General features: G+C 32.9%; 5 protein-coding genes and 1 long non-coding RNA gene across 9 annotated transcripts; 4 read left to right on the top strand and 2 right to left on the bottom strand.

Moving 5' to 3' along the window:
* Nucleotides 1–12995: 12995 nt before the first annotated feature.
* On the bottom strand, nucleotides 12996–15780 carry LOC107962819 (uncharacterized). Of its 2 annotated transcripts, none has more exons than XM_041098756.1 (5): nucleotides 15510–15780; nucleotides 15359–15422; nucleotides 14471–14922; nucleotides 13791–14052; nucleotides 12996–13295 (listed from the first exon to the last, which is right to left on the bottom strand). In XM_041098756.1, the coding sequence occupies exons 1-5, from the start codon at nucleotides 15513–15515 to the stop codon at nucleotides 13276–13278; spliced, it is 804 nt and encodes a 267-aa protein (XP_040954690.1). In that variant the 5' UTR covers nucleotides 15516–15780; the 3' UTR covers nucleotides 12996–13275. The 2 variants fall into 2 exon arrangements, with proteins under 2 accessions (XP_040954690.1, XP_016754840.1); XM_016899351.2 differs by having other exon boundaries at nucleotides 15359–15419.
* Nucleotides 15781–23653: 7873 nt separating this feature from the next.
* Nucleotides 23654–31025, bottom strand: LOC107962820 (uncharacterized). 3 transcript variants are annotated; one of them, XM_016899352.2, is made up of 10 exons: nucleotides 30941–31003; nucleotides 30736–30781; nucleotides 27187–30600; nucleotides 27020–27106; nucleotides 26283–26435; nucleotides 25194–25357; nucleotides 24868–25015; nucleotides 24557–24679; nucleotides 24370–24457; nucleotides 23654–24059 (listed from the first exon to the last, which is right to left on the bottom strand). In XM_016899352.2, exons 3-10 carry the CDS (start codon nucleotides 30061–30063, stop codon nucleotides 23860–23862), a joined length of 3840 nt encoding a protein of 1279 aa, XP_016754841.2. In that variant the 5' UTR covers nucleotides 30064–30600; nucleotides 30736–30781; nucleotides 30941–31003; the 3' UTR covers nucleotides 23654–23859. The 3 variants fall into 3 exon arrangements, with proteins under 3 accessions (XP_016754841.2, XP_016754842.2, XP_040954689.1); XM_016899353.2 differs by lacking the exon at nucleotides 30736–30781 and having other exon boundaries at nucleotides 27187–29955; nucleotides 30941–31025; XM_041098755.1 differs by having other exon boundaries at nucleotides 27187–29955; nucleotides 30736–30962.
* A 7234-nt stretch (nucleotides 31026–38259) lies between these two features.
* LOC107963566 (protein LATE FLOWERING) lies at nucleotides 38260–39053 on the top strand. The gene has a single exon (XM_016900027.2). The coding sequence runs from the start codon at nucleotides 38349–38351 to the stop codon at nucleotides 38799–38801; it is 453 nt and encodes a 150-aa protein (XP_016755516.1). The 5' UTR covers nucleotides 38260–38348; the 3' UTR covers nucleotides 38802–39053.
* A 3416-nt stretch (nucleotides 39054–42469) lies between these two features.
* Nucleotides 42470–43386, top strand: LOC107963567 (uncharacterized). Its single transcript, XR_001701976.2, has 2 exons — nucleotides 42470–42646; nucleotides 42977–43386. It is a non-coding gene; the product is annotated as an uncharacterized lncRNA (long non-coding RNA).
* A 7574-nt stretch (nucleotides 43387–50960) lies between these two features.
* LOC107892411 (uncharacterized) lies at nucleotides 50961–51951 on the top strand. The gene is made up of 2 exons (XM_016817496.1): nucleotides 50961–51144; nucleotides 51218–51951. The coding sequence occupies exons 1-2, from the start codon at nucleotides 50961–50963 to the stop codon at nucleotides 51949–51951; spliced, it is 918 nt and encodes a 305-aa protein (XP_016672985.1).
* A 7069-nt stretch (nucleotides 51952–59020) lies between these two features.
* On the top strand, nucleotides 59021–59998 carry LOC107890408 (glycine-rich protein 23). The gene has a single exon (XM_016814824.2). The coding sequence runs from the start codon at nucleotides 59280–59282 to the stop codon at nucleotides 59817–59819; it is 540 nt and encodes a 179-aa protein (XP_016670313.1). The 5' UTR covers nucleotides 59021–59279; the 3' UTR covers nucleotides 59820–59998.
* The last annotated feature ends 9699 nt before the right edge of the window (nucleotides 59999–69697 follow it).

Below are 69697 nucleotides of genomic sequence, written 5' to 3'. Positions count from 1 at the left end.
AATAATTAATAAGATCTTTAAAAATAATAAATAATCAAATTATTTTGATAAAAGAAAATGTGATATATCAGGTCAGGTCAGTATAGCTTTGATTTTTCAGATGGGATCAATCAAGTTATATTGAGGATATATCAAGTCGGGATTGGGGTGAACAATAAATTACCTCGACTTGTCTCATTGCTATCTCTACCAAAGATTAGGTAATTTGTTCGGTTTGATAGATTTTATTTGGTTTGAATCAAATTTGGATAAATCTAATCAGTTATATATATTTAAAGGTGGGTTTTAAATTAATAAACTTAGTTTATAGTGGGTAAGCCTCATAAAACCAGTCTCATAAGATCATAGGCGAATTTAGGGGGCCTAAAATAAAAAATTACTATTTAGGTCATTTAAATTTTTTTAGTAAAGGTAAAATCGTACTCTGCTCCCCTTAAAATTATAAAATTATAAAGATATAGATTATAAAAAAAAAACTAAAATTTCATTCAACTCCTAAAAGATTGTTCTGGCTTCGTCCTGTATAAGATTATTGCTCTTAAATATGTTAATGTTCCCAAATTATTGAGAGTTAAATGTAGAAAGCATGGATTGTCCAAATAGTTTGGGTTCAATTATTATTATTTGTTGTTTGTTATGCAACATACAATGGTAAATGTGCCATTTCTAGTCTTAAGATTATCAAAGAAAAGTAAGCTAAAAGGAGAAATGATATACACCAAAAGTGATGAATGGTGTATCATATCATCATCATAATATTCAACATATACTTTTGTACAGAGAGAGTGATGGCCAAATTTTGTTTATATATATTAGATTTTTTCACCCTCACCATTTGGGTGAACGGAAATATCTTATATTAAAAATATATTAACAGATGTTCATTAGTAAAGTGGTAAGAATTTTTTTATGTGAATTTGTTAGTTTTGGGCTTGATTCCTAAATATTATTTTTTAGTTGTTTTACTTGAAAATTATATGAAAGTATGAAAAGATGAGAGTACCCTTATAATAATATTAAAGTGAGGGTATTTTAATAAATTCATAATTAAATTGGTGTTGAGTTCGTGACACCAACTTAAGTGAGCTACTTTATATATGGTATAGATATTGAAAATTTTTTTATTAAACAAATTTAATTCCAATTCTTAAAAAAATTTCTAGATTTCCTGATTTTCAATACCTGAATTTTGTTATTACATTTAACACTTATTGATTAAACTTGTTTTTCATTTAAATTAATATAAATGGATCTCTCAACGTGTATATATAATTATGGGTAAATTACATAAATGATTATTCAATTATTAGAAAATTTCTTATTAAGTCACTTAACTTTAAAAGATTACAAAAAGATCATTTGACATACCAATTAATTTATTTTAATCGAAAACCATTAAAATACTCATAGTAAGCTGACATGGAAGTTAACTTAATTACATGCATTTTTTTCCATTAATTTTTCCACATAATTTACACGTCATTTTAAAATTAAAATATATAAAAGAAACTATTTTAAAACCCAAAACGGTACTGTTTTGATAAACTTGAGTGCTTTTAAAACCCTAAAAATATAGGGGCAAAGTTGAAGAATAGAAGGCAAGGCTGCCGCGACGGCCGGAATGCGTCGCCGCAGTGTCATATAAGGGAGGCGCTGCCACCTCCGCCTCGGTTCCGTCAACTCTAGATCCGGAAGCAACATGGTTCGGTTCTACACAGACGATGCTCTGGGCTTACCGTTGTCCTAGTCATGAGTCTTTGCTTCATTGCCTTCGTCGCCGCTCTCGACGTTTTTGGCAAGATATATCGTGCCAAAGTCGGAGGTGGACCATGAGTCGTGACCCGACCCGATGTCATTTTTTTAAAACTTTTAATACTGTAAATGATGGATCGGTGGCAAGCTTGTAATTATCTAATGTTGTTTGATCCAATTACTTTAATTCTTCGTTCACTGTTTCTACTTTGCCCTTTCTCTATAATGGAAGAAGATGGAGATATATAAGATTTTCAAGGTTTTAAAGCACCCAAAACGGTACCGTTTGGGTTTTAAAATAGTTTTTTTTAATTATAAAATGGAATGGAAATTAGGTGGAAAAAAATATTTTTTAATACTCTCATTATAGATTCTGATCATATATGTTCTTTTTAATATAGCACCTAGAACTACCTATAATCTCTATTCAATCCATAAATAGGAAGATAATGCGTTTCAACATACTTGAACCCATATTCTCCTGTATTGACAATAATATCCATACCAATCAAGTTATGACTCAATCGGCAATATGCCATTAAGTTAAGTACGGTTAGTATTTGAGTGATTTTGGACTAATTTTTTTTAAAAAAAAAGTTAGGTGACTTAATAAGAAATTTTTTAATAATCGAGTAAATATTTATGTAGTTTATCCAATAATAATAATAATAAGAAGAAGGAGAAAGGACAACACAGAAAGAAAAGGAAAGGTAAGTGGTTGAATTCTCTCGGCATATTGCAAAGGCCGGTACTCTGTATGTCTCCCATTATGGGTGCTGCATGGGCCCTTCCCCTTCCTTTCTCAACTAATTTTGATTACTTCTATATAGGAATTATATTTCTGCGTAATATAAATGTAAAATAGTATGTTCATAAAAATAGAATCAAATAAAAAAATTATGTATAAAATTTTATAAAATCAAAATTTATATATAATATTATACATTTAACCAAATTTATGTATAATTATAATATTTAACCTTTTTTTATTTTCAGTAATTTCTTAAAATTATTCATTAAGTCATTCATGATGGAATACCCTTTTGCTATGGATGTGGATCGTTTACGAATTATGCCAAAATATGATGTTAGTCCTTGTGCGTTTATAGAATTTGTGATTTAGTTTTGTATTTTAATAGTTTAAAGTATTTTTTTATTAAAAATTGTCAATTTGGCAAATTTATTTCTCATCAAACATATATCATGCGAACACATTAGGTCAAATTTTATTATTTATCCTTGTATTATACATAAATAACGAATTTAATCTTTTTTTTAATTTGATAATTTTTAATTTTTATATTTTTTAAAATTTAAAATTTTAATCCTAACTCGATATAATTGTATTGATTGTGCTTAATTATAGGTAATGCTGATATCATGCATTATTTTCCCATTTTTAAATAGTTTTAGTGTGCATAGTTGAAGGAAAAGATGATTACTTGCACAATTTGTAGGCATTGATAGGATTGCATTTAGAGTGTGATTCAAGAAATCACATGGTTGACGCAGGTAGCAAAAATAATATAAGTGAAGTCTTTTCTTAATTCACTTCCGATTTGATATGAATATGATATATAATTAAAATGCATTAATAAAAAAGTAGGTTCCCAATTTAAATATAAAATTTATTATTTAAAAGTTTATATAATATTATTTATTATAATATTAAAATTTATTTAATTATAACATTAGGGAAGATAAAATGGATACGGATGTGGAAACGAACGAAGATAGAGTGACAAAAAAAGTACGACGTCAGGACGATGAGCCACCGAATGTGGGAGACAAAGGAATGATTTCCTTCTTTCAAATTTGTGCTTACTAATGGTAGCAGAGCCGTAGAAGACAAGGAAGATTATGAGAGTGATGATTTTGATACGAGGGAGGGAGATGTTATCACATTCATTGTTGAAGGGATACTGAATATCTGTTTCTCTAATAGAGTACACTCGTTGGCTCGACAAAGTATGGCAAAGCCCATGATTATTAAAATGATGGGTAAAAAGATTGGATTTAGCACTCTATGTAGTAAGCTCTACTCTTTATGGAAACCGACTTGAGCATTCCAACTAATGGATCTTGATAACGACTACTATATCATTAAATTTCAAGCCAAAGCGGACTTTGAAAAGGTTTTAGCTAAGGATTTAAAATTGGGGATCAATTTTATTAACAAGATGGATGTACCGTGGGTGAAAGTTTTACATGCTAAATATAAGGTTACTGAAAGATTTCTTAGTGGTGTATCCTTGAACCAATGTAGCCGTGTGTGGAGATCAATGATGAGCATTTGGTAGGATTTAAAAGAGAACGTGGCTTGGAGGATTGGTAATGGTTGTGATGTAAAATTCTGGATAGAATTGGTTAGGGACTTTGGTTTGTTGATCGATTATTGCACTCAAACAACACCTTCGTTCCTGGAAGCTACAATCCTTGGGATGGTGACAACTGTAGGGGATTGGAACTGACAATATTGTTTTGTTGGTGAACTTCCATTGGAGATTGTACATTACTTTGTTGAATCCAGTCCACCTTTAGAAGCAAAAGGCAATGATATTTGTGTGTGGAAGGCCTCAAAATTAGGCAATTATACTGTGTCAAGGGGCTATAAATCTATCCAACAAGATATTTAGCCTGATATGAACGAGAAATGGAAAGCTATTTGGAGAATTAAGGTACCACAATAGATAGCACAATTCCTCTAGTTGTATTTACATGGCGCGCTGTTAGCTAACGAGGAGAGATGTCGTCATCAATTAATGGACGATAGCTCGTGTCAAATATGTGGTAATGTGTTGGAATCAATTGAGCATGTTTGAAGAGAGTGTCCATTGGCGCAAGCTGTTTAGAAAAGACTAGTCCCAGTGGTGCTTCAATAGAATTTCTTTATTGATAATTTTGAGTTATGGCTACTGTTGAATATTAAAAATTCAAAAAAGGTTCTGGTGAAAGAGATTAAATGGGAAATAATCTTTGCAAGTACATTATGGAGGCTATGGAAAGTAAGGAACTTGGCTGTGTTCACAGGCTAGGACCTGAATGGCGAGAGTGATCATGTATTCTTTTGCAGATTCGAACCAAATGTCTACAGAATGGGAATGTTCACAGGTGGGATGGTTTAAACTTAACATGGATGGTGGAGTTGATGTGAATTCTGGAAATGCAATGGCGAGTGGCTTGATAAGGTGCTCGAATGGCAATTGGGTTTTAGGATTTGGCCGGAACATGGAAGTTCATTTGGTTTTAGATGCTGAACTGCAAGCGATTATTGATGGGATGAACATGGGTTGGGATATAGGGATGTGTCATTTGATCGTTGAATGTGATAGTAAATAAGTGATTGATTTAAAAATGGGACCTGGAAGCATGGGGTTATTGTTGTTGGGAATAGAGGCCTGTGGATGGATGAGGATGCATTGACAGATTAAAATTAGACATGTGTCACGAATGACAAATATGACCGCTGACGCTCTAATCAAAGTGACTAAAAGGTGCATATCGAGATTTCATCTTTTTTCGCAATCGCCATTGGAGGTGCAAGTTGTTCTAGACCATGATCAGTGCAATTCTACTTAATGTTTTTCCTTTAGGTTGAGCTTGTTGCTCAACTTCCTTTTGTAAACTAAAAAAAAAATTTATTTAATTATAAAACACTTGAAATAGGACATGAGAAAAAATACGATATGAAGATAGATTATCAAAGTCTAATCTTATGCCTTCTTTTCTCATCTTTTTTCTTCTCAACTAGTTAATGAAAAAAATTAAATTCCCACTCTTATAAGCGAAAAAGGAAATGTTCTACTTCAAGTAGAATTTAAGGAATCTTTTAACTATTTATTTATTAAAATATGGCATACTTTGTAAATTAAAAAAATTAAAAAAATTAAAATTTGAATATAATATCTATTGCAATGTATCTTTGATTGCATGAACTAAAATCAACTCATTGAAGACTCGAATCCCAAAAAAACTACATCTTTAGGAGAAGTTTTATGTCGTCTTTTAGGAGTTAATAAATCTCTTAATGGGTTGATATTATCTCCAATTGAAGTTTTGTCTCTTAAAATTAACGAAAATCTAAGTCTACCAAAAAAGAGTAAGCATTTACACTTGATAGGGTTTAAGCCTGTGCCCTATAGTATATAGGGTATTCGTGGGCAACTATATTACTACTTGTCTTTTTAGGTAGCTTCATATATTTTACTATTGTAAAAAACAGGAGACAAAATCCTAATCGAAAACAATATTGATGTATTAAGAGATTTTGAATTTCTTTTTTACGAAAATTATTGATTTTCATAAACTCCCTTGTAAAATGACTTTCCTATAAATTTAATATATGAAAAAAAATTCAATTTATTCGCTCTAAAGTTTAAAGAATTTTCGTATTTAATTTCTTTTATTCTATAAAATTATCATAAATTGAATATATTCACATTAAAGACCTCGTTTGCGACTGTGACGCATGCATAAATTTAGTTGTCGACGCCACGTACTAACCTATTATCTATCGTCCCTCTTTTTCTTGTACCATTGCTTTGCCTTTTTCCAATATTTTTTAATTCAATATCAAATAACATTGAATGAATGCTCTGTCGCCTAATCTAAGAGATTTGATATAATTAATCAAATAACATTGAATGAATTTGGTGTTTTAGAGGTAATCTTTCAGAATTCTCATAAGATTTTATGTGACACATAAACCACCCTGCATCTAATCTAATGTCTCTAAAAATACTTTAGTACCAAACAAGATTTTCTCTCTCTACGTTAAGGCTAGAGGAGCCTTGGCCTCCAAAAGTTTTTATAATTTTTAATTAAGTCTTTATTTTTTTTGAAAATTCTATTTAATTCCTATAAAAGTTTTAAAAATTTTAGTTATAACTTTTAAATTTTGTAATTTTAATTGAAATTTTTTATTAAATTTCAAAAAATTTTAAAATTTTAATCAAACTCTATCAAAACTTAATTTCACCTTCCCTGGAGACAAAACTCAGTAGGCCTGCAAAATACCGTATATATGTGTACCTTAAAAGGGCTAACAAAAGGGGGGCCTTCTCTCCATCTTTTTCTCATCTCCTTGTTCACGGGAGAACAACCCATTTGTGGGGGATTTCATTCATATTACCAGAGAAGCACCAAGCTTCATCCCTTTTCTCATCTTGCCATTCATGACATTGGCTCTCTGTAGGAGCGTAGATAAAGGCCTTCCTCCCTCCCTTAAATGGTAAACTTGTCATATAGACACGTTAAAATTCAAGGAATTTCAAGTTAATGTAGTAATAAAATTATTACTTTTTTTAACTTTCAAAAAATTTATAATCCAAATTTGGCTTAAATAAATTTCTTTTAGTTTATCCTAAACAAAGTTAACCGACCATCTCCACGTACCTACACACATGCATTAATAATATAAATATATACATATTCGTACACATACTTACGCACATCATTATATATATAAAGCCACTAAAAGATTGGAATATTGACTTAATGAAATGCAAGATTAATTATATAAAAATTTGAAGAAATATTCTGGGACCTTAAGCAATTATGAAACAAGTATATAATTTGGTCAAAAAATTGCGTCTTTCAAGGCTGATGCCCTAAGCTTAACACATTACTTTCCCTCCCTCTTTAAAACTTCAACGATGCCCCATTATCTCATTTAAGCTCCCAATATTGCTCTATAATAATGCCCTCAAACTTTAGGACAACAGTCTCTTTTCTTGTAACCTACAAAGGTGCAGTTTGTTCTTTTCTTTCTTTTACTTCTAGGGCTTGGTCAAGTGTTCATCTCGAGGATCATATATATATACATATATATATTAGCTGGTCAAAATTGCAGCAGAAAGTAAAAGCAATATAAAGTATGACATGGCAAGCTTTAACTTTGGAGAAGTGTTCTTTTCCATTGGTTTGTCATACAAATTCAATACAAATGTAAAGGGTAAAGACTATGTGGAAAAAGCTGGAATCCCATGCATATATGTGTTGTATTGTTTAGGGGTTGATAGAAAGTAAACATCAACAACCCTAACTTAAAAATAGTCTGGAATTGTCAACTAAGCTACTAGTTTAGTGGCAAAAAAACTTCCATTGATATGATCTTTTTTTTGTTTGTTGATGTCATGTTTAGTGTTGGAATTTGAACGATTCAATTTTCTTAATTTCCCTTAAAAACCTTATCTTTGGCAACCTTTTTCTTCTAAAGTTTATACTTACATATGTATAATTGCAGCTTTTCTGCACCATGAACTTTGTTTGAAACAATTGTATACCATTCACTTTATTGAAAGTGAATAAAATTTCAAACTCATGTGATTCATGTCTAGAAAGAAACAAAAGGGAGAAAAGGAAGGCCAATGCATGGGTTATTTTCATATTGTAGAAATAAATTGACCCAAGGCTTCAAATTCTTAATAAGGACAAAGGGATTTTTTTATTTATTGATGAGAACAAACTAAATGTAGCTAAGATTTGGGATTGGTTTGTATCAGAAGTGAAGTTAAAAAAAAAAAAAATTTGGGGAACATAGTTATAAATTTTGTGTTAAGATAACTTTAAATTGAATTACTAATTATTAATTGAAGAGGTCGAAAATGTAAATTTTACATTTAACGAAAGAGTTAAAAGAGACTAAATTGAATTATTAAATTCAAGAAGACTTAAAAAAACAATTATGCCATTTAACTAGATCTCCCATTTTCCACTTAAATTAAATCCTTCTATTGATCATTATTAAAATTCGAATTTTAATATCTGGGGCAGTATCAAAATTTGAAAGCTCGAGATTTTCTCTTATTTTTAAATCTGTGTTTGATGTATGATTGATGGCAGATGTTGGTCCTGATTGATCATAGCAATTAAATCAATTTAGAGAGATCCCATTCATGTCTTAGCAAGAAATATATCAGACACAAATCTTGTGCAAGATAAGATTACATTAGAATATTAGATTTAACCTCTAACCATTTTTACTTTCTATTTTCTTTTAAGATTTTGATTTGAATTGTGAAATGTAATCAGTTTTACAAGGTTTTTTTTTTTGGTTTAACATAAGTATTATATTTGTGAGATTTTAATACATTTAATAATTTATGTTATGCCGGTTGAGTCTTAGCTCGATTGGCATCGACATTGTTGACAGTGTAGAAGGATGTGGGTTCGAGTACACTAGAGCGCGCATAAGGTTATGAGTAGTTTTAAATATTATATTAAAACAAATAATTTATGTTATATTTACACTATTGATACAAAAATATACAGAAAAATTACAAAACAAAATTTCATCATGTCATATGTACATATATGTATCAATTCTAGACGAGCATTGATAAAGACAAGACATGGTAACTTGAAAAGTATTGCTTATACAATTTTCCATAGGATGACAAATAACAAGACAATACATTTTAACCAGGGAGCAGGAGAACTTTCTACTTTAGTACTAAAATCATTCACAATAATTCAAACAATTAGATCCTACAAAATAAAATGAAAAATGAGAATTTTTTACCTTTTCCTGTCATAACACTAGAAACACTGATGCTTTAAGACTCTACAAATATGAACTGGTTCATGCAGTCACTCGTAATTACAATTAATATGAAAAGAACAACTCAATAACACTTAAAAATTATGACCCATTATGATGAGAACAGAAGAGGGCAAGACAATGAAAGATTAAGGCAAAGTTGTCTTTTCTTTGCTTTTGTTTCAATGGAACAATAGAAAAACAAATCAAAAGGTTCCAGCTGCCTAAATAAATTCATTAAAGGTTACTTTCAAGAAGCCAACAAAATAAGGATAAGAAAAAGTGAGCAAGACCAGTGTGGTCCAAAGAAAATAAACAAAAGAACACTAAATGGTATCTAACATATTTGATGATTCTACAATGATGGCACATAAAAAAGTTTTCACCACTAATGAAAAAAAACACCCAGATTTATATTTTGAGATCTTTTTTCCCCTTTCAGTTGTGAACACCTTAAATTGTTTAATGCATAGTATGGAATTTCTCAGCAAGAAAAGAATATCATGTAAAGATGGTAGGGCACAAAGATTATCAATCTTTTTTCAAATGTATTATAGTTTATGTGCATGTCATTTTCTAATGTTCATTTTTTCCCCCCACCATTTTTCTTCATTAACATTAAGAAATTCAACACAAATGCTAAATCAGTAACAATCAGTCAATAAAAGTGTGATCTGCAAATATTATGTATTTTAGTATGTATATTTAATAAACAGTGAATTTAACAAGTGGTTAATACCTGCTTGTGCTTAAATGGGAAATGAGGATATTATTCAACCATCAGTGTGAAGAAATGGACTATGGGTGGGTAGAAATGTGCTCAACATACCATCCTACCAAGGTTGTTAATTCTTCGGTGGGTAAAAATAGTATGAAGGCTTTTGCATTAAAAGTTAGATTACATCTTGTCTTTTTTATTTAAAAAATGAATAAATTAATTATTATATGTTAAATCAAAGAGCAAATTTAAACTTCCGTTCATTTCTGTTGTTAAAAATTGGTTCTTGTAAGCTAAAATGAGGTACGCACGACACGCCATGTGTAATTGTCTAGTTACTCCGTTAGCCATGCTAGTTTTTAATAGCCGAAATGAATGAAATTTTAAAAAAAAAAACCACTTTTCTCTTTAATTTAACATATAAAGATTAATTTACTTATTTCTTGAGTGAATAGAGCAAAATATAATCTAACTTCTAATACAAAGACCTCCATGATACTTACCTTTCATGGTGAGTTTTACAAAAAAAAAAAGAATTATCACGTCTAAACCCTAAACCCTTCTATATTTTCTTAAAAGACTAGGCTTATGAAGCCATCATTTAAGAGGAGAGGTTACATACAAATAATGCATATATCTTGTCATCAATATGTTAAAAAATATGGACATCATATATATAATGAGAGTAATTACATATTATTGTTTAGTATCATAAAATGTTAGCCCAAATTAAAAATGATCTAATTTGGTTACTGTTTATTGAACTTTAGTTATTAAATAAAGTATGAGCCAAATATGTGTAGATACTCTAGTAACTAATTTCTAATTGATGATGGGATGATTAGAAATTAGGGTTAATGTGCAAAAATTATATATTAGGGTTATGGTCCCCAAATTACACATATATAACTTTTCTAGTATCTCATCTTTAAAAAAGAGAGAGCAACATTCTCCAAATTACTTGCGTGCTGATTTGGAATATCAAAATCACAAGATCGAAGATTTCAAGAAATCAATTGATTCAGGTACACTTCCACATTTAGTTTTGTTTTTAATGATTTGACATGATAGATCCTGGTTTATGATTTATTAAGTTTTATATCATATATTAGTTTATGGTTTTAACACAATATCCATCCCTTCATTAGCATGCATAGATGCATACAAGATTAACTAGAACAAAATAATGTAACATTGACAAGTGCTAGTAAGGCACATTGTTAAAGAATTTGGGTTCAAACCCTAGAAACAAATTATTAAGAAAGGCAACTATGAACCTCAGCAGACGGTAAAGCTTTCAGACAAATTTCCATCGAAGAAACATAGTGAAACTCAAGGATTTTCATTAGTTCTTCCTACAAGCAAACATGAAGTAACATAATAAAAGATGATTAGGAAAAGCTGACACAGCATGTGTGCTATTGTCAAAGTGTTGGAGAATTATGAGCGGATACGCATTTTAGATTCCACTCTGATTTTACGTTCGAAATCATGTGTAATTTTATAATATATATAGAGAATTTTTGGACCTTAATTCTGGAGAGAAGCTCATTGAAAAGTGGCCCAAAATGAAATGGGCCTTTTTTTAAAAATTTTTTTATAAATGATTTATGGATTTCTACCAAACTAGGTGGTTTGGGAATTTCAAATATCTTTTTCAGCTACGTCTAGTAAATATGTTTTTATTTTTCTTCACAAAATTTATAATTAGTGGATAATGGATTGAATAATTAATTTTGTCCTTACCTAATTTACAAAAATAGGAAAATCTTTATCTTCCCATTAAATCAAGCTATTAATCTTTTTCTCTTATTTTGTGAATTCAATACTTCCATTTTTACATTTTATATATTTATACATAAAAATATGAATTTGAACTATTAAATTCACATTCAAAACAATTTATTAATATATTAAGTAATTATTATGTGAAAATAACAAAACTAATTGTAGTTATTTTAAGGAAAGAATAACATTATATATATTATTAATTAATAAAAAATAAATTTATAAAATTATTTAAAATAAATTAAAATAATGAAAATTCAAACCTTTATAATGAAAATTATATGTTATTATTTGACTTTAATATTACTTATAATTATCAATATTTTTATCATTATTAAAATCATTTTTATAAGGATAACACTTAATTTTAATTTTTAATTGTTATTATAATTATTTGAAACATATTCTATTTTTATTTTTTATTTTTAACTTTTAAACCAAAAGAAAAAAGAAAGTATGGTATGAAAAAAATCATTCTCAAATGATTAATTATTTTATATACTTAAAATTTTTAATCATTTTAATTTTATAAATCGGTTTTATGTTTTATTTAATTATTAAACATTCCACTATCAATTGTTTTATTATCTGTACTATAATTTAAGCATTCTGGTGTCATTCTTAACCAGATCACTAACTCAATTATGAAATTACAAAAATACATTTTCTTTTTAAATTTTAATTAATATTATTACAATACATTTGACCTTTTATGATTTTATATCATCTTTAAATAAAATAATTAAAAATTAAAAATCTAAATATCAAACCTGTGTTCAATAATATTAAAATATAATTCACCAAAAAATAATATTAAAACATAAAATTATTACCATATTGATTATTTAATAATTTTTTAAAAATATATGAAATATTTTTTCCACCAGATACAATCTAATTTAAATTTAATACGTTTGAAATTATATTTTATTTTTTAAATTATTTTTTAAGTATTTATTACACTCATCCTCGTTTAATTAATTAATAAAAATAGTCGATTGAATTTTAATTTAATTGATATGGGCATTGTTGTCAATGTAAGAGGATTTAGGCTCGAGTACACTAAAACGTATTAGCCTCTTATTTATGAATTGAAGAGGGAGTATAAACACTTTTAAATATTATGTATTAATAAATTAAAAAGTAAATCCATAAAATGTATGTTGAGAAGAGTTTTGAATAGTCAAAGAAAATCTCTAAATCTAATAAAGGGTATGAGTCCCTCAGCTCTCGACATTCATTCTTTATTTTTAGGTACTTTTATTTGACCAATAAACACCACACATATCACATATCATTCAATATTTTCATGCAAAATGGATATTAAAGTCATAATAATTTTCATTAGTCTCTCTGCTGTGTTACACTTAAAACATTAATTTCAGATCTTCGACCCTCCCTTACTAATATCTCCTTTTTATCCATCTAAATCTATGAAGAATTTGCTCATTTCAGCTTCTCCCTTCCATTATCATCCTCATAGCTCCAACACCACAACTGTCCAAAACAATAAACCATATTAATACATAGATATAACTTTTAATATATATATGCATATGCATGTATGTGTTAAGGGGATTTTGACTTCTTTAAGAAAGAAAGTTTGTGAAGCATTGATCTTTTAGTGTTGACTTCAATAGATCTAGTATCGAGTTTGATTTTATCATTATGTTTTGTCATCTAATTTCGTCAAGAGTCAAAATGGATTTACAAATCGACTCTATCAAGAGTTTGAAGTATCAACGGGTTCACAGAGAGCAAGAGCCTCTTCACCCGTCAAGGAAATGTCAATATTTGCTTTTGATAGGTAAAGGTGCTCTCTCTTCGTAAATCGAGGCAAAACCCGAAGATAAAACTAAATATAAGCACTCAAAAATTTAATATTGACACATTTAAAGGTCCCTCAGCTTCCAACAAATAACGCTTTGCAAAACTTATCTCAGAACAGACTCCCCTCACGTATATGCATGCGTGCATTTATATAGTTCTTACATTCAGAGTCAGTAGTGATCCAGTTTCCTCTCCTGCTAGAGCATCGATTCAACCCATGTATAACAGTTGAATTCAATGATATCATATTGCAAGCTTCTGCTTCATCGTTTCTCATCGAAGAAGCAGCCATTGAAATCCTGGAAATGGAACCATGATCCCATCTGAAACTTATCTTCGGTGATTCACTGGCACTGAGTCGACGACCATGCGAGTTTGATACTGTTGTCTTCGAAGCCCCACCACTGTCCCTTAACTTCGAAACCTGAAAAAAGAACACATAATATCCGAAATGCTCCCATTATTACACACATTCTCAGCCACTAAATAACAAGATTTAATGAACCCAATTTTTTTTTTAGGTTAATATAGTTTTTGGCCCCTAAATTTGGTATCTATATATATATTTTGTCTACTTTGATATATACAAACTTGATAACTAGATTCATTATAATCTTTAAACTTGGAAAATGTAAAAATTTGATGATATAACACTTTTAAATTAAACCACATCATCATTCAAAAAAATGATTTAATGACACGATACAATTTTAAAGTGCCACGTCATCAAATTTTTACATTTTTCTAAATTCAAGAATCAAAATAAATTTAGTTGTTAAATTAGAATATCAAAATAAACAAAAAAAATTTATACTAAAGTAAACTTAGTTTTTTTAAAATACCTTTTGGTTCAACTTTCCTCCTCTCTCAGCTTTGCCAGGGGCAGCCCATCTCAACAACTCCTTCATTCGAGACATGGTTTTAGGCTTATTACCACCACCATCTTTCTTTTCTTTGTTGTTGCTACATTGATGATGATCACCATTGATCTTATTGGTCATCGATGATGGTGACACTGCAACTTCACTCAATGGTATCACTTTGCTGGAATCTGATTTGTGACCAACATCTAACCCGTTTTTCTTCATCTTGGTTATGGATTTGGAATTATTATGGGGAGGCTGATGAGGTGTGGTGGTATGAGAGCTGTGGACTCTTCTCAAATAGATAGTACTATAAAAGCAGGCTTTTGCAATGTCTTTATTGCATAGAAATATAATTGGTTTAAATTTCTTACTCTTTGATCTTCTTTTCTTCTTATATGGAATTATATCTTTAGATTTATCTTCTTGATCTGAAAAATAAAATTTAAAATCAAGAAAGTAATTAGAAAACTCATTTATATGTAGTGGGTTAAAATTTGTAATAAGGTTCTTGTATTATGTGTTTTCGATGGATTTAGTCTCTACCTAAGGTCAATTTTGATCATTAATTTCATCTGATATGACGTGACATGTTACTATAATTTGATAATTTGTTTACATATTAAAAAGGCAAAAAAATGATATAATATTATATTCGGCTAATAGTACAAAATGTACGTGTATGTGTCAAATCATTGCATGCCTTGAAACACAAGTCAAATTATATGGGGAAAAAATGTCCTTGAGACTAAAAGTTTACATTTTGAAATTAAAGGGGCTAGAAATGATTATATCATCGTATAGGGACTAAATATGCCAAAAACACATATTACACGGACTTTCTATAGAATTTAACCTTTTTCATACCTTTAATAGTAGTATTCTGAGCTCCCTGTTCACGAGAAACCTTAAACAGCCACTGAAAAATCTGCTATAAATTCACAATGAGGGATTTCATAAGCTTTTTGAGGACAATGCAACACTCCTTTTATCTTATTTTTTGAGTTACAAATCTCACCTGCATTTTTTTGGTATTTCCTTGAGGGGAAAAAAAGAACCTGGTAACTTACTTATATAGAGGTTCCAAAAATGGACAGGTTTTAGAGATCTATCTGGGTCTGTCTGTATGTTTTAAAAGATTCTTTGTTGTAATAAAAGAAATGAAGCCACTTGTGGAGATGAAGACAAAGAAAATTTGGGTTTCGGGTGTAAAGGAGAAGATGGTGAGAGACAAATAAATGCAAATAATGGGGAAGTGTTGGGTTGAGATTTCATAGTAACATGGGGGAGGTTGGGGGTATTATTTATATAAGAAAAAGGAAATGGGTTCATGTGGCGTATTTGGATGTAAGATCTAGTTAAAAGTATTAATTAAGAACCAGAATGTTTGTTTGCACAGTGTTGGCCTTTGTATTTGCCATACAAATGTACGGTTGTAGTTTATTGAGTGGTCCCTTAGGGATAACTGGCCTTTGAAGTTGATTATCACTTGAAATTTTATGTTGTTTTTGCTTAGAGTACGTAGTGAATCGAGGCTTTTAATATCATTGTTGAAGGATAGGGGGAGGAAGTCTCAAGTTTTGTCGTTTGGGTTTGGGATTAGATATACAAGGCCAATAATGCCATTTGAGATTAAGATAATGGGATTAGGATGTAGTATTGGATATGTGTATATATTTAATACGAAATACCGTTGTATTTTCGCTTTAAATTCTTTCATCAAATTATTTGAGGATTATAAAAATATTCTAGCAATACGTAACTTTATGCATGACGAAGTTCAGTCTCAAGGGCTATCATGTCTATGCCTAACAAGCACCTCGTTTAGCCTCTTCAACTTAATTCCAACAATGTCCTAGGCTAACATCCAACACCCTACCATGGCACCTATGGGGTAAGGAACTCAATGGCTAGGACCCACGCCCAACCATCTTCCCTCTATAAATACCCTTCAACATTGTGGAAACGATAAAGGCATCCATAGAATAGATACTTAGTCCTAAACTCTTTCAAACCACCAATCTAATAGCATTTTGCACCATTCATGGTGTGAATCGCCCTTACTCTAGTAGCTTTCCACACCTTTTATGGTGTGAACAGCCTTCGTTGTACCATTAAATACCTTGTATAGCTTTTGTGTTTATAATAATTGATGTCGTCTATGCACACTCTAAAAATAACTATCTTTTGCCCCTAAAGGCTACAATTAAGAATAAGAAGACTAAGACATCCCCTATAACTAACATTAGGACAGGCTCAGAGAATGGGGCCAAGATAACGTAGTAGAGGCTTACCATACCTCCTATTATATATAGATATCGCAGTGGAGTAGCAAACCCGTCCATCCTCTCTCTTCTAACTCCCCAAAATAATGGGAAGAGGATTATTGTTGTGATTTCGAGGAAATGGGCTCCCAACCAACTATCCAACAATATTGAAAGCTACAAGCCCAAAATAAATTTCTCTAGGCTCAACTCCAAGAATATGTTTTAGAAAATGCCAAGAGGGATAAGGATTAGCTAAGAAAAGGAGAAAAAATTCATCTTGGGACCAAAGACAACCATTGGAACAGTAGATTGACCACAATTTTGAGAAGCTCTCACATCGTCATTTCACTCAATAGAGGAAAGATGAGTTTATTGGAAAATCGTTTAGAAAACAGGCTAGAGTTAGAATAGGAAAATTTTAAAAATATTCTAAAACATATATTTATTGTGATATCTAGAGTAATAAATCTAATCAAATTAAGTACTTGTGTTCCGAGGCTTGGGAGATGTCCAAGTCACAAAAGGGGCTTTAGAAGATGCTCAATTTTTTCAACCAACTTAAACTGAAGTCCAAAGTCTTGAAACTTTCATCTTAATGATCTTCTTTATGCCCAAACTCTCGAATTCTTAGAGGGTAGACTTTAACATCAAAGAACTAAACACATGACAAAAATCAAGACTTCATATAGGGTGGAACTCGAAATCCTTAATTGTATGTGTCAAATCGAAAATTCAACTTCTGGACATAAATTTCAATTCCTAGATGATTGCAATTATAAGCCTCAAAAATCTAGAATCTGAACTCAAGAAAAACAAAATTTATTTGAGTAAAAGAAAATTATTCAAATTATTTTTTAGGTAAAATTTCGATAGAGTTTTCCAAAGTATTTTGATGCTTTTTAATTTCGGCTACAACATCATATATATACATGGATATATGCAAGAATTTTATGATAAATTTATATTCTTTCTTTTATAAATACCCCTCAACATCAGGGTAAAAATGAATACATCCATACAATAGATACTTAGTCAAAACTTAGTCTCGAACCACCAATCTAACAGCTCTCCACACCATTCACAGTGTGAACCACCTTCACTCCAATGGCTTTCCACACCTCTTGTAGTGTGAACAACTTATGTTGTACCATCAAACACCTTGTATAACTTTATTGTTATAAAAATTAATGCTATTTATGGGAACTGTGAAAATAGGATGAAGATAATGTCAGTGTATCGCAAAGAAAAGAGAGAAAATAGAACACACAAAATTTTACGTGAAAACCCTTTCGGGAAAAAACCACGGGCAGAGGAGAAGAAAATTCACTATGTTGAATTCGAATGATACAAGATGGGAGACAATTACGTCTATTTATAAGTTTAAAACCTTATTCTAATCAAAGTCAAATAGAAGTAATGTAGTAAGGTTAGAACACCTTATTCTAATCAACATCAAATAGAGGAAGTAAACTTCTGTATGGATTCCATTTATGCAGCCTTCGTCATCATAGATCCCCCTATCTTGCCACTTGTATTTTATGTTTAACAAGGATTTGGGTCACACAATTTCTAACAAAAGCCCTAAAAGATGCTATCTTTACCTTATAAAATATATAATCACCAAGAACAAGAAGACTAAGATTCCCTATAATTAACATTGGGACAAGCTTGGAAAATGAGTCTGAGATAACATGGTAGAGGCGTACCATTCCTCTTACTTACAACTATCATAGTGGAGTAGCAAGCATGTCCATCCTCTCTCTTCCAACTCTTCAAATCATTAAATATCATTGTGGTTTTGAGGAGGAAAAAGGCTCTCAACCAACTGTCCAACAATACTGAGAGCTATAAGCTTAAAACATTTTTTTAGTCTCAACTTCAAGAATATGTTCAAGAAGAAGCTAAGAGGGATGAAGAACAACCAAGAAAATGAGAAAATTCATCTTGGAACCAAAGGCGACCTTTGGAACAACAACACTGCCCTTATTTTAATGAGACCCAAACTGTCATTTTGTTTAGTGGATGAAAGATGAGGCTATAGTAAGGTGTCGTAACTATCACTACCCGAAACATCTAAAAAGAGTATCACTTGCACAAGAGGTCATCAAAAGGAGCATAAGTTGACGCATAGGCTACGAAAACACCTACTACCAATCAATGGCATTTCTTTGCAAAGGTTAATAAAAGGACACTCTGTGAAAATGGAAGAAGATACCACAAGGATCAAAGTCGAAGGCTAGAATAAGTCTAACAGCAGATAAACTTGTTCTCTTTTCAAGTCTCCTTACCTGAATCAAGATGCATACAGTGTCTAGGAAGTGGTGTGAAGAAAAGAGAAGTTTGTTTGAAATTAAGCCACTCCCTAAGAATAAAGAAAAGTATAGACCTTATGCCATGCTATAACAGAATGAATGACCTTTAAGGTTACTCCTTAAATCTTGTTACCAAATGTGAGATGTGGCGAAGATACGAGTTGAAACATTAAGGAACCAACCACGAGGGAAGAAAACCATTAAGGTGGGAATTAGAGACAATGAAGACAAACAACATTTTTTTAGATTCCCACGCAACTACTAGGATTATTCCCCAGGGTTTTAGGTAACACAAGAAGGAAAAGATAGTTTCAAAGTATTGATATAGAAGCGGGTGATGTACATGAATAAACACATTTCTCCTATAGAAAGAATATCTGAATATCAAGATAAATGAGGTTCTCAATTAGGAAGATAGGTCCCCTAAAGAAATATAAATGCACCCTCGCCAACAAAAAAAATTCGTCGCATCACGGTAAAACATGACAGTGGCAACTCTAAGGGTGACAAATGATACCCTAAGAAAGAAAGGTGTTGAAATTCTTGATTTAACTAAACTCTCTTAGGGATGACATGATGTTAGATATCTGGAGAAGTCAATGTTGGTATAGAAGGGGTGGAGATGGATCTTTAAAGAAGGCAACAACCAAAATGAAGGTTACTTGAGCATGAAGAAATAAAGGCAGTGCCACTTGAAAGATCATATACCCTCAATGTCTTAAATGCACAATTGTCACCACCAAACATCTCATTCAACTTCTTTTGTACACCTTTTTTCCATAGAAACAAAGAAAATGACGATTGCCACCTCCTCAATATGAGGGCTTTAATAGAATACGAACAGGGAACCTGACAAAAGAAAATGTTAGTGGAGGTGACCCAAAAATTCTCATCCACTTAGAAGGCACGCAACAACACCATCAATGACATCACATTCAAAATATTTACGCAACTGGGACATCTTGTTCAACCTCTTCATAACAAAGAACAAACATCACTAAGAAAGCAGCTGACATCCCCCCAAACAACAAACAAGGAAAGCACGAATCCAACATAGTGTGCGGAAAAGAATACTATAGTGATAGGTTTGTCCCTTTTGATAAATTAACTAATGTGAGAGATCTCATTCCCCTTGTAAGAATTTACTAAAGACCAAGGTGAGAGGTCTCGTCTCCTATGGAAAAATCTATTGAAGACCAAGACGAGTGGCCTTGTCCTTCGTGATGACATGGCCACAACAAATATCTAAGCATAAGGGTTGATCACCCTCTCCATAACAAACTACCTTTTTAGGCCCAAACGAATAGTATGAACACTCGTCATCCTCTCAAAAAATATATTTAATTTTGTCATGTTTTTGAAACATTATATCTTTATACCCACATTATATTTAGAAATACAAGTATTTCAGTAAATGAATACTTGCAAATGATTTGTTTTTAATTGGGATAATTTTAGTAAACGTCTCCAAATTATCGCTTAGATTTGAAATTGGTTTATAATGCTCAAAACATTTTAATATTCAATCCTGAAAGTATCATTACTACATTAATAAGCTTGATACATGCACGGATGAGGTGAAATTTGTTAAAGTCAGTTCAACCAAGTTGCCAATTTTCAAGTTTGAAAGATTAGTCAACTTGCGACGAATTTTTTGATGGGATCCAAGAATTTCTGAAATGAGATGTCTTATCATAGTGTTTGAAGATCTATTTCTTAGCTTCGAAACGCACTTTGAATTACTTGTTTTCGATTTTGAGAGGTCAAGTTATGACCATTTTACTGAAGGTTGTGCGAGTAAAATTTTTGGACAAGATTATTATGGGAAATTACAAGTTTCAAGCTTTAATTCAAGTTTAAATCATATTGGGTTTAAGTTTAAGGCCTAATTTTGATTATATATGAGCACAATATTGTATCTATTAGGTTTTATTTATTTAATATGAATTTAAGGATATTTTTAAGTATTTAAAATTATTTAGAAGTTTTATGTTTCTTAGTTAACTAGAAAGTTTAGTTCTACTAAAATTGCTTATTGTTTAGATTAATTAGAGTTTCATTATACTTGAGAGTTTTATTTGGATGTAATTAACTAGCCTATATAAGAACCTTTTCATTTTTCATTGAAGGCATTGATTCATTCATTAATAAAATTTTCAACTCTTGCAGTTAATTTCTTTCGCGCAAAATTGTTTTTTTGTAATTTTTAAAATTAAAAAATTTTCTCAATTTTCTTCAAAGAGTCGTGCGAACCCATTCTTCATCCTTTAATTTGTCAAATATTATTTCTTGGGGTCAATTAGAGTCATTAATTGAATTTATCGGGGTTTATATCTCAAATGGTTCAGTTGGACAACTATCTTCTATCCATATCCATCGGTCCATCTTCCTCCTTTTAATTTTCGTTTTCTTTATTTGTTTATGTTTTGAATATTTATTTATTTTTATTCTTGAATTTCTTCTTTTAGTTGTTTTCATTATTTTTTTGTTTCTAAAGTTGTTTGTTTCTTCTTTCAGGTTAGATTCGAACCTTTTTTCGAGTTGAACAATTTGAATACGATCTTAGTCCACTACCCCCTATCCTAGCTCATTTCGTCAATCTAGATATCAATTTAGGTGCTAAATGTCTATTCAAAGCATAAAATATGTTTAGAACATGTGATTTAAATTATTAACATGTGTGTACCTATGGTGTGGATATAGGTTAAATATATCATGTTAAAAAGAAACATTGTCAATAAAATTAGATTGCTACATTTTTTAACACGACAAATCCAAAATGTCTATATTGTAGGCATAAACGTGTTTATTATTTGATCAATGCGTTTTGATATGTTCACTTCAAATATGAGTTGACATTTAACGCCAAAGTTAATAGCAAAGACGAAAGAAAGACCTGGTTGATATGATAGTGATATTAGATCATTTTAAAGCTTGGTGACCACTTTACAATATGGTCCATAATTTGAGGTTGGTTGGTGAAATTACTCTTTTTTAGATAGAAATGGTTAGTCGTAAACCAAAGAAACACATACACATGGTGAACTCTCATGAGAGCAACTTTTGTAAATCCCTTCAAAGTTTTGATGAATTTAAGAATACCAATGATTCTACACAACACACTGTTAGATATTTTTTAGCACATTGAATGCAAAAATGGTATCATAAAAACGTTAATGGCAATGGGGGCAAAGACAATGACCAGTTTTGTCTCAAATGACCAAAAAGAAATAAAAGAGACAATGCCAACAAAGCCCACAGTAGTTAGCTGTTTATGCTAAGTATAATAAAACACGATGTAACAAACATCATTTTTTTGTGGCTATAATCTTTGCAGTGTTTTTAAGCATGTGTCTCAAGCTTTCTCACCTTTCTATCTCATAGCATTTTGAATGGGAAAAATAAATAAATTAATCAAAACTCAGGTGATTCGACGTGTCACTGTGCTGTCCATGGCGTAAAAGGTGGCGATGGAATCCACTGGAACAATGTAGAATATGTTTGCCACCTTTTATTATTATTCTCCACCCCCCATTGCATGGGATTATACGGTGGAATGTCGGGCCACGTTCGTTTTTAAAAGCAAAAATAACAAATGGAAAAAAAAAACTATTTCCCAAGTGTTGGAAAGTGGAAACTAGCAAGAAACTTCCATGGCTTTTACTGTCTAGATTGCACCATTTCTTTTAGCTTTTTTCTTCTTCTTCTGTTTTTTTTTTGTTAAAACTTCGGGTCATTTTTGTTCTTGTTTGATATCGAACTGCCGCTGTCTGGGAACGGTATTATCGAAAAACACCGTGGTCGGGAAACCGGTACTGTTTCTGAGTGTTGCATGGCATAAAACTAATAACAAAAGGAAAAGCAGAAGATCTAAATATAGTTTTGGTGTTTTGTTGTTATGCAAACAAGAAGTGAAATTAATTATCTAAAGTGAAATTATTGGAGGAGACATATTAGGGATGATGTCAAAGAGTATATTCTCATTGTCATGGGGGATCTTTTTTTCTTGTCGGAAGAAGAGCGGATATTATAATATTTTAGAGTATACTACTGTCTATCTCTGCCCACATTTGATAACATCATTCAGTATATTCCGAAAACACTGTGTTTTATATGGTATAGTGTTTTTTTAGTTGCATGACTTCTTTTTAATTGATTAACGATGTTTTTCTTAATTTTTATTTCTTTTTGCTTTCTTTGTATATTTAAGAAAAAATATATATTTTACACATATATATATATATATCAAAACAGTGTTATAATGATTTAGCAAGTCTAACTTAATTAGTATTGTTGTTGTTACAAATAACCAATAAAATATAAATCTAACTGCACCTAAACACACATGTAGTATCTTTCGATTTAAGGTCAGAAAAAATTATAAATAACGGTAAAAATTGTATAAAAAAATGTTAAATTGGGGATTGGAACTGATTAGAAACATAATTTTTTTTATGGGAAGTTCAATATTTGTGACCCCGATGATGTGTGGTGAGAATAATATTTCAGATATCAATTTTAGATTTTGAAAGGTGAGATCTTTGAGAGGATAATTATATTCATTTAGTGAAGTTGATACAATATAAAAAATATAACTATCTTTCATTATCAACAAAAGAATAAACAATGAAGATATATTTATCAACAAGGGGAAAAAATTTTGGCTATCAATGATCAAACTCTACATATGCACATCCTCAAATGGTGTGTTGGAGACATTAAGCTTTACAGGTATACCTAAAATAACAAAACAGGTGCTTGCATATAATGTTGAATCATACCGTTGACATTATGGCCTTGTTTGTTTCGGTTGATTACGAGGTCCCTTGGGTTTAAGCAACATAGACATGGATCGCAACCTCTTTGTTATCTCGGTAAATGATGGCCTTGATTCAGGATCAGGAGACCAGCATTGTTCCATCAGCTTTCTCCACTCGGGATCACAATGTTCTGGAATAGGAGGTCGAAGAGTGTTCTTCACTATCCCCCCTGCAATCATAGTTCACCAATCGAAAATAAAGCCAGATTTTTGGTGAAAAGCACAAGGCTTTTGTTTACTAAAAAACCGGACAGGAAGGATGGTTAAGTGCATGCAGTTTTATGATATCGCTTCAATTTGATTACTTGAGTTGTTTGGATTGCTGTTTTATACTAAAGCAAAGAAAAAGACGATCCACCAGTCTAGCAAACATATGCCCTCCACAGTGGAACTAATATCACGTCAATCACTTTTCCATGCATGTATATTTTCTTGTTCACAATCGGGGCTATTAACATATTAGACAAATCAAAATCTTACCAATAATGGCACCGCAATGCATATCGGCATATGGCTCCTCTCCGGTCAAGATTTCCCACATTGAAATTCCAAATGAGAAAACATCAACCTGTCAAATTAAACATCATAAATTTTGGCTTTAATGAGCATCATTCTTTCCTTCACTGTGGTAAGACATATTAAATAACTAGAATACAGCTTTACTGACCTTTTCAGAAACCTTGGTGCTGCTACCATTTAGCAGTTCTGGTGCCATCCATGGGAGAGTTCCTCGCACACCTCCAGAAACTAGAGTATTGCGCTTGATTCTTGATAATCCAAAATCTCCAACCTACAGAAACATGAAGGTTTAAGGTTATTCTATTGTATACATATGATCAGCATTCATCTTGTGGACCAAAAATGATTTTGGACTTAACCAGAATTAAGAATTCCTCTTTCTGACCGTTTATGGTTTTAATGTCACTTAAGGCACCTTGAAATCAAAATGTCTACTAGAGAGGAATTTGTATTGATTACCTTGCATATGGGTCGTTGTGGGTCCCTTAGATTGACAAGCAAATTGTCACATTTCAGATCAAAATGGACAATGTTTTTGGCGTGCAAGTATTCCATGCCAAAAGCTGCACCCATGGCAATTATGAGCCTTTTGTGAAGATCAAGTGATCTGCATAAGAATTCCAAAAAAAAAAAAAAACAGTAAGTACATTATTAACAAGTGAAGGACTATAGAATTGGGAGTGAAGATCAAGTGATCTGCATAAGGATTCCAAAAAAAAGAAAAACAGTAAGTGTATTATCAATGAATGAAGGACTATAAAATTGGGAGATTGAACCTATATTACCTTTCCTTCTTTGTTAGGACATTCCTAAGGGATCCATTTACCATATATTCAGTTACTGTTGCCAAGGTTCCTCCAATTCCATCTGGTACTACTCCGTAAAATGCAACTACATTTGGATGATGCAGATTTGAGAGGATCTGTGCTTCTCTCCAGAAGTCTTTCATCTGGTACAGGCAAACATTCATCAGCTTCAGGCATGCAAAATAACTCAAACTGCAATGAAGAATAAGACTACAAAAGTGTTTAAAGGATCTTACTACTAATTCCCATTTCTTCATGCTGTTACAATAGAAAAAAAATGGAAGCAAAGGAGGGAAAAACAACCCAGCTCAAAATGCAGAGGACTCAATCTCTCTGACTCCCTTTATATTTTTAGCTGTTTCTGCCTTTCACGTTTAAGTTAGTTATCCCAGTCTTGCTCAGTCAACACTAAATCTAACCTGAAGGATAACAGAAGGCCATTTTCTACTTTCTTCCCAACACCCTTTATTTAAAATTTGAAGCAATGATGACAAGACACAGGCTAATCTTCCTAAAACAGGTGATTTGCAGAAGAACAGAATAAATATCACAGCTAATCTTTCTTGTAATAAATGTCATAGCTTGCTACAAACAACTTTAACTCGAGAACTGACAAGCTTTATGAAAATAACAGAAGCAGATTATGAATCTCAAATTGCAGAATAACAATAGTGGATATATTTTACCCCCATGAATTTGACTTCCATGACATAATAATAGTGCTAATATTTTACAGCCTCTTTATTGTGTTTTTTGGCTGAATCCCAGAATACAAATGCACCATCCAATCCATCTAACCAGCAAAAATATTCCATTTTTCCCTCTAGAATTTTCAACACCCAAAGTTTGTACATCAGAATAACTAGTACAAATGAGAACGCCTGTCATGAATATTTACAAAGATAAAATTGCTTAGACATTAATCAAGTAAATGTTCATAAATAGATCAAATATGTACCCTAAATCATTATGAAGCATCTTATGAGATTCAATATCAACTCTCCTACTTAGGATTGGAAACTGGAAAGAGAAGGGGAGAAAATAAAGGAAATATATCTGGAAACCCACCAGTCGATCTTGTTCTGATGATCTCCCAGAAAAGCAACTTTTCTTTATTCTCTTTATAGCAACATCTGTTCCCCTCCATTTTCCATGATAAACAGTTCCATATGTTCCAGATCCTAGCTCCCTTAGTTCTTCGAGATCAGCATCTTTTATAATCTGTCCATCAGAATCAGAAAAGTTTCAATCTCCTTCAGAAACTAATTTTGCAAGCAAGGAGTAAAGTTAAAGGAGGGGATAATAGAGGATAGATAATTTTTTCAAATTTTTTTGGTTACAAGAGAAAACAAGACTGGTAGTTGTAGAATCAAATCTTCTAACTAAACCACTAGCCTTGTTGCCATACTAAAAGTAGATTAATAGCAATATTGTTGATTTTCAATGAAAAAAGAAAAAAGAGGAAAGCTATGGGAGTTGATTTTAAAGACAATTACCAATATACATAAAGTAAAACTCATGGCAAGGGAAGGAGATGGAGAAAAGACAGAAAGAAGAGGAGAAACTCCGTAAACAAGATCAAATTACAAACTGATGCATAAGTTAATTTGCTTATAGACTAACTAAATGGAACCTCATTCAAAAAAAAAAAAAAAGAATGCTTTGCTAACTCGCCAATGGGGAAACTTTATATTTGAGCTGAATTTTCACTGTAAAATTTTCACTAAACTACACTGCATGAACTTGTCACCTGTTATACAAGAAATTTTTATAGAAAACAGGTATAAATCAGTTCAGCACGGAACCTGCAAGCCATAGCTGTTGGCTTCCATTTCAGCTATCACAGCATCACTGAAGGTCTCATCCTTGTCTGGGTCATCAGCTGCAGCATCCTATGAACAAAGCCATGAATATACCTAAGCTTACTAGCATCTAAACAGGTTAGTTGTACACGAAATTTAACTCGTCTTACCTCAAACTCAGATTCTGGAATGACATCCACCAAATCTTTAACAATAGGAGATACAATATCTCTGCCAGTCACATCCACAGGTAGGACCATTGCAGATGAAACTTCAATCCTAGAAGGCACACTTGTGACCTCATCTTCCAAAATAACTACTGGGTCTTGCTGGATTTGATGTTGGTTCACGCTTGCTGTTTCTGTCTGAGCAAATGTAAACTCTTCTACAATTGAATTCCCATGCACAGATCTTATGGGGGCCATCTTCCCAGCATTTTGAATGGGATAATTAAGGTCATCATCAATGAGAGAGAAGTCTCTCCTAGGAACTGCATTCTTTGCTGGATTCTGTAACATAGACTGAAGGTCATCCTTGTCCAAGTTTGAGCACAGATAAGAATCAATATTAACTGCAGATAGGTACAAATTGATTGAGCTGATCAGCATATCCTCTTTAGATATATCCTTCTGACTTGAAACACACTGCAATTGTTGCGGTTTAACCAACAATGGGCCATTCAATGAATCAGAGATAAGAGCACCCGCTGAACTCTCATCTTTTATGTCTTCCATGGTCTTTGGAAATAAGCATGTGACTTCAGGGTTGCTGGTGCCTGAAGTAATGCTCCCTTGTCCAACAATTACTTTCCCACTGAAATCACAACATTCAATTATATCATTCGTGGTTTTGTCCAAGGTCTGTGGATGCTTTATGTTATCCTTAATATCCAAGGATGAAGTGACCATCTTCTGAGAGACTTGTGAATCTTTTTTCCAACTATCAATAGCAACACCAGAAGTTCGGCTGCAGTCTGCATTAGATAATTTGTCGTTGCTTACCATATTGCTGTCAGGGGTTCTCCACTCATAAAACTTTTCATCTTGATGCAAAACTGGATCAATTTTATCAGAGCTGTTACTGGCATCCAAGATTGTAGTATCATAGTTGTTAAGTGTCAGGAAAATGGATTTACTCAAATCAATTTTAGCTGTTTGGCACTTGTCATTACAATCATCAGCACCCTTATGAATAGGTTTATTCCTGGATGAAGCGTCAGGATCTGGAGAAAAAATCAATATATCGGGTATTGAATCTGATGTAGCTTCACTATCTGACAAATCATTTTCTGCCCAGGACTTCATTAGACCAATACTATCTTGTTGTTGCATCAACGTTTCCTGCACTACATTTGAAGCTGATCGAGTTGTTGCAAAATTTAAAGGGGAAGATGGGCTAGTTCCTTCTTGTGAATAGTAACCAGACCTTCCTCCAAGTTCCTGCAGCTTTGAATCTGAAAATGCATGTGGCATGTCTGGGTGAGAGTCCATGGAATCAACAGATGCTGACAACAGGTTCAATGGATTGGCGGCTTGTGAGATAGGCCTCTCATGTGAGACACCATTATAATCCCTATTATTTTTAATTAAAACTGAAAGGGACGTGGAATTTGTGCTGGGATCAGGGTTTGATATCTGCCCTTCATATGGTTGGCATGTTTGGCTGGCATCAACCTTTATGTAAGGGAGACTATAATTCATCAAAGCTGGTGGAACCTGTTGAATTTGCTTGTATTTAGGATTTTCTATTCCACAGTTCTCAGAACTTAAGTGTCCTGTAATGAAGGAGCTGTTGCTTTCCATCCCGGAGTTATCACCAATTGCTTGTGCACAAACAGTGTTTGAATCTCCACGCTGGAAAGCTAGAGGAGAAATAGGTGGAGATGTAATTAGGGACCTGGTTGTATACTGGGAATCAAGGAAAACTTGAGATGGATGCAAGGCATTGAAACAACTCATAGTCTCCAAAGGGAGTAATGAAGTTGGACACCATTTTAGAAAACTAGGGTTATGATCCAAAGCAGGTCCTAGTTGACTTCCTTCACTGGGTAAACACTGCCCGCCACAAGTTTTCTTAGGACTATGGTCTACCATCCCATTAACAGCTACCATGTAATGGTAATCAGGATTGCTCTGCTGAATGGTGCTAGCCTCAAGGGAAGGTGCATTTTCAGACTCCCCGAAAGGAATCAAAAATATCCTCAGCCTTTGAGAACCCTCAAGCTTTTCAAGCCCATTAAATTCCTCCATCATATTCTGAAGGTCTTCATCAGAAGAAACAGATATAAGGGCATCAAGATCCTCACCTGGAAGTTGGTACTTGATTGAATGAGGTTGGTTGAAAACATCTAATGTTTTCCTCACAAGCTCCTTCCAAGAAAGACATTTCTGAATGGAAATAATACGTGTCTCTCCCCCAACATATCTGAGTTTGCCATCGCTAGGCCTGGGCAATATTTTTCCACCAAAGCTGCAAAGAAGTTTCATTTTCCCAGATGGTGTTCCATCAGAAGCTCCCTGCCCACCAAAGTTGCTGGAACTAGTAGTGTCACATACATTACTGGGTGTAGTAGCTGGTGCGGAGACATTCAGATGGCTCCAATCACAATTCAATTCACCGAAAGCCTTCCTTGCCACTTGTCCAATATCATCATCTTCCTTCTGGTATTTACTTAATTTTTCAACACAAGACCCATTTTCACTCTCTCTAAAAGACCCTTGCGCAGAAGAAAAATCAGAAAGATCAGAAACACACTCAGAATCCATTCTTTTCAACCCAAGAATTTGGGCTAGATCCTGATACATCAGCTCTTGGTTCTGGTTTTGGTTTTGGTTTATCCCAACTCTCTTCTCATGTATCTGAGCTGCATCTGGTATAGCAGGAATCCCTCTTGTGCCAACACATTCCTTAAGAAACTCCACGGAGAATTCCTCACCTGTCTGTACAGAGATATTATAATTATTTACATTCTTTGCTATACAGGGAACAGCAGATGTATATTCTTGCTCAATCAATTGATCAGATGTGTTAGGCGCCTCCCTGATCATGTTCCTCAAACAAGTTCCTGGGTCAATGTACTTGCATAAACAATGTCTTAGCTTAGCTCTTCAAGCCACTCTTTTCCAGTTCAACCCATCAACCAGTAAAGCATAATCAAGATATTCTCATTTCAGCTAACATTCACAACCTCTCAGTCAAAATCTAGTATTCCCCTATGCATTACCTCCAAGTAATAATAGCTTAAACATCAAATCAAAACCAACAGACTTTCACACATCAGTAACTTCCTATCTCTACTATTTGCATCCCAATTTGCCTCAATCATGTAACAAAAGGAAGATCACTTCCACTTTTACATAAATTAGGTACAATTTATTCACAATATATTAGCATCTCTCGATCCAAGGCCAAATTTTAGCTAAATTTCTAAGTATGCAAATGCCTCTCTCGTCTACAGATTCCAGAATCAATCAGATCACCTTAGATCCAAACGAAGAAATATGCAAAACCAATCTAAAAACGAAAAACAAAACACTAAAATCTTATGTTTCAAGATCGTCGCTCAGGATTACGTATACCGAAACCTAAAAAAAAAAAAAACAGCAAATATATATAAAAAAAAAACATAATCAGCAAAGTTTCAACCGAAATTCAGTGGCATATCCATCAAAATTTTAAAAATATTAAACGAAATTACAACAAAATTAAAATAACAGTACCAGAAAATTCATCTGCTTCATAAAATCCATGTTTTGAGTCCTTGAGCTGACAATTTTTTTAGATTGGATCGAGAGAGGCAAACATTACAAAAAGAAAATAAACCAAAAAAAAAGCCTATAGAAGAAAAAAAAGTAGAAAAATAAAAGGAAAATAAATGATAAAAGATGAGAAATTGGAAATGGTGGAGAAGAGAGCGAAGCTTACGGCTGCAACTGGTGACATTCTTGAGCCTGCGAGAGCAGACATTGCCGAGAATTAAGCTTTCGCGTTAAAATTAATAATATTATTATAATAATAAATAAATATTAATTAGTTAAAATATTATTTTCTTTTAACCATTTTTCAGTTTTAAGTAACTTAACGGTTTTTTTCTAGGTATATTATAAAATAAGATGTAATATTATAATTATATTATATCCTACGTGGAGTTTTGGTATTTGAAAGGATTAATATACCATTTGGTACTTGATTTTGACATAAATATTTAATTTGGTACCTAAGTTTATTTTTGTCCCAATTTGGTACTTGAGTCTGGCTTTAATATTTGCTTTAGTACCTTGAATTTTTTTTTTCAGTTTGATACTTGAGTTTTGTTTCCCAGTTAAATACCTGAGTTTGACTTTAATATTCAATTTAGTATTTGAGATTTTTTTTATCTCAATCAAATACCTATGATGTTGTTTATTAGAGCATACATGTCAAATATTCATCAAACCATATGATATTGTTTGGTCTAAGTACCTAATTGAACATTGAAACCAAATTCAGATACTAAAATGAGAAACTTAGGTATCAATTTGAACATTAAAAATATATTCAGATACTAAATAGTATATTAACCCTATTTGGAAAAATTTGCTTCCCTGTCCTTTTCACAAGTTCACCCTCCCAAATATTTTGAATTTTTCTTTATAAAGTATATCTTTCTTTGGTTTGGCATATAATATATATTATTTAATCTTAAAACAGGAAAGGTTACTATAAATCTCATCCAAATATAATATATGTTATTTTTCTAATAAATCTTACAATTAGAGTTTTATCAAATATACATAAATATAGATTGAGTCTTAATTCGATTGGTATAATTATTGTTGTCAATGTAAGATGACTTTGTTTCAAGCCTTTTGAAGCATATTATATTCTTATTTATAGGTTGGGGAGGAATTATGGGTACTGAAGCATATTATTCTCTTATTTATAGGTTGATGAAGAGTTATGAGTAGTTTTAGACATTATCTCAAACAAAATAAATATGAGCAGAACTTATAATATGATTTTGACACATAAATAAACTTGTGAATAAGTTTTATTTGTGTTTATTTTATTTAATAAACAAATCTGAAAAGCTTATTCTTACATGTTTATTTAATTCGATAAAATAAGAAAAACATGGACAAATGAAAATGGAATTATTCGTAAGGGTGAGACGAAACCTAGGAAGAAATAATTGGCCTTAAACTGGACGGCAGAGATTGTCGTTGCTGCCATGATTTTCTTTAGCACCAACCAACCTCTTCCACAAGTTTTACAATGATGTTATACGACAACGCTTTGTTCTATTGATATAGTTGTCCACGTCCTTATGACATCACTTCGTTGTCCTCCACTACTTCAATTGGATGATTCTTCCCAACTTGGTCTAATTTCATTTTTGTCCCTATTAGACATTAGTGCTTCAATTTCACAATTTTCCTTAATTTTAGTACCTCATGATATGATATTTTAAATTTGTATCATATCATCATTTGAACTTTTTAAGCGATGGCGTGACATAATATTAGAGTGTCATGACATCATATAGATTAATATTGGGAAAAAATATCAAGTTTAGTCACTAAAGTGGATAAAAAAATTTCAAGGACCAATTTAGAAAATTTTGTTAAATTTAATGACTAAATGATACTTTATCCCTTTATATAGTGTTTGCTAGGAGTGTTTATGGACCGGATTAAATTAGGCCGAGTTCCAGCTCCAAAAAAAAATCGATTCGAGCTCAAGCATGATCCACTTAGGTTTGTTTGAATGATCTATTTTGTTAGTTGAAACACAATAAATAAAATTGTTAAAATTTATTTATAAAATTATATATAATTTATTATTTTTAAACAATAAAATGGTTGTTCGGGCTGATACAAGTGGAAAAATATAAACCCACATTTAATCTAAAGAGGTATGGATTCAACTCTCGAACACCTCTACTTTTTACTCTTAGGATCTGTTTGATTGACGGAATTGATTTTCCGGAAAATCATTTCCAACTTTTCCAACGTTTGATTGGCGGAAAACATTTTCCATTTGGAAAATAAACTCCAAAACAAGGGAAAATGAGTTACATTTTAGGGAAAATGTCTTACCCTTTCAATTTCCGTAAGACATTTTCCGTGCTCTCCTCTCTATCGCCTCCTTCATTCCTTCCTTCATTTTCGGTAGAAAACTGCTTCTGTTTATCAATTTTCCAGTAACTTATTTTTTAATTATTCAATACTTATTTTTTTAACACAATTACAAATAATTTATTTGATATTTGTTTTTTTCAATTTATAACGATTAATATTGTAGCTTAATAATTGAGTATTATTATAAATAAATCATTGCAATATATGTAAAAATAATTTAAAATATAAAAATTTATTACTATATATTAATATATGTAAAAACAACTTTTCCGAAAAATATTTTCAAAAAATCTGCCAAGCAGCAGAAAATATTTTACACAGATTCAATCAAACACCAGAAAATATTTTCCAGTAAATCATTTTACAGAAAAGTAAAACATTTTCCAGAAATCATTTTACGGAAAATATTTTACTGACAATCAAACAGACTTGATTTAAAAACCAAAAAAACAGAAAGATAATAAAGTTTTGATATTATTGCCAATAGGGTTCATCGTTTGCAATTGATATAGGTGAGTTTTGTTTAATTATATTCTGATTTTCGTTCATTTATATTATTTTGATTAGATTTTATAACTATCTGAATACATGTTTGTAATTGTATTGTACTTGTTATTAAAATATATTTTTACTTGTAAACTATTAATAAATTGATAATAATAAGGAATTGGGCCAAGCTCAAATTTTCACTTGGTCATATCACTTTATTAGGCTCACGAGGCATCATCAATGCTCTAAAATTATAAGGGCCTTAAACAATAGGGTAAATTACATTGCAGATCACTCTAAAATATTGTTTTTTTTATTTTAGTCACTTTAAATTATTTTTGGTCAATTTTAGTTACTGTAATTAAGATAATTAGTCGAATTGGTTACTGTCATTAAAAATCCCATTAGTCCACTACCAGATTGCAGATATGACTTTTTTTTTTTTACTTTTGATTATTTGATTAAAACACTTTTTTTCTGGTTTTTTGTAATATAAGTACCACCAATTTTCATTATCATCCAACACCCACCATAAGAACCACAAATCCTTGTCACCGCCCATCTCTTCTCCCCATCTCTATTGCTCCTCAGTTTAGTCATAAGAACCATGTTTCATCATAGGGGTGTACAATTGCGTTTTGACTGTTGTACGAATTAGTGTCGAAATACAACCAGACAAACTCCTAGTCGAATACTATCGGTAAATTGTAGGTGAAGTTGGAGCGAAAAACACGGGCAGTCATGTAAGGAACTACGAGTACCGTCGGATCTTGTGTAGCAGCTAGGGAGATGACAGATTTTTCAGTTCAAGGGAGTAACTTGAGTCCGATATCCAAAGTCTATTTTTTTATTACTGTTATAAGATAACTCGTTTTTTCACCACAATTTAAGAGAATCTTCTCAGTTGGGACATAGTCAACACCTAAGACAAGGTGAAAGAGTAGCAACAAGGGAGACTAAAAAGGTAACAGGCTTGGGAAAGGATTAAGTAGCAACTGAGTTCTTCAAGGACTCAGTACGAGATCCAGGGGAAGGAAAAAAGATTCAATCTTTAAGAACAAATGAAAAAGACCAAAGGAAACTCGAAATTTCTTAATTAGAAAAGACCAAAGATATGAAAGATTTAGAGGGAAAACGAGAAGCTAGTTGAAGAACAATAATGAGAAAAAAGGGGAAAAAAAAGGATAGGGGCTTTGAAATAAATTTCCCTCTAAGGCTAAAGCTTAACATAAATATTAATTGGGATAAATTTCAAAATTATACATAAACTTTAGTTTAATGTATAATTCTATATATGAATTGAAATATATATCATAAACTTTAATTCTGTGTAATTTTATAATAACATTTTAATTTGATTTATTCCTAACAAATTAGTAATATAATTATCAATCAAACATGTCCAAGGAATTAGATTTTTTTTATAATTACAAAAACATGTAATTAATTACACATTCTACCCATTGAAAGTCGTATCTTGCAGAAATCGTGCTCCATTTTGGGCAAATGAAATGCTCAAATATAAAATGGAGTAATATCAGGATAGTCCCTGAAAACTTATCAAAATTTCAATATAGTCTATCCACTTTAAAATTTATCAGAATTTTGATATGGTCCCTCCACTTATAAATTTTATTTTCTAAATTAGAAAAGTACTAAAAATTATAATAAGAATTTTAAAAAATTAAAATATTGGAATACAATTACTTTAAAAATATAGGAATATAAAATTTACTAGTTAAAACCTATATGTTACTTTTAAACTTACAAAGTAGTTTTAATATTGGTATTCTTTTACTAATAATAAAAATTAAAAAATTATAATTTTAAATTGGATGGACTATATTGAAAATTTGATATACATTCAAGGGTCATTTATGATATTATAATTTTGTAAATATTATTAGTAAAAAATATCAATATTAAAACTATTTTGTAAGTTTAAAAGTAACATATAGGTTTCAATTTAAAATTGCAAGTATAAATTTTAGATTCCCATATTTTAATTTTTTAAATTCTTATAATAACTTGTAATTTAAATATTCTCCACTTTAAAACTTGGAGAATAAAATTCTTATAAAATTTAGATTCCCATATAATATATTATAGTTAGGGCCGAATGTAAAGGTAGTTGGTGGGTCTTGGTTCTGCAATTTTTCTTTATTATTAAATTTATATATACTAATATTATATTTTTATTTAAAAATAAAAAAAATGGTTTAAAATGATGGAATCATAAATAAATTCACATATATATTTTAATTTCTCAAAAATTTATAATTAAATTTTGATCTTTCTTGAAATTTTTTATAGATCGGCCCTTGATTGGGGCCATAAAAAGAAAGTTCATATTCTAACTCTTGTTAAAATGAAATCAAAGTCCGTAAGAATTATGTTTATGGTCCATAAATAAATAAAAAAACAAAAACTTTCTGATTTCTCTTTAGTTGAGAAAACGCAGAGGTAGGTAGGTAGGTATAGAGGTATTCAAACAGTCGATTCAGTTATTAATCGAACTAAACTAGTATTAATCGAACTTTTTAATTCTTTAATTGTTAACTGAACCAAAATTTTTCTAAAAAAATTAGCTGAACTGAAATATTTCGGTTAACTGAATTAACCGAAATTTATATATTTTTAGTTAAAATAAGTATAAACATCCTGAACCATAAATCATATCAGCTAAAAACCTTCAACCTTCATTTTTCCAATAGTTGTGAAGAATTCTAACAAGTTTTATTAATTCTAATTTATATGTACATATACAATTCAAAATGGCTTAATTGAATGCCAATTTTTACTTCTGCAATCATATGACACTCCCCAAAAGTAAGGGGTTTCGAATGACAAACCTCTTCTTTAACAAACGGAAGGTATTTGCGATAAGGGGTTTTGAGACAAACAACGATTGGGATGAAGGATTAGGGATTTGGGAGATTAGGAAATATTGGAATAGGGTGCGAGTTACTGACTTATTTTCAAATTTTTAAGAATTTTAATTTTTATTAAATTATTTATTTAATATAAATAATTTTATAACTAAATTAATTATTTGAATTGGATTGGGTTCTAAATGTTTATTTGGGTTAAGTTAGTAGGGGCCTGTGCTGAGTAGTGGCTGGGGCCTACGTAGGTTGTGGGAAGTGGGTTGGTAATGTATATTATTTCTTTAGATTAATTATTCGATTTCGAATCGAATTAATTAATAATTAAATTTTTAAAGAAAATATTAATTAATTTTTGATTGAATTAAATTAATTAATTAATGAATTAATCAAATTAAATTCATTCAATCAATTAATTCAATTTTAATCGAAATTTCGACTAGATATAATAGGGCCAATTGCATGGGATTGGCGGTGGAGAAACCGCACCAGTAGTGACTCACCCGACTGACTGGCAGTTTAAAGTCAGTTGATCCAAACAGCAGCAGAGAAAAAGGTTGAATATATTAATTAATGAGTAAGGGCACCCATGCCATGCACCCAGTGGTTCAGTTTCAGAGAATCAAGTGGGCTATACTGACTTTTAGCCTTTAAGCCATTCAACACACTTCACAAACCTCATCTTCCAATATCTCTTCTGACACTCTGCTCTCCACCATGTGGATGTCTTCACAAAGCTCAAATGTAACCCAAAGTAGGATTTTTGATAATGTTTAAGTTTAAATATTGTAAATGAAAATGTTAATAATATTGAGAGAGGTTTTTTTTTTAATTCGATTCTAAATTTAGTTAAGAATAAAATGTAGTTATCATGTAAAGATTTAGAATTTTATATGAGAATTAAACCTTTCGAAAGAGTCAAACAGTTCCAAATAAATAATTTTTGTACATTTCACCTGAATTTGTAGTAAATGCTAATGTATTTAGATGATAACTATGTTAGAAACTTGATATTCATGGCACCAACCAAAATTCTTTTGGGTAAATAACACTTAACGTCACTAAATTATTAATAAGTTTATATTTTGGTCATTCAACTTCAAAATGTTACAAATTAGTCATTGAACTATTCAAAAATCTAGCTAGGAAGCTCCAAGCGATAATTCGACAATTATAGTAGATTAGTATCCACCAGCGAGTATAAGAACATGCGTTAGATCCAAGTCGATTTGACGCTCAATGTTGGAAATTAAAAAAGAGAGTTATTTTAGATTTTGATTGGCAGATTCGTGACGCTCAAAATTATTTCATGAAAAAAATTAAACTATAGAAGGTAAGGAAAATTTGAGCTTTCAATTAGTGCGGACATTGTGAACAAAAAAGGTCATACAGTAATGATTTTAATAATCCAATGACTTCAATGAAAACTTTCGAATAATTTATAACCACTTTATAATTTTTAAAATTAAGTAATCAAAATATAAATTTACTAGTAATTTAATTACCTAATTTACCTGATTTCTTTTCCAAAACCCAAAAACATTTATTCCCACCAACGAACACACACTTGGCCTCAACATGCAGAAACGTCTTGGAGTATACTTTCTCCTCTCTTCAATTATTTATTTTTATCTCTTTGAGTTCCCATTTCCCAAGCCCATACAGTTCCCATGTACAGTCAAGCTCAAGCTGAAATCACTCCATTCAATAACTATATATACATATATATGTTCAGAGCCTTCACGTTCTCCGATACTTTCACTCATCTGCTTCCATTCTTAATTCAATTACTTTCCCTTCACTTGCCATTTCTCCTTTTCAAAGCTCTAACTTCTATCAATGTTCACAGTCAGGGAAGACGCCCCAACAGCCAGGGTTTTTTCTTGTTTGTTCTGTTCCAGAAAGTTTTACAGCTCTCAAGCATTGGGTGGCCATCAAAATGCTCACAAGAAAGAAAGAACCGCTGCAAGGAAGGCTAAACAACGAGCACCCGAAAATGGATCAACAAGTAGCTTCTCGCCACCTTGTGCACCACCACCAACAAGCCGGTGTTTGGGGTTTTTGCATTCTCCGATGTATATAGCAACTCAAGTTGCTAACAGATTTGTATGGAATGGTGGTGGTGGCGATGGAAATCGGCACCTTCGATTTGAAGATGAACAGCCAAGTTACTTGGATTGGCAGAGTGGCATACGGTGCAATGGAGGGTTGTTAGCAATGGAAGAGGATAACAATGGAGTTGTTGATCATAAGGGCAACGATCAAAAGCTTGATCTATCTCTTCATTTATGAGCAAATTTTTTTTGTTGGGGTTTTTTGGTTTCAATTATTTTACTTTGTTTTAACAATAAAAAGAAAATATCATGAGTTGATTCATTCTTTTGCAAAGTGGTGTGGAAGAGGTTGGAGATGAAAGGATATCACAAGTTATTTAGTCAATTTTTTAGATTTTTGCTTATAGGCCATAACAATTATAATGCTCTTATAAGAGTGAGTTGTGAGGGTGGGCTTGTATGCACGAAAATAAATCAATGAATTTTTCTTAATTTTATTTTATTTTTACTTTTTAAAATAAAGAGTACCTCCCTCTATTTTAGTTATAATATATTTAGATTTTTTTTGTAAGATAGAAGAGTTAGTGTTTGACCGGATTGAGTAAAATTTTTTTAAGTTAATTTAATTGATAAATTTTATTTTATCATCCTAACTTGATTTGAATTTTTTTCGAATCGAGTCAAGTGAAATGATATTCAATTTGAGTCGAATTGAGTGAAATTGTTCGAGATAAATTAAAAAACAAATTAAATTTGTTAAATTAAAATCTTATTACAATACAATTAATTCCATTTTAGAGTACATAAATTTGAAACCATATATATTTGAAAATTATTTCAAAGCAAAATAAGAAAAAAACCATATTTTAATATGATAAAATTTATTTTATTTAGTTCCCAAAATTATGATTTTAGAAAATTTTTAATTTTTATACATTATTTAGAATTTTTATTTTTTAAATGTAAATTTTAGAAATTTTATAAATATTTTAGATTTTAAAATTTATTTCGAAATTTTGAAAATTATTTTGAAGTGAACTTTTGCAACTCGAACCAACTAACCATTGAAATTTTGACCAGACCGTGTTGATATTTGAAGTTAGGACACACGGCCGTGTCCTAATCCGTGTGTCCGACCGTGTGGGTATTTGAAATTGGGTCACATGGTTGTGTCGCTAGGCCGTGTAACTTTTTGAGCCCATGTGGTTCCTCTTGCACCTAAAATTAAAATGACGCACGGCCGTGTGAGGTGATCGTGTATGGCATACGGTTGTGCGATAGCTCGTGTCCCAAACCGTGTGCTCCCTTAATAACCCCTAAAACAAGCCTTTTCAAATACCATTTCTTAACCACCAAACCATACCATCTATAGCTACATTTACATGCTTAAATCACATTCAAAATCACCTAAAACATGTCAAGAATCATTCAACCTATACCTAACCATTGTGCCTACATTAGATTTCACAACTCATTTACCTAAAACACATCAATTTCAACATCATAAATCCATGACCAGAACATACATTACACACATATCATATAATAATTTCATTCTCAAATTATACCTAGCCTATTTCACATGATCAAAAGCACATTCAAATCACCAACAACATGCCAAATATTCATCTATTTTATGTCCAACCAATATGTCATTCAAAGGCATCACATTTCACACACCAAACTTAGTCCCATTTAACATCTCAAAGTCTTAATTTGAACCTATGCCAAAATAACTCATTCCAAAATATGCCATCATACCATATAATATCTACTAACTATAGAGTATGCATAAGGGTTCATCCACTCATATTTGCACCTATTATTTACATGCCATCATCTATCATCATTAACCACAACAAGTTTGGCATAACTCAAAACAAGCCAAATCATTTGAATAACCTTTTAACCCTATCAGATGCTATTTATAACCATTAACCAAAACTACCAATATGATGAATGGATAGTGTGATGATGCTCCGACGAGATTCCAATCGATTGAGCTTTTCGATAATCTACAAAATAAAGAAAACAACTATGTAACACTACACCAAAACAGGCTTTTAGCGGCATTTTTAGTGGCGTTTGGACAAAAAAACGCCGCTAAAAATCGAGCATTAGCGGCACTTTATGTAAAACGTCGCTAAAGATCGAGATTTAGCGGCGCTTACAGGAAAGCGCCGCTAAAAATGAGCATTAGCGGCATTTTTTGGAAAAACGCAGCAAAAACCTAAGCCCAACGGCATCGTTTTTGAACTTTTGGGGCTTTAGCGGCGTTTTTAAAAAAGCGTCGCTAATGCTCAGGGCTTTAGTGGCGTTTTTGAAGAAGCGACGCTAATGCTCAGGGCTTTAGCGGCGTTTTTGAAGAAGCGCCGCTAATGCTCAAGGATTTAGCGGCGTTTTTGAAGAAGCGCCGTTAATGCTCAGGGATTTAGCGGCGTTTTTTGGAGAAGCGCCGCTAACTTGGGGCTTTAGCGGCGTTTTTGGGGAAGCGCCGCAAAAACATTTTATCTGTCTATTTACTATTTAATTTGTTTATTTATATTAATTAAAATTCAATTTATTTTTAATTGAATATTTGTTAAAAATGGATAAATTTGAAATAATGAAACTTAGAAATAATTTGAAATAAAAAACATAGAAAAATATTTGTTAAAAATGGAAAAATTAAAATACTATTATTTAAAATAATTTTAAAATTTTTTGGGTACATGACTGATTGATTTTTAATTTATATATTAAATAATTTCATATATAATTGTAAAAGATACGATAGTATTAATTTTAAAATATTTAATTAATTATCATTATAGTTTAGGGTATATGGTTTAGGGTATATGGTTAATTTAGGATTTAAGGCCGGTTTAGGAGTTACAATTTTAAGGTTTATAGATAATGGAATTAGGGATTAGGGATTAGGGATTCTAGTTTAAGGGTTGTGATTTAAGGGTTAGGGGTTAAGAGTTAGAGGTTAGAGATTAAGAGTTATAGATTTAAGGTTTATGGATTCGGTGTTAGGTTAGGGTTTAGAGTTTAGATTAATTAGTATGTTTTAATTTGTATTAAATAAGGTTTAAGGGTTAGAGATTTGAGTTAAGGTTTAGGGTTTAGATTAATCAATATTTTTTAAGTTATATATTAAATAAGGTTTAGGGGTTTGTAGTTAGGGGTTAGGGCGTTCAAGACTAATGATTTAGGGTTTAGAGATTCAATGTCATATTAAGGTTTAAAGTTTAGATTAATTAGTATTTTTTAATTTATATATTAATTAAGTTTTTATATAATTGTAAAAGAGGGGTTAGGGGTTTATGTTTTATGATTTAAGGTTTAAGAGATAGGGGTTAAGGGTTTAGGGTTTAGATTAATTGATGTTTTTTAATTTATATATTAAATAATTTCTTATATAATTGTAAAAGAGATAATATTAATTTGAATATATTAACATTATGATTATAGTTTAAATTATTTAAGAGATAATAGATAAACTTTATATATATATTAAATGGTTTAGGATTTAAGGTTTACTTGAGATTTATAAATGATAAAATTTTATACAATCAATTAATGCTTTTGTTTTTAAAAATATTTAATGTAAACCATTTGATATATTTAAATATTAGATTATAAAAAAATTGATAAAAAAAAGTAACAGATTGATATGGATAAGTAACTATCTATTTTAGATAGGACCAAATTATAACAAATAAAAATAAAATACAAATGTAAGAAATAACATCGTTTTTGTTGAAAACACCACAAAAAAAGAACAATAGTAGCTTTTTTCTTTCAATCGCCAGTAATATTTTTGCAAAACGACGTCGTTTTGTGTTTATATATTTTTTATCCCAAAATTTCAAATGAAATATATTTTTCCCCCTTCTTTTTCCCAAAACCGATTCCCCCCATCCTCAGAAATCTTTTCTTTTTTCTCCATTTTATTTTTCCCGAACCATTTCTACCTTACCCCGATTCCCTTTATTTCCCCCCCCCCCAATTTCCCCAAATTGGCAGCCCTCTGCATCTCCTCAAAGGGTACAGATTCATGGATACCCCACGCTACCACAATCTGCATCTCCTCAAACGGTACAGATTCATTTTCGACTATCTTTGCAAATATTTTTTTGTTTGAACGAATAATCTTCAGAAAATGGATTTTAACGCGGAGGAGAAAGAGGAATTTGGATTCTCAAGAAACTATTTCTTAGCAAAAGAAATGGGCAGTTTTGGGAAGAAATCTGCTCGTAAACTCAGTGATCAGAATCGACACCATTTCAACAAAAGAAAAACGGCGCCGTACCAAATCTAGGGCAAACAACCCCCCTTATAACTAAAAAGCTGTCATTTTTTCAACCAAATCCAAACCCTAAACTGCGTCTCTCCCAATTTTTTCTTCACTTTGAGTTTTTCTTGCAGGAGTTTATAGAGAGGTGAGACCAAGTAATTTTGGGTTACAACAGAGAAACCAAAGTAACAAAAAAGGTGGATATAGATGGGATCTTGGGTAACCGAGATTCGAAGCTAGGCAAATCAAGTATACCCAGGAGACAACAATGGGTTAAAAGAAGAGAAACATGGCTGGTTATACTTGGTGTCATCCTCCATGCCGTTTACATGTTAGTTATTTACTTATTTTAGCTTTATACTAAAAAGCGCCGTTAAAGGTCTAAAAAAGCGCCGCTAAAAGCCTGTTTTGGTGTAGTGGTTAGTCTTTAGTAGTTTCTGGTTATGTATTTCACCAACAACTTATGAATGATGCATTTGTAATTAATTGGATTTGGTTACAGCTGTACTAATAAGATCAGTTCAACTCAAAATTGATGATTTGATTGGTTTAATAGCCAATTCGATTGTTATAATATTAATCCAAAATAGTCAATAAAATATTTTTAATCTAGGATAAATATATATTTTGATATTTGAACTTGGTTTCAAGGTTCAAATTGGTACTTAAAGTTTAGGGTTTAAATAGGAGGATAATGCACTTCTAATCACTCAAACCCACGCGATTTTAAACTTTTAAAAATTAACAATTCAATTTAATTTAGTTCTTTAACCTAAAACTTTGAAGTTTGGCTCTCAATAATTTATAATTTATGCTAATCATTTTAATTAAAATATTTTAATTTTGATTTTTTTTTCAAAGTGAGCAATCGATCAATTCAATCCAATCCAAAGATTTAAAAAACTCTTTTACGAATTAAAATAGAACCAAATTCTCTATAAAATCAACAAAATCAAATTAATTATGAATAATTTACTGCTCTACCTATGATTGAATTACTAAATAATATTGGCAGAAAATACAAATTTTTTTTTGTAAATATAATTTTAATATTAATTTTTTCTTTCACTTCATGGATATGACAAAATTTGCTATTTAAAATTGAAAGCGATTAATTTAGTTTTGAATTTTCAAAATGAAAATAAATTTATCGGACCTACAACATACTCGACAAAACTAAAATTCACCCGTTGAATTGTTTTAGTTAGTTTGACCTGACTATTGCACACCTTAGTTTTGCTCCTGGAATGTATGTATACTGGTATCATTGGACTGGTATCAGTTTGAGAGCAAGCAACGAAATTTTCCGAAGAAAAGTGTCATCTCCTACTTCTTTCTTCCTCGTACTTTCTTCTGATGTTTCTTTCTTCTTTCTTTCTTTATTTGCTTAATTATATCTATATCTATGCTTAGAATTTTGAAAATTGGGCAAAGCATCAATATATTCCTTTCTTTATGAAGACCAAAACCAACACCCAAGAAAAGAATCTACTAACCATGAGGCTTGGATTAATTTGATGAAGCAATTTCATTTTTGTGCTTCTTCTTCTAAATAATTTCACAATATCTGAGAGTTTGGACAGAAAGAGAGATGGAAATTCAACATTTTGGCTATCACCATCCTTTGGTCTTCATCCAAGCTCGCACTGTTGCAAGCAAAACAGCTCTTTGCCTTGTGTGTGAGAAACCTGTAGTGGGCTGCAGCTACGGCTGCAATCAATGTCAGTTTTATCTTCACAAGGGATGTGCTAAGTTAGAGTTAGCCCCCAAGATTCAGCATTCCTTCCACCCCAAACACCCTCTCACTCTTCTGTCAAAATCACCTTATTTTGGGTTTGGAATTTGCAATTTTTATCGTAAGAAATTTGGGGGATTTATTTATAATTGTAATGATTGTAGTTTCGATCTGCACATCAATTGTGCTTTGCTTCAATCATCCATTGCTGCAAATTTTCCTAATTCTTTGCACCCCCATCTTTTGTTATTCATTCAAAATCATAACAACGAAGTCAAGTCTCATTGCTCCGGATGTCAGAATCCAATATCTGGTCCAATTTACCACTGTTCAGATTGCACATATCCTTATTTTAACCTTCATAAGGAATGTGCTGAACTACCCCTTGAGATTAATTACCCCTACGATCGTAGGCATCCTCTTACTCTCTTGCCACAACCGCCTGTTGGGTATGGGTCCCACTATGTGGGAAACCCATATTTTCTGGCACAAATGTTTTGTCTTCCTTTTCTTTTGTTTTTTGTCAAAAGCCAATTTTTTGGCTTATTAACAGGGAATGGGCAGAAATTTTTCGGCAGAGAGAGAGCTAAAAAAAAAAATCAGATTTTCAAGCTTGGTGCAGCAGTGATCAACTCTTCGATCGAAGGTCCATCCGTGGTTCGATTGAGCTGATTTTTGGACAGCAGCTAGGTGATAAGGTGTTCTTGACTTTGTACGGTCGGATTTTTCATCCGAGTCTTGTAGCGTCGGAAATACCCATTTTTCAGCAGCTACGTTTTTGGTGATGTTCTCTCATTTTTCTCTCTTTTGCTAAAGATTACATGTTGTTAGCCTTGTCGGAGTTGAATGCTTGTTGTAGGCTTGATATTGTGATCTTGTAGTTGAACATTTGATGATAGTGGAGCTCTTTATCGGACTCTAAAGTCCCGTGGTTTTTACCCTTAATTTAGAGGGGTTTTCCACGTAAAAATATCGGTGTCTCTATTTATTTTTGTTGTGGTTGCATTAGTTGATTTGTGGTTGATTAAGGTTGCTAGAGAACATATCTTGTGCTATTGTGCTTGCCATAATTTTTACAGGAGTTATAAGGAGAGAAAGAACACCGGTTGTGCTTTCGCTTTGTTTCGGTTGTTCGGTTTCTTCCCAACAAACTGGTACCAGAGCTTGGTTATTGTGTCAGATAATTATGGAAATTAATACGAGCAAGATGATTATGTTGAATGGCACAAATTATCAACTTTGGCGGAATAAAATGAAGGACTTGTTGTTTGTGAAGGCTTTGCATCTTCCGGTCTTTACTACTCAAAAACCCGATTCGAAAAGTGATGAAGAATGGGAATTTGAGCATCAACAAGTGTGTGGCTTTATTCGGCAATTTGTTGAAGAAAATGTTTACAATCACATTGATCAGGAGACACATGCTCGAACATTGTGGGAGAAGCTTGAAAGCTTGTATGCTTCGAGGTCGGGCAATAACAAGTTATTTTTGCTGAAGAAAATGATGGCGCTGAAATATAAAGAAGGAATGTCTATAGCTGACCATGTTAGTGAATTTCAGAGTATGATGAATCAGTTGCTTGGTATGGGTGTCAAATTTGATGACGAGATTTTAGGACTTTGGTTGCTTGCTACTCTACCAGACTCTTGGGAGACCTTTCGAGTCTCACTCATTAATTCTGCCCCACAGGGTATTATTACTTTGGATTTGGCTAAGAGTGGTGTGTTGAATGAAGAGGTTAGAAGAAGATCTCAGGGTTCTACATCACAGTCCGAGGTGTTGGTTATCGAGAACAGGGGGAGAAACAGAGACAAAGATGGAAAGGGTAGAGATAAAAGCCGAAGCAAGTCAAGATCGAGATACAAGAATCTTGAGTGTCATCATTGTGGTAAGAAAGGTCATATCAAGAAATATTGCTTCAAGTGGAAGAAAGAGAACAAAGGTGGTGGTGATAAACACGACCGGAATGACGATGAAAAATCCGAGCGTGTTGCTACTGTTACTCGTGAAGATTTGTTAGTTATTTGTGATCAGAATTTGGTCAACCTAGCATGCGACGAGACTAGTTGGGTGATTGATACTGGTGCATCACTTCATGTCACGTCGAGGAAGGAATTCTTCACATCTTATACTCCTGGTGATTTTGGGGTATTGAAGATGGGTAATGATGGTTTGGTTTCGGTTATTGGTATGGGAGATGTTAGCTTGGTAAGTAACAATGGAACAAAGTTAACTCTCAAGGATGTCAGACATGCACCGGATGTCCGTTTGAATTTGATTTCTGCAGGAAAGCTTGATGATGAGGGATTCTGTAACACCTTCAGTGAAGGGCAGTGGAAGCTGACTAAAGGCTCCTTAGTTGTGGCTCGAGGAAAGAAGAGCTCAAATTTGTACTTGATGCAAGCTTTGACTTCTCGAGAGACGGTGAATGTGACACTGAATGACAACTCAACTGAGTTGTGGCATAAACGACTCAGTCACATGAGTGAGAAGGGGCTTAACTGTTTAGCGAAGAAGAATCAACTTTCAGGTTTAAAGAATGCTACACTGAAGAATTGTGCTCATTGTCTAGCAGGAAAGCAGAAAAGAGTTTCATTTAGAAGCCATCCTCCTCATAGGAAATCAGAGTTGCTAGAGTTGGTCCATTCAGATGTTTGTGGTCCGATAAAAGTAAGATCACATGGTGGTGCACTTTACTTTGTGACTTTCATTGATGATTGTTCAAGAAAGCTATGGGTTTACACTTTGAAGTCTAAAAATCAAGTCTTTGAGGTGTTTAAACAGTTTCAAGCATCAGTTGAAAGGGAAACTGGGAAGAAGTTGAAGTGCATTCGTACTGATAATGGTGGCGAGTACACAGGGTCGTTTCATGAGTATTGTCTGCGACAGGGAATCAGACATCAGAGAACACCACCAAAGACTCCACAGTTAAATGGGTTAGCTGAAAGAATGAACCGAACATTGATTGAGAGAGTCAGATGTTTGTTGTCAGATGCAAAGTTACCAAGATCGTTTTGGGCTGAAGCTTTGAATACAGTGACACATGTGATAAATCTGTCTCCTAGTGTTCCTTTGAAAGGTGATGTGCCAGATAGAGTTTGGTTTGGTAAAGACGTGTCATATGATCACCTACGTGTGTTCGGTTGTAAAGCATTTGTTCATGTTCCAAAGGATGAAAGATCCAAGTTGGATGCCAAGGCTCGACAATGCATTTTTATTGGTTATGGTCTAGATGGTGAGTTTGGTTATAGACTCTATGATCCAGTTCAGAAGAAACTCGTGAGAAGCAGAGATGTTGTCTTCATTGAGGATCAGACCATTGATGACATTGATAAGACGGAGAAAGTGGATTCACAAGGTAGTGGTGACTTGATCGATGTGAATCCGGTTCCCCTAGACTCTTCACCAGATCCTATCCAGGATGATGTGCATGGTGATGTTAGTGGTGACCATCAGACTATAGGTGACTTTGATACTCCCATGGATGATGTTGTGAATGATCAACAACAAGCACCTATAGCTCCACCAGCAGTTCCACTTCGAAGGTCTTCTAGAGATCGACGATCTTCTGTCAGGTATTCTCCTGATGAATATGTTCTTTTGACTGACGGGGGAGAACCTGAATGTTATGAAGAGGCTATGGAGAGTGAATGCAAAGATCAGTGGGTTGAAGCGATGAAAGGCGAACTTCAATCATTGCATGAGAACCATACTTTTGAATTGGTGAAACTGCCTAAGGGCAAAAGAGCTTTGAAGAATCGGTGGGTTTACAGGTTGAAGCAAGAAGAGAAGTCTTCATCTCCACGATACAAAGCTAGATTGGTCGTCAAGGGTTATACTCAGAAAAAGGGGGTTGATTTTGAAGAAATATTTTCTCCGGTTGTGAAGATGTCCTCTATCAGAACTATACTGAGTCTGGCAGCTTGTTATGACCTAGAGGTTGAACAAATGGATGTGAAAACTGCTTTTCTTCATGGTGACTTGGAAGAAGAGCTTTACATGGAGCAGCCAGAGGGTTTTGTTGCACAAGGGAAAGAGGACTATGTGTGCAGATTGAAGAAGAGCTTGTATGGTTTGAAGCAAGCTCCAAGGCAATGGTACAAGAAGTTTGAGTCTGTTATGGGGGAGCAAGGCTACAAGAAGACTACTTCTGATCATTGCGTGTTTGTTAAGAGATTCTCTGGTGATGATTTTATTATTCTTTTGCTCTATGTTGATGATATGCTTATTGTTGGTCAGAATGCTTCTAGAATTGAGAAGTTGAAACAAGAGTTGAGTAAATCCTTTGCAATGAAGGATTTGGGGCCAGCAAAGCAAATTCTTGGCATAAGACTGACACGTGATAGAAAGGCCAAGAAATTATGGTTATCACAACAGAGGTACATTGAGAAAGTACTTCAAAGGTTTAGTATGGACAAAGCTAAAGCGGTGAATACTCCCTTTGCTATGCACTTTAGATTGAGTGTTAAGCATAGTCCTTCCACAGAAAAGGAGAAGGAAGAGATGCAGAAAATTCCTTACTCTTCAGCCGTGGGTAGTTTGATGTACGCAATGGTTTGCACGAGACCAGACTTGGCTTATGCCGTTGGTACAGTTAGTCGGTTTCTTTCTAATCCAGGCAGAGAGCATTGGAATGCAGTGAAGTGGATTATGAGATATCTTCGTGGCACTTCCAACATGAAAATTTGTTTCGGCAATGAGAAACCTGTTCTTGTTGGGTATACAGATTCAGACATGGCCGGAGACATTGACTCGAGGAGATCTACTTCAGGTTACTTAATCACTTATGCAGGGGGAGCTGTGGCATGGCAATCGAGACTGCAAAAGTGTGTTGCATTGTCCACCACCGAATCAGAGTTCATTGCAGCAACCGAAGCGTGTAAGGAGATGCTTTGGATGAAGAAGTTTGTGCATGAGCTTGGTTTTACTCAGGAGAAGTATGTCCTGTACTGTGATAGCCAGAGTGCTATTCATCTTGGTAAGAACTCAACTTTTCATGCTAGATCTAAGCATATTGATGTGAGGTACCATTGGATACGAGATGTTCTTGAAGCTAAGCTGTTAGAGCTTGAGAAGATACACACTAATGATAATGGTGCTGATATGTTGACGAAGGCCTTACCAAGAGGAAAGTTTGAAGCATGTTGTTTGACCTCCGGCATGGAGGCATTCCCCACATAGTTGGAGGGGGAGATTTGTTGGGTATGGGTCCCACTATGTGGGAAACCCATATTTTCTGGCACAAATGTTTTGTCTTCCTTTTCTTTTGTTTTTTGTCAAAAGCCAATTTTTTGGCTTATTAACAGGGAATGGGCAGAAATTTTTCGGCAGAGAGAGAGCTAAAAAAAAAAATCAGATTTTCAAGCTTGGTGCAGCAATGATCAACTCTTCGATCGAAGGTCCATCCGTGGTTCGATTGAGCTGATTTTTGGACAGCAGCTAGGTGATAAGGTGTTCTTGACTTTGTACGGTCGGATTTTTCATCCGAGTCTTGTAGCGTCGGAAATACCCATTTTTCAGCAGCTACGTTTTTGGTGATGTTCTCTCATTTTTCTCTCTTTTGCTAAAGATTACATGTTGTTAGCCTTGTCGGAGTTGAATGCTTGTTGTAGGCTTGATATTGTGATCTTGTAGTTGAACATTTGATGATAGTGGAGCTCTTTATCAGACTCTAAAGTCCCGTGGTTTTTACCCTTAATTTAGAGGGGTTTTCCACGTAAAAATATCGGTGTCTCTATTTATTTTTGTTGTGGTTGCATTAGTTGATTTGTGGTTGATTAAGGTTGCTAGAGAACATATCTTGTGCTATTGTGCTTGCCATAATTTTTACAGGAGTTATAAGGAGAGAAAGAACACCGGTTGTGCTTTCGCTTTGTTTCGGTTGTTCGGTTTCTTCCCAACACCGCCTACTTATCCCCAGAAATGTAGTTGCTATTTGTGCAGAATCCAATGGAAGGGGTTTGTTTATTCCTGCTCTCTATGCAACTTTGATCTTTCACTGGATGATTTTCTTTTTTCATCACCAACAATCACAATTGCAAGTCATGAACACCCGTGGATGCTTGTATCTAGAAAAATGTCATTTGTTTGTGATTTTTGTGGCACTGACGGAGATCACACCCCCTATTTCTGTGCTACATGTCACCTCCTTGTCCACAAGAATTGCATTTCATTACCACGCCACATCATGATAACACGACATCGTCACACGATTTCTCTTTCCCATTCTCTTCGACAGAATCAAGTTAAGGATTGGATGTGCAAAATTTGTTATGAGGAAGTTGATATAAGGTATGGCAATTACCGTTGTCCTACTTCTCGTTGCCATTATATTGCTCATGTATGTTGTACAACTAATAAAGCAATTTGGGATGGAACAATTATGCCAGAAGGCTATGATGAGAGGTCCGAGGAAATGGTGGATGAACCTTGGAATTTGATTACTGATGTTGTTGAACAAATTCGTATTGGAAAGCTAATGGTTGCAAGTGAGATCAAGCATTCCTATCATGATCATAATTTAAGACTCACTTTTAGTGGGAAGACCAAAGATGATGATAGTCAGTGTAATGGGTGCACGAGGCCTATATCAACCCCTTTTTTATAGTTGTGAGGAATGCAAGTTCTTTATCCAAAAAGATTGCGCTGAATTGCCTAAAGAAATGCCACACCCATTTCACAAGCATTTGTTTACTCTCTCAAACTCACACAATGAGTATGGTTGTCAATGTTGCGATGCTTGCGGTCGTGTGCATCAAGGGTTTAAGTACAGATGCTACAAAAGAAATTGCGGCTTCAGTTTTGACATTCAATGTATGTTATTGTCGGACACCTTGAAGCACCCAAGTCATGAGCATTCACTCTTTCTTGTCCACAACAACGAGGGAACGAGTTGCAGTGCTTGTTTCAGAAATTTACAATCAAGGGATGTTGCATATAGATGCATGAAGCGCTGTGATTTCAGTTTAGATGTAGGTTGTGCATCACTACCACTCACTGGTTGGTATAAGTATGACAGGCATGCTCTTACTTTGACTTTTTCTGATGATTCTGAGCCTTCTCAATTTTACTGTGATCTCTGCGAGAAAGAAAGAGAGCCAAATCGTTGGTTTTATTATTGTGCTGATTGTGATAACTCTCTTCATCTCAATTGTGCTATTGGGGATCTCCCATATCTGAAGCTTGGGAACAAATTGGAACAATATGGTGGGCATAAACATCCATTCACTGTTGTGAAAAACATTTGGAATTGCCCTCCATGTAAGGTATGTGGTGAGGTTTGCAATGGGCAGGCCCTAGAATGTAAAGTATCTGAATGCAATTTTACTGTTCACTGGAATTGCGGTTTGAGTCTCTTTGAAGCATTTGAATGATATTCCACTAAATTTTAAGAAACAGAGAAGCCGCAACATCACAGGTGTGTGGTGTTGTGTGGAAGGGTGTAGTAGATTTGGTAAAAATGAACGATGGCCTTAGTTGTAATCTGCATGATGTGATGTTAATGGCTGTTGTTTGAGCAGTAGAAAGTTGTGTTAGATGAAACATGATTTGTAACCACACATCTTTATCTTTCACTTTTATATTTGCTTATTATGCTTTCAACTTTTATCTAAAATTGGGTCTTTTACCAAAATATTACAAAAAAATAAAATAATATCAAAATAATATTATTTTTTAATTTATCAAAATAATACTAAAAAAACAAAACAAAACAAAACAAAACAGTAGAAACCTGGATGCCACAGGCGGCACCAAAGGTGCTTGTGGTAGAGGCGGCATCAAAGGTGCTTGTGCCAGAGGCGGCACCAAAGGCGCCACTGCCACAGGCGGCACCACTTGTATTATAAGTCTAGCATCCGTCCAGCTAAAGGAGAAGAAGAAGAAGAAGAAGAAGAAGAAGAAAAGCAATTAATGCTTAGTAAGTTCGTATAAAGGAAACTTAAACTTACTGAACACATTAAATTAAACAACCAAACATACTTTCATCATGCCATATGTCAAACTTTTTTTCCTATACACATCACCTCATAAGGTTAGTAAGCATACATTACATATAAATTCCAAGTAAATCATGTCATATACATAATAAGACTTTAGGCTTTATATATCATCCATCACATATATACCCATTACACATTCTTCACATTTGAATCCATATAGTTAATAAATAATAAGTAAACATAACATCTATGAAACATAACATATATTAAGAAATGAATTCCGTGCATATTTCATCCATCACATGATAAATTCTCCTCCTTTTCATTTCATATATTCATATCCATCTTTTCATTTCATATGAACATTAGTAACATTAAGTTTAATACTTGTCTTTCCATTAACCTTTACTTACTCGTTGAACCATACAGAATTACATCGGATACTCGGGAATGCTCAAACAAAGTGTGCCTTTTCATGTAACCATAACCTTTCTAATAGTGCTCATACGAGCTATGAAATAGGTCTGCTCACACAAGCTATGGGTAGGGATGTTAGCTACACGATGCTGTTTACACGAGCTGTGGAGAATCCACAACAAATGCATGACCTCAGCCATCGGTAGGACATCCAGGACCAGCACCCGAAATCGTATAATCCCTAATGACATGTCATCTGTATCCTAAGAATTCTCAAGGTTCAAACGAGACCCTTTTTCTATATCAATCCTTTAACTCATTCCAATGCATCATTCTATATTTATAATCCACATGATTCACATTTTTCACATTTTGCTATCAACTATGTTACCATTACAACTCAATCCAAAATACTAAATAAAATGTATATTCAATAATGGTTAAACAATGTATAACATTAATTAATCATGCATCCAAATTAAAAATTAACTCATTTACCTTTGTACAAACTTACCTAGATTAGAATGGTTGCTAAAACGGAGTCAACAACTAGTTCGAAACCTTAGCTTTTTCCTCGATTTAAATCCAATTGTAACATTTCTTGATCTAAATAATAATTTTCATTCAATTAATAAAACTCCATCACTTAAATAATCAATTTTATTCAATTAAGTCCTTCCATAATCATTTTTACAAAATTACCCCAATAACTTGCAAATTAACCATTTTAAGCTAAAATCTAAGTTAGCCAATTTTTCCCTAGGCTCATATTAGCCCATATTTTCCCCCATTTTATACATTATACATGGAACTTTTACTATTTCTCAAATAGGTCCCTAACATTAAAATCATTAAAAACCAGTTAAGACAACATATTTTAACAATCAAGCTTAATAATCTAACAATTAAATTCACAAACACACTTAAACCATTCATGGTAAATCCCTAAATTTTTAACAGTTTTACGAATGACCCCCAAGTTAGCTAGATTAAGCTACGAAGATTACAAAAACATAAAAATCATTGAAAACATAACAAATTTACGTACCGTGTAAGTCAATTTAACCAAGGTTGAGAGCTTGGTTTTTCTTTCCATGGAGAATTGGTTTCCACCAATAAAAGGTAGAAGGTGATAATTGTTTTTCTTATTTGTCTTATGTTATTTTATTTTGTTTAATTACAAAGTTAACCTTAAAACAACATATATTATAAACTAAAATGCATGCTTATAGCCGTCTAACTAAAATTATTTGCATATTGAAATATTTACGGAGCTTGGTTTATAGAAACGAGGTTCTGATACCTTTTTTTTTAAAGCACTTGACTTTAAGGATATACCACTTAAACTTAACTATTCAATCAAATAATATAAATTATCATATAAAATTTTATTATAATACTATATTTAACTCATAAATATTAAATTGTAATATTTAAGGAGTCACTTGTTAGATTTGTGGCCCCGAAACCACTGTTTCGGCACTACTGAAAAACAGGCTGTCACAGTAAAAGTCCAATCGCTATAGAATTTTAGTTGTTAAAAGACTTGAGGACTTATATGACAATTAGCTAAAGGTTCAAAATGGTAATTAAACCATTTTTCTTTATAAATTAATAGATGATGAGGGAAGATTCCACCAATTTTGATTAAAAGTAGATTAGGCTAATTAAAGCATAGTTAAGTTAATTAATTTGGGTAATTAAGAATTTAATCATGGTATATAAAGCTTAAGTTAGTGGAATTGCTCATCTTCTCCATCTCCCCGAACTGCACCAACCTTGGAACCTAAAGAAGAAAACACTTTGAAAGCTTTTTACACCCAATAACTATTTGGTATGTGTTTTCAAGTCTTTTTCTTGTAATTTTTTTATTGATTTGAGGTCATGGGAGCTTGATTTAGCTAGCCCATATATCAATTTGTAAAATTGTTAAATTTTTTGGAAGTTTTAATTGTTGATTTCTTGAAGAACTAGGCTTGAAATTGGTAGATTCTAAGCTTAGAATATGAAAAGGACTAGAATGAAAATTTAATTTTAGCTTGATTATTAACTTTGTTACATTAGGGACCAAATTGAATAAATGTAAAACTTGTTATAAACTTATGTTAGAAATAAAAAGTATAAGGTCCCTAGTGAGAATAATTGAAATCAAATTTTAATCCGAGGCTAGAAATTAAAAGTCATGACTATCCCAAGTACAATGACTAAATTGAATAAATTGTAAAATTTTAGGGATATCTAAAAATAAAATTATATAGGTTCGTACATATTATAGCATAAAGTAGAAATATTTAGTATTGATTGATGATATAAATAATTATTTAGATCAAGAATTGGAACGAAGTGGAACTGATCAAGGAAAAACCAAAATTGCAGATTAGTCCTTGCAGTATCCACTTTACACATTTTGAGCAGGTAAGTTCATATATTCAAATTGAACTCTGTTTTATTTTATTTTATGTATGACATATACTTGAATTTATATATATATTACAATATGACATATACTTGAATTTATATATATATATATATTACAATTGAGTAGAATTAATGAATTTGGCACCTAGGTCTCGATATGGACTAATTTGTAAATTCATGTAACTATTATTTAAATGGAAATAATACTGAGTTCAAATATGATTATTGATTGATTATATGACTAAAAAATGAGAAATGAAATTATGTACAAGAAGTGGGTATTGTCAAGCATACGAAAATGATGCTCGAATGAACTTAGTAAGAGGTTAGGATATATATGGCATGCAATTAGGGTTATACACATGATTAATTAGGGATTTTACATGTTATTACGAGATATAGCATTTATTGTAGATTCTAAAGTTATACGTATCGTAGGTTTAGTCCGAATGGAGTAACCTCGATATGATGTCAGCTTGTGTGAGCAACTCTATTATAATGCCAACTTGTGTAAGCAACCCTGATATACTGTCAACTTGTGTGAGTAACTTATTCCCGAGTATCCGAGTCTATTTTACTATAATTCCATCAGGCAATGGTCAATTGATTGGAAATAGAATTTAAAGCATAAAATGAAAATGAATTGGTATTGATGACACTTGAAATATATATTACTACATGATTCTATTTTAAATGTTGACAATACTTATGATTCGAGAGCGTATCTAATGCATTCGATTTATAATGATGTTGTATGTAGAGATATGTCTTAACGTGCCAAGGATAGTTAACTTGATTGCCAAATAGAATATTTAACTATGCCTTAATGATCAATGTATGTTTTAGTTTCCATTTGAACTTACTAAACATTCTAAATGCTTACCTTAACTGTTACTTCCTTGTAGATTTGCATCTTGCTAAACCTTCGCGCCGGACCAACGGAGAAGCACACACTATTCTATGATGGTAGTTATATGTTCATTTTGAATCTAGACTATGTGGCATAAACTTAAGGGTCATATCCTTGTATGCTTATGGTCATTTTGAGTTGAATGGCATTATTTGCCTATGGTAATGGTTAATGATGGATATACCATTTGGTATTTAAGTTAATATTGCATATTTTGGTAAAGGTTAAATGATATTTGAATGATGATTATGCTTTGATTGGTTTGACATCTTAAACTATCAATTAGGTCATTGAGTTAGTTGTGTGAATAATGCTTTAGGGGTGGTAAGTTGAATCATGTTAGTATATGTTTTGATGAATTCATGCCATCTTTTGAATTGATAGTTTCCAATTAATAAAATGTTTATACTTGAGTTGAATTTGAAAACATTTGGATAGAAATGAGTGAAATGCATATGTATTTGGCTAAATGAGAATGATTAGTTGGTAATGTATAAATTGGTAATTGAATGGTTTTATACTTGAGTTAGTTGTAAATTGGTTTGGTTTAATGATCTTATCTTTATAAAGATAGAATGAGAATAGCTTGGGAATGATCTAAAATCACTTAAAACAGGTACAAAATGTGCATTTTGGCAAAAATAGGGGCAACATCGCAGCGAGAAGTCTTTGTCATCGCAATGTCATTCGATAGTGAGTGACATTGCAACATGGGTATGTATGACGTCGTGATGTGATTCATTGTAAGGACAACGCTACGACAAGGAATCTGAGGTCGTGATATTGGCCCAAAACGTTTAAAAACCTTATACTTTAGTCTTGCTTGATATTCAGGTTAGCAAAAGAGCTTTCAGAAGCTCGAGTGAGACCAAAAAATGTTTGTGTATCATGTTCTGAATAATTTTTAATGTTGAATCACATGTTTAAGTGATTGAAAAGTATATGATTGCCCGTAATTACTCCAATATTAATCGTAACACTTGATAACTCAGACTTGACAATCGGGTCATGTAAAGGGTGTTACAAATTTACCAACAAATTTATCCCAATCCCAAGTATTATACTCATTAACCATGTCACAAACTAAGGAAGTCTCATCCATCAGAGCCAGATCCATACACTGATTCTACAACGGCTCTAACTTTGCAATCTGCACATTTGCCTTAAAGTTAATTGATTTTCCATCACCAATGCTCCAAAGCAACCCTTGTTTTAAATCATGTAAACTTTAGCAAGCAATAATCACATAAAATAGCAATTTGGTCTAATAGTGCTAGGCAAACAACCATCACCAGCTTTATATTTATCTCGCATAATCACACCCAATAAGCCTCCCTCTTATGGATTAAATTGAACCTCGACTTAATAAAATAGGATTGGTTCTGTGGTTGTAGCAACTGATGCCTAAGCCCTTGCATTTAGAAGGCTGACAACATTTATCCCATTTAGCATGTGCTAGTTTTCGTTCACTGTTCTGGATCCCTAAATGAAGTTCTTAGCCAACTCTTTAATCTCTTGACAAATCTTAGCTAGAAGAAATACTATATGCAATAATTGGGTATAACAAGAATGACTCGTTTAGCTAGAGTAAGCCTTTTCGCCATAGAAAGTATTTTCACATCCCAACCATTTAATTTTCTCCTCACTTTATCAATGACACATTGAAAAGTGGAAAAGGACAATGTTCAACATGCCTCAAATTTTTGTATTTCTTGTTAAAATTTCGTAACAAAAGATTGAGTTAGTTTGAATCATCGTTCATCAATAGATTATGTTCATTGTTATGTTTTGTATTGACTGTAATATTGGATAATAAAAAGGGCTATCATTTCTTAATTTATTACATGTTGCCCTTAGACAAACCAAAATAATAAAAAATATTTTTATCCAAATCCCACCTAAAATGGATTGGACAAGTCACTCAACTAGATCTGTTCCAAGACCAAACTACCCACTTAAACTCGAAGTTATGCACAAAATAAGGAAAGATTTGGACAAGAGTATATGACCTGAAAGATGGCTTCGACACAACAATTAGGCCTGTTTAAAATATGAGTGGGGCTTGGGCTCCAACATTTGAAACCTAAGCCCGAGCCTGGTCTTGACTTGTATTGAGCGGTAATTAAAGCTTTTGTTAGACACCGATTTGACATGAGTTCAAATTGTGTTACCCCCATCCTTTACCCTCAATATTGTATAAAAAATGTTAAGGTGTTTATGTTAAAAATTTTAATAAAAGAGAAAACATATAAAATTAATAAATATTAAATTAAAATAATACAATTAAAAAAATTAAAATAATAATATAAGTGGATCTAGAACAAGTTTAGGTTGATCATGTATAGAGGTGAAGCCAACGGAGGGGCCTTTCCTTCCCTTGACCAAATGGGAAAATATTATTAGTAGTCCCTCTAAAGTATTAATTATTAATTTTAAGTCTTTTAGTGATTCAAATAAATGAAAAAATTGTATTTTTGGTCCCTCCTAAAAATTAATTATATAATCTAAGCCCTTTTAGAATAAAAGTTTTAGTTTTGCCCCCTCAAAATTTTAGAATTTTATATCGATTCCCTAAACAAAATTTCTAAATTCATCCGTAAGCATATACCAATACAAACAAACTTGAGCAAGAATAAATAAAATATATTAATACGATAGTATATTACTCTTCACCATCAACACCTCTACATCCAACCCATACAGCTAAAACTCAACTCTAACATTTAAATCTTGAGAAATGCATGCATTAATAGACATTCGAAAACCCATGCCGAAACCTCATAAAAATATTTGTTCAAATCCCTATTAATCATATTTTTACAGTAGGTCTTGGAAATTTAAGACATCAATGTCCTTTGCCTGCATTTAAGCTCCATTCAATGCTCACAACTGTCCACCCCTTTCTTTTTTAGCCTTTAAAAGCCGATCTCTAACAGTCCAACACAGACCAGATATACTTAGAACCAACACACCAGAAATTAGATTAGATTAGATTGTGTAATAGAGATAGAGAGACATGGCAAAGTGGAGTTCATCGTTGCTTGTTCTTCTTGCATTAGTTGTGGTTCACGCTAGTGCAAGAAATGTTCCCACAAAGACTACTACAATGGCTGCTAACGCCGTGCCTAGTGCTGCATCTGCGTCCGTTGGTGACCAAAAGAACTTCCTTACTTACGGTGGTGCAGGGGGCTTCGCTGGCATTGGCTCAAATGGCATGCCATTTGGTGGTGGTGGGGTTCTTGGTGGGGTTACTCCCTTTGGTGGTGTAGGTGGACTTGGTGGTGGTGGTTTGGGTGGACTTGGAGGAACCGGAGGATTCGGTGGACTTGGAGGAACCGGTGGAGTCGGTGGACTTGGAGGTCCCGGTGGAGTCGGTGGATTTGGAGGTACCGGTGGAGCCGATGGACTTGGAGGAACCGGTGGAGTCGGTGGATTTGGTGGTGCTGGTGGTGGTGTAGGGGGTGGAGTAGGAGGTGCTGTTGGCGGTGGAGTTGGAGGTGGAGCAGGAGCAGGAGCTGGTGGTGGCGGTGGCGCTGGTTTACTTCCTTCCCCATGAAATATCCTTAATGCATGGGAGCTTTACCAAAAATAGTTTACTCCGAAATCGTCTTCTTTGTTTAGTTATGTTTTGTTTTGTTAATGTTTTTTCTAAAAAAACAAAATGTTTGTTTGTTCTTCCTAGTTCTTGATTTCGTGGGTCTAAATCCTATGTCCGCATGAAACAGATTTAACTTATCTGCGTTTAGCCTTTTATTTTTGTGCCAAAGTCACCCAATTATTACCATTAAATTATTATCATCAACTTTTTTTCTTAAAAAAATTACAATTAAAACTCAATTGTCCAAATATATCTACACTTACATTAAAATCCTCAACATAGAAATCGAACTTAAGACACAGATTCCAACACAATTATTATCATAAGATTGTTTGCAGATTTTTGAGACATTTATATATTTATGTTAACACTTTACTTTTAAGTAAATCAATGTGACATTAGTTTTTAAAAAAATTAATGTGACGTTAAAAAGCAGAAATAAATTTTCTCCTGTTTCTTTATTTGCTAGTAAAAGCTCTCATGCAAGAGAAATGATTTCGTTCAGGATTTCTCTTTCTGAAATTTTTTTAAAGTGAGTGGTAACTCAAATTTTTGAATAATAAAAGTATTATATTTAGGGTGTTATGTTCGATTTAGTCTTGGGTTTTGTCTTCCCATCTTGAGGAGAGTCTAAAAAAACTCATGGAGTTTAATAAGAGAACTTAATCCACCAAAGAAACGTTTCTTTTAACATTTTTGGCCTTGGTGAGGTTCGAACCCATACCCTTAAATGGCCTGGATGGATTCGAAACCATCAAGGACAAATGCTAAACATTCCCTTGGTTGTGAGGCACTCCACAAACTTCGTGAACCTTTTTACGCTCTCTTCGAAATCGAGAGATAAAACCCGATACTAAAACCAAGCATAGATCCCTAGGAACAATACATCTATTGAGGGTCTAAGATCAACTTAGAAAACCACCTCCCCTCAACATATATGTCATCGTATAATCTTTTTCATTTAAATTACATACATAATCATGTTTCTTTAAAAACTATGAGAAATTATTTTATAGACCATTTGCATTACATCGTCCATAGTCCTGCCTAATTAAAAGAAGACACATCATCTTTAATTTGGAAGTTTAGTCTAAATGCATGTATGATATGAAAAGAAAAAAAGAAAAATAATGTGTTCTCTTTTAATTGGACGGGACCATAAATAATGTGGTGGAGAGGATCCATAAAATAATTTTTCACCAACTATTTATAATTTATTGCACATAATAATTAAATAATAACAATATATTTTAATAAATACTCATTAGTGATTCTAAAAACATTTTTAAGAATCTAATTACATGATAAAAAAAAACAATATAATGCAATCATTTTTTTTTTCGTACAAGACGGATCAGGAACATGTGAAAAGTTAAGAAGAAAGCATGCATGCGAGGTTATTGTGATGGCAGGGTAAAGTTTTTCATTAATGAGGGTGACCTACTATGTAACTATGAGCTAGGTTGTCAGCCAAACCTGAAATCAAATTTACTAAGGGGTCTGGCCTGGTGACCAAATTTATTAATGGGGGGGCTGAACCAGTGGTGCAAAAGCTAGCCAGCCATGACTGGTTTACGTCTTTACCTACTGCCCACGCAAACCAGGCTTCATTAGCTTTTAGGTTTTCATTTAATTTAGGGTTTTGCTTTTACAGCAGGTAGTGTACAGACAAAAGATCTTTACTCAGTATGGATATTACAGCAAAAAGAAAAACACAGTTTCATTTGTACATGTAGTAAAGCTAACTGCAATGAGTATTCGATTTTCGACCACTTCAGCAACATCATCATCATCAAGGTAGCAGATGACAGACATCGCTATAGAAGCTTCTTCCTAGTTATTGTCGGAATATCAGTCATATAAGAAGACAGCGAAGGTTACGTATACACACAGACAGTACTAGTACTCTTATCTATTCAGTTGCACAAAGCACACCAGTTTCACGAAGCCGCTGTGTCTCATTTAATACCGAAAGTATAGATTTCGATGGTTAAATTCATAATTATATTAATAAAAATATATAAATAATATTAATGTTGAAATTAATTATCTAAACTCGCTTTTGAAATTAGATAAAAATTAAATTGTCTTTGAAATGGTAAAGTTGGAACAACCAAGATCATGGTTTTCAAGGTTAAAGTCTCATGATTTTTATTATATGTTTTTTTTCTAAATTTATTAAAATATAAGAGACATGAAGACCCTCAATTATAATATTTCTTGCTTTATAAAATGAATAGATTTTTTGATAATTTTATAATTCAATTGTACCTCTTGGTAACATCAAATTCAATTAGACACTTAATAATAATATGGGTAAACTACCCAGTTAGTTACTCTAAAATTAGGTTGTTCCTATCATGGTCACTCCAAAAAAATGTTAATTTGGCCCCATCATTAAAGAAATTTATCAAATTGATCACTCCATTGTTAAATTTAATGGAACGCTCTCCGTTCCTATTAATGACGACGTTAAGGGATGCTTCTTGTTTCTTCCTGTTGTCCTTGTTTTCCTTCTCCTTTCTTCTCCTTACCCATGGTCATTGCTTTTCACCGTCACTACTGAGATTGTATGACGTCTTCTCCGATGTTAGTCAATCCAAAACCACCAAAATGAAGCTCAAAGCCTCCTCTTCAAACCCATAGGGTTAGATTTCTAAAAAATAAAAAGATCTCTCAAAAATTGTGAGGTCACTTCAAAGTTTTAGAATTTAATTTCATGGTCCAATCTCCTATTCCTGTCATTGATATGCCTTAATTTTGAGATGTTTTTCTACTCTTGAGTTTATTTGCGGTGGTTCAAAGAAAGCAACGACAATATCTTTAAGGGAGGCAATAGCTAAGATTCCTAAATTAGAAGGGAGAAGATGAAGAAAAGAGAGGAGGAGAGAGGGGAAATAAGTAAAAGAAAAAGAAAAAAGGTAAAACAAGTTGAAAAATAAAAACAATGAAAAAGATGGATTTAACAATTTAGAGGTCATTTTAATTAATTTTTTTAATAGCGATAAATAAAAAAAATAAGATGAGCCAAATATAAAACAGCCTAATTTGAATAAAAAATATAAAATATTGCAAAACCAGTCGTATTTGTCGAAACCATTTTTTTTTGTAAAACGGGATCGTCGACTTTAATTTTGAAAATGAAAACGAACATGGGAGTCGCCACCAATCCTTTTTAATGCGGTGTGATCGGGTCACTTCAGAACATGGCTATTTTTAATAAACGGTTTGATTTATTAAAATAACGCTTTTTGGTCTATGAAATTCAGAAAGACGGGTTCGGGAGTCGGTTACGTACGAGGAAGGATTAGCACTCTCGTAACGCCCAAAATTGGTACCTAGTTGATTATTTAATGTCTTAGTGTTGAGAATGGAAAATTTGAAGAGATTAAAAAAACGATCCTTTGTTGAAATGCTGAGAATTTTCGAAAAATGGGTATTTTTCACGTTAATCGAGAAAGAGAATTATGTCCCGTAAGTTAGGACACAATATCTTGAATTCTCGATACGAGAATAAACATCGAAAAGTTTATTTATTAAGAGGTATTTGATCCTCTCGGTTTTAGGAAGAAATCGTACTCCGTAAGTTAAAATACAATTTTTCCTAATTCCCGAGATTATTTTAAAAGAAAAATTTTACTTTTAAAAACGTTCGTTTATTTAGATTTATCAAGAAAATCGAAACTCCGTAAGTTAGGGTACAACCTTTCGAATTTTGAAGTATGTAATATTAAAAAGGATTTTATGCATCGGGTAAAGATTTGATGTGAATTTAAAAGAGCAATAAAATAACGCAAAGTGATAATACGAACAAAATATTAAGATGATAGTTAATAATAAAATAAAATACTATGATGACAATGCCGGTAATCAAATTGCAACAACAAAATAAATAAAATAACTTAAAATAAAATGAAAGTAAGAACTACACAATAGCAATAAAAAATGTAACATGAGGATCTAATGATTTAAAGAAAAGATAAAAAACGAGTAAACTACTAACACAAGACACAAATAAAAAAACAATCTAAATTTTTAATAAAAGAGGTTGATTATATAATAGTAAATAAATAGTAAATGCAAATGATAGGTAAGAAGTAAATACATAAAGTAATGAAAATAGAAACAGTATATAAAATTTAAGATAAATAATGATAAAAAACTTAAAATAAGTAAATAATAAAAGACATAATAAAATAAATATATTTAAAATATTTGGATGAATATAAAAATAAAAAGAGAAATATAATAATGCAAAACTTTTTAATTTAATAATGTGATAAAAATAATAAATAAATAAATAAAAGAGAAATAATAGTAATAATAATAATAGCAATAGAAAAGGACTAAATTGAAAATAAAACACAATTTTAGGGGAGAAATCGGGAATAAAATGAGGGAGAGGGCCCAATTGAAAGGTGCGCATAACTCAGAGGGACCAAATGGGGAAATATCCCCGCCCTCTGAAACGCGCCGTTTGGCGCAGGATCGAAATGAAACAAAAATAAAATTACGCGGCTAAATTCAAAGAAAAAGAAAAGAAAGAAAAAGGACCAAATTGCAAACTATCGCAAAAACGGAGGGACTGCGCGCGTAAATATCCCGTCGAAGCAAAACACGTGGATCCTCCCCCTGGGTCGGGTCGATGCACGGGTAAAAGGATACTAAGGCCAAAACGGCGTTGTTTTAACCAATGGGGTTAAGGCCCAAAACAATGCTGTTTCAACCATAAAAACTAAATTTTTTTTCTAAAATTTTCATTTCTCCTCTTCCACCAAAAAAAAAATCAGAAACCCTCTCCCCCTCTCTCAAAATTTCTAGACGTCGGCCAGCCTCCGACGCCGGACCACCGTGGCGGCTGCCGGTGGCCGACGATGGCGCCGCCGTCCATGGTGGTCGAAAAATCACCCGAACCCCTTTTTAATCCTTTTTTTAGCCATAAAAAGATCTAAAGGGCGAAATTCTAAAAAGGAAACAAAGTAAAAGAAAAACAAAGAATCCGACCACCCCTTTTTGAAGCCCAAATCGACGACGGTGAAAGGACCAACGACGGCGAGACTGCGGGCCGATTCAGGTGAGTCTTCTCCTTCCCTCTTTTGTTATTTCTTATTTATTGTATAAAAAAGGGATAAATAAATAAATAAATAAAATGGATAGAAAAAAAATACGAATCAGTAATGAAAAAAAGTCACCTTTGAAATTTGTTTTTTTGTTTTTATTTTTCAATCTCGTAAAAAAAAAGACAGATTACAAGCATTAGATTTAGGCTTTTTATAGCCGATTTGAACAACTCTCTATTTCTATTGTTTTTTTTTTGCGATTTGTTTTCTTCTCTCTGCGTGTTGTCTTGTCTTGTAGATGTCAGAAGAGCTGGTGGTGGTGGCAGAGGTGTGCGACTCGTGGAGGTGACGTGTGGCGGTCAAGGGCTGCACCTAGGTGCGGCGCACCTAAGGTTTCTTTTTTGCTGAAAGCTTGTTAAGTTTTGTGGGCCGGTTGGGCTAGGGTTTAATTGTATTTGGGCTACTTTTGGTTTTCGGCTGGTGATGGACTTTTGAGATTTTTGGTTTTATTTTTGTCTGATTTGAGTGTGTTGGGCCCAGGTAAAATTGGGCTCGTACAATATTTAAAAAAAAGTGATCCGAATAAAACCGTTATCATCAAAATAAATCATCAATGCTCAAAGTAAATCAACAGATTGAGAAAAATATAATGTCGGTAATGACAATATATCGCAAAGAAAAAGAAATATAAAAATAAAGTACACACAGATTTTACGTGGAAACCCTTTCGGAAAAAAACCACGGGCAGAAGAGAAGAAAATTCACTATGTCGAATTCGAATTAATTACAAGAGGAGTAGACTATACCTATTTATAGGCTTGTAAACCTTATTCTAATAGGAGTGAAACTCCTTATTCTAATAATATCAAATAGATGGAGTTTAATAAGGTTTAAAAAACCTTATTCTAAAATAAAATAAAAGAAGTATAATTCTATAGGGATTTTACTTTTATTTTATTTTACCACAGTATTTAATTTAAATAAGAATTTGGGTCACTTAATTTTAACAATCTCCACCTTGAAACAAATTCTTAATGAACAAGTTCTTCATCACGAACTCTAAACGAACAAGTTTCTCCACCTCTTCCATAAAACCCCTTAAGGGTTTATTTTCAACAATGAACACCAACTAAGTCTAAGCAGTGCTCAAACTTGGTTATAGGAAGTGACTTAGTCATCATATCTGCAGGATTTTCATGAGTACTAATTTTGCTCACAACAATATCACCATGAGCAATAATATCACGAACAAAATGATACCGAACATCAATGTGTTTTGTTCTCTCATGAAACATTTGATCTTTTGTAAGGAAGATGGCACTCTGACTGTCACAAAATACTGTATTGATTTAAAGGTCTTCATTGAGTTCACTAAAGAGTCCCTTCAACCAAATAACTTCTTTACAAGTCTCAGTAATCGCCATGTACTCAGCTTCAGTGGTAGACAAAGCGACTGTAGTTTGCAAAGTGGCTTTCCAACTGATTGCACAACATTCGATTGTAAAGACATAACCTGTGAGAGATCTTCTTCTATCGAGGTCTCCAGCAAAATCAGCATCAACATACCCAATGACTCCATCTCTAGTTCTTCCAGACTGTAAGCAAACATCTGTAGTACCTCGTAAGTATCTTAAAACCCACTGAACTGCTTTCCAATGTTCTTTACCGGGATTCGCCATGTATCTGCTAACTGCACTAACTGCATATGATAAATCTGGACGTGAACAAACCATGGCATACATGAGAGATCCTACTGCACTAGAGTATGGAACATGTGACATATACTCAATCTCATCATCTGATTGTGAAGACAAAGCCGATGAAAGTCTGAAATGGGCTGCTAAAGGAGCACTAACAGGCTTAGCATTCTACATATTGAATCTGCAAAGAACTTTCTCAATGTACCCCTTTTGACTTAGGTACAATTTACTTGCTTTTCTATCTCTGAGAATCTCCATACCAAGTATCTTCTTTGCTGGTCCCAAGTCTTTCATCTCAAATTCTTCATTTAGTTGGGCTTTGACCTTTCTTATCTCTCCTTTATCTTTCGCTGCTATCAACATGTCATCAACATAAAGGAGTAGATACACAAAAGAACCATCACTATTTTTCTTAAAGTAAACACAACTGTCAAAGCTACTTCTTTTAAAATCATAAGTAATAAAGGAATCAAACCTCTTATACCACTATCTTGGTGACTGTTTCAAACCGTAAAGGGACTTTTTCAGCAAGTAAACATAGTCCTCTCTTTCTGAGACTGTAAAACCCTCTGGTTGTTGCATGTAAATATCCTCCTCAAGTTCTCCATGCAAAAATGCAGTTTTTACATCTAACTGCTCAAGCTCCAAATCATGCATGGCCACAATACCAAGCAAAGCTCGAATTGAACTATGCTTCACAACTGGAGAGAACACATCTGTGAAGTCCACTCCTAGAATTTGACTATAACCCTTTGCAACAAGCCTTGCTTTATATCTGGGTTCTTCAACTCTTAGAGTCCCTTCTTTCTTCTTAAACACCCATTTACAACGAACAACCTTTTTACCTTTAAGAAGTTTCACAAGATCCCATGTTTTATTTTTGTGTAGTGATTCCATCTCCTCTTGCATAGCAAACATCCACTTTTCTGAGTCTTCACAACTAACCGCCTCAGAATAATTAGATGGCTCTTTGTTTGCATCTATACTTCTTTGGAGGTTTAATTTCTCTTCTAGTTCTATTTTTGGCAATAGAGTATTGTGGCGAAGAAGCAACTCTATTTTGAATTTTTGTATTGGCTTTAGTAGTCGATTCTGTTGTAGATTCCAGATTAATCTGATGCTCCACCTGCTTTTGATTTTCTTTGTTGGAAGAGTCTTTAAGAGATAAGTTAGGTAGCATAGCAATTTCATCAAAAACAACATCTCTGCTAATCATAACTTTTCTATTTTCAGGACACCATAACTTATACCCTTTTACACCAGCTTTATAACCAAGAAAAACACATTTAATAGATCTTGGTTCCAATTTTCCACTATCAACATGAGCATATGCAGGACAACCAAAAATCTTTAAATCAGAATAGTCAGCAGGATTACCAAACCATACCTCTTGTGGAGTCTTTTTCTCAATGGCAACGGATGGAGATCGGTTGATCAAAAAATATGCAGTAGAGGCTGCTTCGACCCAAAATGACTTTGGTAAGTTGGCATTTGACAACATACATCAAACCTTCTCCATGATCGCTCTGTTCATTCGTTCTGCAACACCGTTTTGCTGTGGAGTATGACGAACTGTCAAGTGTCTCACGATCCCTTCTGACTTGCACAATTTATTAAACTCATCAGAACAAAACTCTAAGCCATTGTCTGTGCAGAGGTATTTTATTTGCTTTCCCGTTTGTTTTTCAATCATGGTTTTCCAAGACTTAAGGGCATTTACCTTGGAATCGTCAGCCACCGAGCGCGGAGAGGAGCCGAGGACGAGTACAGTGGCGGCGCTTTCAACCTTGGGGTTGCCGAGAGGAGGAAGAAGAAAGAAGAAAAAAGAAAGAAGAGAAAGAGAAAGAGAAAGAAGAAGAAGAAAAAAAAACAGACGGGTTGACCCGACCCGACCGTGCAAACCGACCCGACCCGAACAGGCCAGCCCAGTAGGCCATCCACACCAGCAGCAATAAGCCCAAAGAGCAGGCCCCCCCCAAAAAGGAAAGCAGAAAAAAATAGAAGCAGGCCACTGTAGGCCCAATCCAGCGTAGGCCTACTGAAGCAGCTGGTACCAAGCCCAACGCAAAAGCAGGCCAGCCCAGCAGGCCAGCCCAGCAGGCCCAGTACGCCCAACAGCCCAGCAAAAAAAAGAAAAAGAAAAGAGAAGAAAAGAAAAAAAGAAAGAAAGAAAAAAGGAAAAAGAAAAAAAGGGGGCTCAAGTTGTGCGGCCCGTTCAATTAAGCTCGTATTTTCGAGCTTTTCGGTAATTTTCTTTTTCCATTTTTAATTTAATTTGTGTACTTTTATAATATTTCGTATTTTATATTATGCTTTTAATATTTTCTTTATTTCTATTTTAATTTTACAAAACATCATTATATTTATTTATTTTAATTTTAAATAATTTCAATAAATAAGGCAACGAATCGATTTAACATTAAATCGTTTGATTTCATCGCTATGTTGGGTGAATATCATCGGTTTGTGTTAAACATGATACGCCCTTTTAAGAATCGAAAATATTCAAAAAAAATTCATGTTTTTAAAAAAAAAAAGGTTTCTCGTGTTTTAATAGAATCACGATTAAATATTAAGTTGAATCGATTTAACACTAATTCGATGATTTCATCGCCATGTAGGGGTGGATATCATTGATTCGTGTCAAATACGGTACCTTTTTTTAAAAATAATCGTGTTTCAAAAATTTTCATGTTTTTAAAATTTCTCGTGTTTCAAAAAACAATAATAAAATTTCTCGTGTTTTATATTCGTATTTTAAAGAAAAAAACTTCGTGTTTCAAAAATTTTCGTATTTCCAAAAATTTTCATGTTTCAAAAAAAATCTCGTGTTTTCAAAAATTTTCGTGTTTTAGAAATTTTCGTGTTTTTAAAATTCTCGTATTGCAAAATTTCCGTGTTTTCAAAAAAAATTTCGTGTTTTAAAATTCTCATTTTTTTAAAAAAAATCTCGTGTTTCGACCGGATCACAATTAAATGTTAATTTGAACTCGTATTTTTGAAAATTAAGACAACACACGTTTAACGAGATACCAATTTTGGGCGTCGCGAGGGTGCTAATACCTTCCTCGCGCGT

Source organism: Gossypium hirsutum, chromosome D08 (assembly GCF_007990345.1).
Source record: "Gossypium hirsutum isolate 1008001.06 chromosome D08, Gossypium_hirsutum_v2.1, whole genome shotgun sequence".
NCBI lineage: Eukaryota > Viridiplantae > Streptophyta > Magnoliopsida > Malvales > Malvaceae > Gossypium > Gossypium hirsutum.
Note: the sequence above shows the minus strand (reverse complement) of the source record. Positions and strands in the feature narration are given on the sequence as shown.

Bases quoted from the DNA above. Each gene is read 5' to 3' on its own strand.
- LOC107962819 (XM_041098756.1), bottom strand. The intron at 14,923-15,358 runs GTATGAAAAAGG...TTTATTTTTCAG, and splicing joins TCAGAATACTACTATTAAAG to ATCAAGAAGATAAATCTAAA. The intron at 14,053-14,470 runs GTATTTTAAAAA...TTCTTTTTTCAG, and splicing joins GAGGAAAGTTGAACCAAAAG to GTTTCGAAGTTAAGGGACAG.
- LOC107962820 (XM_016899352.2), bottom strand. From the start codon at position 30,063: ATGATCAGGGAGGCGCCTAACACATCTGATCAATTGATTGAGCAAGAA. The intron at 25,016-25,193 runs GTAATATAGGTT...ATTCTTATGCAG, and splicing joins GTCCTAACAAAGAAGGAAAG to ATCACTTGATCTTCACAAAA. The intron at 24,680-24,867 runs GTAATCAATACA...ATGTTTCTGTAG, and splicing joins CACAACGACCCATATGCAAG to GTTGGAGATTTTGGATTATC.
- LOC107963566 (XM_016900027.2), top strand. From the start codon at position 38,349: ATGTTCACAGTCAGGGAAGACGCCCCAACAGCCAGGGTTTTTTCTTGT.
- LOC107892411 (XM_016817496.1), top strand. From the start codon at position 50,961: ATGCCAGAAGGCTATGATGAGAGGTCCGAGGAAATGGTGGATGAACCT. The intron at 51,145-51,217 runs GTAATGGGTGCA...TTATCCAAAAAG, and splicing joins CAAAGATGATGATAGTCAGT to ATTGCGCTGAATTGCCTAAA.
- LOC107890408 (XM_016814824.2), top strand. From the start codon at position 59,280: ATGGCAAAGTGGAGTTCATCGTTGCTTGTTCTTCTTGCATTAGTTGTG.